This window comes from Hordeum vulgare, chromosome 3H (assembly GCF_904849725.1).
Source record: "Hordeum vulgare subsp. vulgare chromosome 3H, MorexV3_pseudomolecules_assembly, whole genome shotgun sequence".
NCBI classification, from domain to species: Eukaryota; Viridiplantae; Streptophyta; class Magnoliopsida; order Poales; family Poaceae; genus Hordeum; species Hordeum vulgare.
In genome coordinates, this window is record NC_058520.1 from 480564982 (window position 1) to 480637070 (window position 72089).

Here is a 72089-nt window from a genome sequence, read left to right on the forward strand (position 1 = left end):
CATCGGCCTTATCAAGTACCACTTCATAGTTTGATCGTTGAATGCTTGAGCTTCCCTTGTATAGCACCATAATGTGCTCCCAACAGTCCTTAGCCAGAGTAAAGGGGCGAAAGTGAGGAAGATCTTCAGGAGGTACTACGGACTGTAGAATAAACAATGCGGAGTGATTATATTGATTGTCCGCTTCTTCTCTTGGAGTGAGGTTGCTTGGGTCATGAGGATAGTAGCCTTGCTCGATGATTCTCCATAAATTTGTTGAGCTGTGATTCAAATGAGACTTAATATAAAACACCCAGTTAGCAAAATCACCCTTAACAAGCTTAGGAGGAGGACCAACAGGGTTAAGACGCGGTGTGGGAACAGGTCCTCCATAGACCATGGGAGGTGGAACTGAGGCATAGGTTCCAGTCCCATCCTTTTCGAGAGAAGAGGAAGGTCGCATATCTTTAGCCGATTCCTTAGAGGAATTGGCCTCCGAATCTGTGTTGGTGGGCTTAACCACCAATGCCGGTTCGGGTGAACTTTTAATTCCCTCAATTAACTCTTTAAGCATGGTCTTGACTTCGTTCGTCAAGGACGTCTTGAGGGCGGCCATAGCCGTATTCAAGTCATCCCTTGTGACCGAAGTCAACTCCATGGCCTCGGGTTGCCCATGGGGAACTCCCTCTTCGCCTTCCATACTCTTTGGGTGGTGAAACCCTTAATAAAGAGACGTGGCTCTGATACCAATTGAAAGGATCGATATGGTTGACTAGGGGGGGTGAATATGCAGCTACCAATTTTTAGCTTTTCTAAATAAATAAGGAGTAGCAATCATAAAGGTTCACTAACATGACACTAGGTGGGCAACCTATATGATGCTACTAACAACGAGTAAAGAAGCACGTAAGAGATACTCTACAACACCAACAAATACAAAGTAAAGGTAAGAGATAACCACAAGTGGAACCGATGAAGACGAGGATGTGTTACCGAAGTTCCTTCCCTTTGACAGGAAGTACGTCTCCGTTGGAGCGTTGTGGAGGCACAATGCTCCCCAATAAGACACTAGGGCCACCGTATTCTCCTCACACCCTCGCACAATGCAAGGTGCCGCGATTCCACTATAGGTGCCCTTGAAGGCGGCGACCGAACCTTTACAAACAAGGTTGGGGCAATCTCCACACAAAGCTTGGAGGCTCCCAACAAGACCATGGAGCTTCACCATAATGGAATGTGGCTCCGAGGTGACCTCAACCGTCTAGGGTGCTCAAACACCCAAGAGTAACAAGATCCGCAAGGTATTAGTAGGGGGAATCAAATATCCTTTGGTGGAAGTGTAGATCAAGGCCCTCTCAAGCAATCCCTAGAAAATCAACAAGGTTGATTGGCTAGGGAGAGAGATCGGGCTAAAATGAGCTTGTGGAGCAACAATGGAGCTTAGAGGGGTTAAAGGTAAGTTCTAGGAAGAAGAAGATGCCTTTATATAGTAGGGGGGCAGATCCACCCGTTACCCACCTACCACATAAATGCACGAGCGGTACTACCGCTCCTAGGAGCGGTACTACCGCTCAGCTTCTCACCAACCATGGTAGTACCGGGATACTACCGTGCCACCACCTCCGTGTAAAAGTATGCGAGAAAAAAGCCCGTCGGTGCGGTAGTAAATTAATACTACCGCACTAAGGCGGTAGTACCGCCCTTGGACCGGTAGTAAAAAAACTACTACCGTACTTCGGGCGGTAGTACCGCTCCTGGAGTGGTAGTAAAAATATACTACCGCTCTGAGAGCGGTACTACCGCTGGTACAGCGATACTACCGCTTACCCTTTTCGCATAGGCATAGAAAACACATTGGTGCTCCATTGAAGCAAAAATATGGGTGGGTGCATGAGGTGTGTGCGTGAGGATTCCACCCAAACCTTTTCAACGCGGACCCCCTCTTGATAAGAAGACTTTCCTATGACTCAAACTAGGTAGAGAAATGTAGAAGAAAATCCGTCTTCGAGAACCTCCGAGGGGCGTCGAGTCATCTTGTGCCTAGAAGAGAATATTCTGAAATTCTCAGGACACAAGATTAGTCCGCACAACAATTGTCATCAATCACTAAAACCACTTAGGAGAAATATGCCCTAACAGCAAGCTTCTGTCTCCGCAAGATGCCATCTGGGGCACGTTTTGGTGCCCAGCCGGAGGGGGATTCGGATACGGAGGGCTTCTTCATCAACACCATGACCTCTTCGTAATGCGTGAGTAGTTCACCATAGACCTACGGGTCCATAGCTAGTAACTAGATGGCTTCTTCTCTCTCTTGGATCTTCAATACAAAGTTCTCCATGATCTTCATGGAGATCTATCCGATGTAAGCTTCTTTTGCGGTGTGTTTATCGAGATCTGATGAATTGTGGATTTATGATCAGATTATCTATGAATCTTATTTGAGTTTCTTCTGATCTCTCTTATGCATGATTTCATATTCTTGTAATTCTCTTCGAGTTGTGGGTTTTGTTTGGCCAACTAGATCTATGATTCTTGCAATGGGAGAAGTGCTTGGTTTTGGGTTCATACTGTGCGGTGACCTCACCCAGTGACAGAAGGGGTAACGAGGCACGCATCATGTTGTTGCCATCAAGGGTAAAAAGATGGGGTTTTCATCATTGGTTTGAGATTATCCCTCTACATCATGTCATCTTGCTTAAAGCGTTACTCTGTTCGTCATGAACTCAATATACTAGATGCATGCTGGATAGCAGTCGATGTGTGGAGTAATAGTAGTAGATGTAGAAAGTATAGGTCTATTTGTCTTGGACGTGATGCCTATATGTATGATCATTGCCTTAGATATCGTCATGACTTTGCGCGGTTCTATCAATTGCTCGACAGTAATTTGTTCACCCACCGTGATATTTGCTATTTTGAGAGAAGCCTCTAGTGAACACTATGGGCCCCGGTTCTACTCCACACAATATTTTCAGCCTTACACTTTTTACTTCGTTGCACTTTCCGCCTTCAGATCTCACATTGCAAACAATCTTGAAGGGATTGACAACCCCTTTGAAGCGTTGGGTGCAAGCTCATTTTTGTTTGCGCAGGTACTCTGGACTTGACGAGACCCTCCTTCTGGATCGATACCTTGATTCTCAAACTGAGGGAAATACTTATTGCTCGTGTGCTGCATCACCCTTTCCTCTTCAAAAGAAAAACCGGCGCAAACAAGAGAAGTAGTAAGAAGAATTCCTCGCGTTGCCGGGGAAGGACTTTTGTTGCTGTAGCAGAAGGATTTCTGGCACCGTTGCCGGGGAGGAAGATCAAGTCAAGAACTCATCCAAGTAGGTGTCGCAAACTCATCTCTTGCATTTACTTTGTTTGCTAGTTGCCTCTCATTTTCCTCTCCCCCACTTCACCAATTTGCCTTTTTTGTTTGCCTTTTTTCCGTTTGCCTTTTCGTTTGCCTTTTTCTCGCTTGCTCTTTGTTCGCTTGTGTGCTTGCTTGCTTGCCGAAGTCACCATGAATGAAAACACCAAACTTTGTGACTTCTCGAATACTAATAATAATGATTTTATTAGTACTCCAATTGCTCCCGCCACTAGTGCGGAGTCATACAAAATCAATGCCGCTTTGCTGAATCTTGTTATGAAAGAGAAATTCTCCGGCCTTCCTAGTGAAGATGCTGCATCCCATCTCAATACCTTCATTGAGCTTTGCGACATGCAAAAGAATAAAGATGTGGATAATGACGTGATTAAATTGAAGCTTTTTTCCTTTCTTGTTGCGAGACCGCGCAAAAACTTGGTTTTCTTATTTGCCCAAAAATAGTACCGATTCTTGGGATAAGTGCAAAGATGCTTATATATCCAAGTATTTTCCGCCGGCTAAGATTATCTCTCTCCTCAATGATATCATGAATTTCAAGCAACTTGATCATGAACATGTTGCACAATCTTGGGAGAGAATGAAATTAATGATTAGAAATTGTCCCGCTCATGGCTTGAGTCTTTGGATGATTATTCAAATATTTTACGCTGGCTTGAATTTCGCTTCAAGAAATATCTTGGACTCCGCCTCAGGTGGAACGTTCATGGAAATCACGTTAGGAGAAGCCACAAAGCTCTTAGGCAACGTCATGACGAACTACTCTCAGTGGCACACTGAAAGGTCACCTACTAGTAAGAAGGTACACGCTATAGAAGAAATTAACTCGTTGAGTGCTAAGATGGACGAGTTAATGAATTTGGTTGCTAGTAGAAGTGCTCCTTTGGATCCTAATGATATGCCCTTGTCTTCTTTGATAGAGAGTAGCAACGCTAGCTTGGACGTTAATTTTTTTGGTAGGAATAACTTTGGCAACAACAATGCTTTTAGAGGAAACTATGTTCCTAAGCCTTTTCCTACTAACTCCTCTAATAATTTTGGCAACTCCTACAACAATACTCATGGAAATTACAATAGATTACCCGCTGATCTAGAGAGTAATATCAAAGAGTTCATCAACTCTCAAAAGATTTTCAATGCGTCCATAGAGGAAAAGCTACTCAAAATTGACGATTTGGCTAAGAGCATTGATAGAATGTCTAGTGATGTTGATGCTTTGAAAGTTAGATGTGCTCCTCCCAAAATCAACATGGATGAAACTTTGAAAGCTATGCGTGTTTCCGTGATTGAGAGCCAAGAAAGAACCGCCCAAATTCGTGCTAGACATGAATGGCTTAAAAAGGCGTGTTCTCATGATGAGAATCACGAAGATCTTAAAGTGCTTGGTGTGACTCCCATTGAATCTTTATTTTCTTGTGTCAAACCTAATGATTATGGGGCTCGATATGAATCCACTTTGGTTGAAAAGTGCCCCAATGATTCGGAGTCCATCTATCTTGATGCTAAAAGCATTGAAAGTGGAGTAGAAGATGTTAAAACTTTGAGTAGTAATGAAATTACTACCGTGGATTTCAAGGAATTCAATTATGATAGTTGCTCCTTGATTGAATGCATTTCTTTGATCCAATCCGTGTTAAACTGTCCACACGCTTATAGCCAAAACAAGGCCTTTACCGATCATATCATCGAAGCTATGATAACATCTCTTGAAGAGAAACTTGAATTAGAAGTCTCTATCCCTAGAAAGCTTCATGATGAGTGGGAACCTACCATCAAAATCAAAATCAAAAACTATGAATGCAATGCTTTGTGTGATTTCGGTGCTAGTGTTTCTGCGATTCCAAAGTCTTTATGTGATGTTCTGGGTTTTAATGAGATTGAAGAGTGTTCTCTTAATTTGCATCTTGCTGATTCTACTGTCAAGAAACCCATGGGAATGATCAATGATGTTCTTATTATTGCAAATAGGAACTATGTACCCGTGTATTTCATTGTGCTTGACATTGATTGCAATCCTGCATGCCCTATTATTCTTGGTAGACCTTTCCTAAGGACTATCGGTGCTATCATCGATATGAAGGAAGGGAATAATAGATTTCAATTTCCTTTAAGGAAGGGCATGGAACACTTTCCTAGAAAGAAAATAAGATTGCCTTATGAATCCATGATGAGGGCTACTTATGGTTTGAGCACCAAAGACGACGATACGTGATTCTATCGCTTTTATGCCTAGCTAAGGGTGTTAAACAATAGCGCTTGTTGGGAGGCAACCCAATGAATTTATCTTTTTCTTTCTGTTTTGTTGCACCCACACCATCACAATTCTGTTGTGATTGTGTTTTTTTGTGTGTTTCTTTTTGTGTTAGAGCCAAGCAAAACATTTATGACTAGTCTTGGTAATGGTTGTTTGATCCTGCTGGAAAAAGACAGAAACTTTTCGCTCACGATATGATTTTTAATTTTTATTCAGAAAGAGCTTTTGAGTTGATTATTTTTGCTGCTGGTTGATATGCCTTTTTCCTAGGCAGTCGTAATTTTTCAGATTTTTTGAGGTATCACAAGTATACGAAGTATACAGATTGCTACAGATTGGTCTGTTTTTGACACATTCTGTTTTTGTTGAGTTGGTTGCTTGTTTTGATGAAACTATGGTTAGTATCGGGCGGTACTAGCCATGGAAAAGTGAGAATACAGTAGCCCAACACCAATATAGATGGAATTCAAGTTTGCTACAGTACCAAAAGAAGTGGTAGTTTGTTTTCTTGTGCTAATGTTATCACGAGTTTCTGTTTAAGTTTTGTGTTGTGAAGTTTTCAAGTTTTGGGTGATGTTCTCATGGACGATGAGATAGGGAGTGGAAAGAGCTCAAGCTTGGGGATGCCCAAGACATCCCAAGCCAAATTCAAGGACACCAAAAATCCTAAGCTTGGGGATGCCCCGGGAAGGCATCCCCTCTTTCGTCTTCAATCCATCGGTAACATTACTTGGAGCTATATTTTTGTTCACCACATGATATGTGTTTTGCTTGGAGCGTCTTGTATCATAGGAGTCTTTTCTTTTTGTTGTGTCACAATCATCCTTGCTGCACACCTTTTTGAGAGAGAGAGACATGCACTCATCGTGATTTTTCTAGAATGATCATAGTGCTTCACTTATATATTTTGAGCTAGATACTTTTGCTCTATGTGCTTCACTTATATCTTTTAGAGCACGGCGGTGCGTGACTTGGTAGTTCGCTTATGCTATGAAAGTAGTCCCAAAGGTGATAGGTACCCAAAGAGGATGCAAAAACCTCCATCTTCATGTGCATTGAGTAGAAAGAGAAGTCTTGATTCCTCTCAATTAGTTTTGAGACGTGGATTTGGTAATATTAAGAGTTATGTTAGTAGGGTGTTGTGAATCTAGAAATACTTGTGTTGAAGTTAGTGATTCCCGTAGCATGCACGTATGGTGAACTGCTATGTTAGGAAGTTGGAGCATAATTGATCTATTGATTATCACGCTTTGTGTTGAGGTCGGGATCGCGCAATGGTTAACACCTACCAACCCTTCCCCTAGGAGTATGCGTTTAACACTTTGTTTCGATTACTAATAAAAACTTTCGCAACAAGTATGTGAGTTCTTCATGACTAATGTGAGTCCATGGTATGGATGCACTTTCACCTTCCACCATTTCTAGCCTCTCTAGTGCCGCGCAATTCTCGCCGGTACACAAACCCACCATATGCCTTCCTCAAAACAGCCACCATACCTACCTACTATGGCATTTTCATAGCCATTCCGAGATATATTGCCATGCAACTCCCACCGTTCCGTCTCATGACTTGTGCTGTCACTCTCATATTGCCATTGCACGATCGTAAGATAGCTAGCGAGATGTTTCCAACGTCATACGCCATGCTAGATCGTTGCACATTCTGGTACACTGTCGGAGGCATTTCCTATAGAGTCATCATCATTTTGGGCTTTGAGCTGTGAGTAAATAAATGTGTGATGATCATCATTATTGGAGCATTGTCCCATGTGAGGAAATAGAAAAAAGAGGCCAAAGAGCCCAAAAAGAAAAAAAAGAGAAAAGAAAAAAGAGAGGCCTGAGAGCCCAAATAAAAAAAAGAGAAAAAGACAGAAGGGACAATGCTACTATCTTTTTCCACACTTGTGCTTCATAATAGCACCATATTCTTCAAGATTGAGAGCTTCTTGCTTTGTCACCACCATATGCTGGTGGGAATCTTCATTATAAAACTTGGCTAGTATATTCCAATGATGGGCTTCCTCAAAATTGCCCTAGGTCTTCGTGAGCAAGCAAGTTGGATGCACACCCACTAGTTTTCCTTTTGAGCTTTCACATACTTATAGCTCTAGTGCATCTCTTGTATGACAATCCCTATTCACTCACATTGATATCTATTAATGGGCATCTCCATAGCCCTTTTATATGCCGAGTCAATGTGACCATCTCCTCCTTTTTGTCTCACAACCACCACCACACTCTATTCCACCTATAGTGCTATATCCATGGCTCACGCTCATGTATTGCGTGATAGTTATAAAAAGTTTGAGAAAGTAAGAGTGCGAAAACAATTACTTGGCCAATACCGGGGTTGTGCATGATTTACATTAGTTGTGTGAGGATGATGGAGCATGGCCAGACTATATGATTTTGTAGGGATAACTTTCCTTGGCCTTGTTATTTTGAAAGTTCATGATTACCTTGCTAGTTTGCTTGAAGTATTATTGTTTTCATGTCAATAGCAAACTATAGTTTTGAATCTTACAGATCTGAACATTCATGTAACGTGAAAGAAGTTGCAAAGGATAACTATGCTAGGTAGCATTCCACATCAAAAATTCAGTCTTTATCACTTCCCTACTCGAGGACGAGCAGGAGTTAAGCTTAGGGATGCTTGATATGTCTCCAACATATCTATAATTTTTGATGGTTTCATGCTATTATCTTGTCAAACTTTGGATGTTTTGCATGCCTTTTATATATTTTTTGGGACTAACTTATTAACTAAGTGCCAAGTGCGAGTTCCTGTTTTTTCCATGTTTTTGACCCCTTTTAGAGGAGATTTTGAAACGGAGTCCAAACGGAAGAAAATCCCCGAAAAGATTTTTTCGTAACGGAAGAAGATCAGGAGGCTTGAGAGCCAAGGCAGGGGGGCCCAGGGGCCACACAAGCCCTCACTCCGCGACCAGGGGGAAGGCCGCGGCCCACAGGCTTGTGGCCCCCCTGGACACCCTCTGCCCTAGGTCTTGCGCCTATATATCCCCAAAAATTCCACAAAACATCAGGAGATCATCGAAAGTACTTTTCCGCCGCCGCAAACTTTTGTCTCCGCAAGATCCCATCTGGGGCACGTTCTGGTGCCCTGTCGGAGGGGGATTCGGATACAGAGGGCTTTTTCATCAACACCATGACCTCTCTGATGATGCGTGAGTAGTTCACCATAGACCTACGAGTCCATAGCTAGTAACTAGATGGCTTCTTCTCTCTCTTGGATCTTCAATACAAAGTTCTCCATGATCTTCATATCCGATGTAATCTTCTTTTGCGGTATGTTTATCGAGATCCCATGAATTGTGGATTTATGATCAGATTATCTATGAATCTTATTTGAGTTTCTTTTGATCTCTCTTATGCATGATTTCATATCCTTGTAATTCTCTTCGAGTTGTGGGTTTTGTTTGGCCAACTAGATCTATGTTTCTTGCAATGGGAGAAGTGCTTGGTTTTGGTTCATACCGTGCGGTGACCTCACCCAGTGACAGAAGGGGTAGCGAGGCACGCATCATGTTGTTGCCATCAAGGGTAAAAAGATGGGGTTTTCATCATTGGTTTGAGATTATCCCTCTACATCATGTCATCTTGCTTAAAGTGTTACTCTGTTCGTCATGAACTCAATACACTAGATGCATGCTGGAAAGCGCTTGATGTGTGGAGTAATAATAGTAGATGCAGAAAGTATCGGTCTACTTGTCTCGGACGTGATGCCTATATGTATGATCATTGCCTTAGATATCGTCATGATTTTGCGTGGTTCCATCAGTTGCTCAACAGTAATTTGTTCACCCACTGTGATATTTGCTATTTTGAGAGAAGCCTCTAGTGAACACTATGGCCCCCAGGTCTACTCCACACCATATTTCCAGCCTTACACTTTTTACTTCGTTGCACTTCCGCCTTCAGATCTCACTTTGCAAACAATCTTGAAGGGATTGACAACCCCTTTGAAGCGTTGGCTGCAAGCTCGTTTGTGTTTGCGCAGGTACTCTGGACTTGACGAGACCCTGCTTCTGGATCGATACCTTGGTTCTCAAACTGAGGGAAATACTTACTGCTCCTGTGCTGCATCACCCTTTCCTCTTCAAGGGAAAAACCGACTCAAACAAGAGAAGTATCAAGAAGAATTCCTGGTGTTGCCAGGGAAGGATTTTTGTTGCCATAGAAGCATCCAAGACAAACCATTATAAGCTCCTAGCTAATTAAGCATGGCATCAGAAACTATGATCTCTAAGTTGTCATTGCAAACATGTTTCTCTCATAACAAAGCTGAATTAGGAACGATGAGCTAGTCATATTTACAAAAACAAAATGGGTCGAGTTCATACCAGCTTTTCCAGGCTCAGTCACTTCATCATATATCGTCATTATTGTCTTTCACTTGTACGGCCGAATGATGTGAATAATAATGAGAGTGTTCGTGCATTGGACTAAGCTGGAATCTGCAAGCAAACACAGAGGAGAAGACAAAGTAATATGGCTCTTTAACGGATAAACATATATGCAAGTGAGAGCCACTAAACATTTTAACCATGGTCTTCTACCTTGACCCAAAGAAAAAAAGAAAACTATTTACACGGGAAAGCTCCCAACAAGCAAAAGAAGAAAGTGAAATCGTTTTCGGTTTTCCTTTTAAATACCCCTAAGCAAGCACGAAAGTAAACTTACAACTATTTTTTTTGTTTTTCTTAATTTAAACAAACACACGAGAAGAAAACGAGAAAAAGAAATAAACTAGCATGGATGATACAATGGCAAGGTGTAAACACCGACCAACAAAGTGGAAGTGTGAGCATGAATATAAAGTCGGTGAGAAACAGGTACACCCCCAAGCTTAGGCTTTTGCCTAAGTTGGTCTATTCCCATGGAGGGAAGTAACCGTCTCTGGGGTACTCCGGAGTGGACTGAGGGTGCCACTGCTGGGTGAGCTCCTCTGGCTCCCACTAATAAACTGGCGTCTGGTACTCGACTGGTAGCTCGGGCACGGGCGCCTGTGGTGGCGCTATGCCCCAATATGCGTAGATGTTCGAGGGCATAATAATGTACCTGCCTAGATGAAGATTGAACAAAGAAGGAGCAGGCAAAGTAATACTCTCACGAGTACCCTGGCTAAATACCAAGATATAAATCATCCTCTTATTATTATCTCTATCAAGAAAGTCATGGCGAACCATGCTATCATAATCTAGATATCTATCAGGAAGAAGCATCTCTTCTTCCTCGTGCAGTCTAACAGGTATCTCAAAATGTTTAGCTAGACGGGTAGCATAGATACCTCCATAAACAGCGCCTTTAGTACGGTTCGTGTTCAACCATTGAGCCACTATAGCGCCCAAGCTATAAGTTTTATCATTATAAAGATCTTCGCGCAAAACCGCAAGATCTGGGGAGCTAAGAGCCCCAGCTTTTCCACAGCCAATCAAACATTTTCCCACGAATAATGAGAGATACCGAAGCATTGGAAAATGTATGCTAGCAACTCTAGCGCAAGACACTCCTCTCTCCTCTCCTACAGCAATAGTATCAATGAAAGACTCCAAGTCCCGTGGACGAGGTTCATGAATATCCCCAACATAAGGTAATTTGCAAACATTGCAAAAATCCTGAAGTGACATGTGCTGGGGGATATCATATAACTTGAACTCAACCATAGGAGGATTCTTCCTTGGATAGAAATTAAAGCTTTGCACGAAAATATTAGTGAGGAGGAGGTATTGTGGACACTTATCTTCAAGAAATGCGGTAAGGCCTGCATTCTCCACCAAGTAATAAAAATCCTCATAAAGACCGGCAGCACGTAAGAACACATCGCTTGGCCACTCGCACGATCGAACTTCTGCAACTTGAGGGATCGGATACTTGGGTTTCTTCTTCTCATTTTCATCTTCCTTGGGGTCACGGCTTGAAGAGCCTCTTAGGAATCTCCTCATCTTTCCCTTTTTTTTCTCTGAAATTTTTAGTGACTCAAAAGAAAAGTGAACGAGGCTGAACAAAACTCATAGCAACTACTCCTACAAGTGCCTAGAGGCCATATTATGCATCAAAACTACTTGGGACCAACTAAAATGAACATGCAAAACTCAAGAATAGGGTCACCAAGACAGAAAAAATACGCAACGAATAAAGCACTAGAGCAAAAACTAATTGGACCAATGGAGGAGTCACATACCAAGGAACAACTCCCCAAAACAGTTTGGTGAATGGGGCTTTGCACAAGGAGATCGAAAAATGCAGCAAGAGGAGCAAGAACACGGGTTTGAGTTGTGGAATGATTTTTTCTAGAGGTAGAAGAAGGAGATGGGAGCTGGAATAAGTGGAGGGGGCCACGTGGGGCCCACAAGCCTGCTAGGCCAAGCCAGGGGGTGGCTGGGCCTCCTCGGCTTGTGGCACTGGTGCATCCCCCTGACTAGCTTCTTATCTCAGAAATTTTCAAAAATTCCAGAAAAAATCATACTTGAATTTCAGGGCATTTGAATAAATTTTATTTTTGGGTCACTTTTCTAAGGGACAGAGAATGCAGAAAAGGGGAAAATAAAGCCAAATTTATCATTTTTCTTCTAAGCAACAGAAAGTAAAAGTTGGGAACAGAGGGTTGTGACTCCTAGATTCATCCATCTCATGGTCATCAAAAGAAATCCGTCAATGAGATTGATCAAGTCTCCTGGACAAACTTTTTCCGAATCACATAAAACCAGAGAAGTTTCGAATAATCACCAGGTTACCTCAACGGGGATGTGCATATCCCCAATAAGTAAATCATACTTCATCTTGACAGTAGGTATAGGGCATTCAAAGCTTCCAATAAGAATTGATGAAGTTTTTTCAATAGCATTGATGCAATGTACTCGATATTGTTTCTTCGGAAAGTGCACCGTATGCTCATTACCATTAACATGAAAAGTGACATTGCCTTTGTTGTAATCAATAACATCCCCTGTAGTGTTTAAAAAGGGTCCTCCAAGGATGACCGCCATGGCATCATCCTCGGGAATATCCAGAATAACAAATTCCGTTAAGATAGTAACGTTAGCAACCACAACAAGCACATCCTCGCAAATGCCAATAGGAAAAGCAGTTGATTTGTCGGCCATTTGCAAGGAGATTTCAGTGGGTGTCAACTTATCCAATTCAAGTCTACGATAAAGAGAGAGCGGCATAACACTAACACCAGCTCCAAGATCGCATAAAGCAGTTCTAACATAATTTCCTTTAATGGAGCAAGGTATAGTGGGCACTCCGGGATCACCTAGTTTGTTAGGAGTCCCACCCTTGAAGGTGTAATTAGCAAGCATGGTGGAAATCTCAACCTTAGGTATCTTCCTTTTATTAGTCACAATATATTTCATGTACTTAGCATAAGGATACATTTTGAGCATATCTGTCAAACGCATTTGCAGAAAGATAGGTCTAATCATTTCAACAAAGCGCTCAAAATCCTCATCATCTTTTTTCTTGGATGGTTTGGGAGGAAAGGGCATGGGTTTTTGAACCCATGGTTCTCTTTATTTACCATGCTTCCTAGCAATAAAGTCGTTCTTATCGTATCTTTTGTTCTTAGGTTGTGGGTTATCAAGATCAACAACAGGTTCGATCTCCACATCCTTATCATTACTAGGTTGAGCATCATCATGAACACCACTATCAATATTATCACTAGGCTCATGTTCATCACCAGATTGTGTTTCGGCATCAGAAACAGAGACATCATTTGGATTCTCGGGTGTAACAGCAACAGGTTTGCTAGCATGCAAGTTCCTATCATCTTTCTTTTTCTTCCTATTACCAGGATGACCAGGTGCCTCAGTGTTGACTCCTTGAGAATCTTGTTCAATTCTTTTAGGATGGCCCTCAGGATACAAAGGTTCCTGAGTCATTCTACCACCTCTAGTGACGACTCTAACAGAATTGTCATTCAACTCATTGAGCAAGTCATTTTGAGCCTTAAGTACTTGTTCTACTTGAGTAGTGACCATAGAGGCATGTTTACTCAAAAGCTTAAGATCATTGACATTTCTATCCACACAAGCACTTATATGACTAATCATACGAGCATTTTATTCTAATTGTGTGCTAACATAATCATTGAAACTTTGTTGTTTGGCAACGAAGTTATCAAATTCATCTAAGCATAAGCTAGTAGGTTTATCAAAAGGAATATCACTCTCATTGAATCTACGAAGAGAATTTACCTTTACTACATGTGCCGGGTTATCAAGACCATGTATTTCTTCAATAGGTGGTAGGTTCTTAACATCTTCAGATTTAATACCTTTCTCTTGCATTGATTTCTTGGCTTCTTGCATATCTTCAGGACCGAGGAATAGAATACCTCTTTTCTTTGGAGTTGGCTTCGGAGGTGGTTCGCGAATAGTCCAAGCATTATCATTGCTCAAGATATTATTCAATAGAATTTCAGCTTGTTATACAGTTCGTTCCCTGAAAACACAAGCAACACAACTATCTAGGTGGTCCCTAGAAGCATGGGTTAGTCCATTATAAAAGATATCAAGTATTTCATTTTTCTCAAGAGGGTGATCAGGCAAAGCATTCAGTAACTGGACAAGCCTCCCCCAAGCTTGTGGGAGACTCTCTTCAACTTGCACAAAGTTATATATATCCTGCAAGGCAGCTTGTTTCTTATGGGCAGGAAAATATTTCTCAGACAAGTAGCATATCATATCCTGGGGACTACACACACAACCAGGAGCAAGAGAAGTAAACCAAGTCTTAGCATCACCCTTTAGTGAGAAAGGAAACAACTTAAGGATATAGTATGGAAAATCTTTTCCTCACTCGTGAATAGGGTGGCTCTATCATTTAGCTTAGTAAGATGTGCTACAACCGTTTCACACTCATAACCGTGAAAAGAATCAGATTCTACCAAAGTCATTAACTCAGGATTGACAGAGAATTCATAATCCTTATCAGTGACAAAGATGGGTGAAGTAGCAAACTTAGGATCGTATTTCATTCTAGCATTCAGAGATTTTTCTTTCCACTTGCGCAATAAATTCTCAAGATCATAGCTATCCTTACAAGCAAGAAAGTCTTCAGCTACCTCTCCCTCCATAACATAACCCTCAGGTATAATAGGCAATTCATATCTAGGAGAGCTAGTTCTAACAGGTGGAACAGCAGGTTCATCTTCAATAATTTCATCAGTTTCACAAGTATCATCACATTCAGCAGCAACTCTAGCAATTTGTGCATCAAGAAATGCACCCAGTGGCAAAGCAGTATCAAGCAAAGCATCATCATAAGCATCATGGATAGCATAAGTAGCATCATCAAGCACAGACGACATATCAGAATTTCTAGCAGGTGGTGGTGTCGCAAACTTACTCATAACTGAAGGTGAATCAAGTGCACATCTAGATGGAAGTTCCTTACCTGTCCTCGTAGTTGAGGGCAAGATTGTAGTTTTTGGATCTCCCAGATTCCTCATAGTGATAAACAGACGTAAATCACAAGTGACTCAGAGAATAGAGCTATGCCTCCGTGGCAATGGCGCCAGAAAATAGTCTTGATAACCCACAAGTATAGGGGATCGCAACGGTTTTCGAGGGTAGAGTATTCAACCCAAATTTGTTGATTCGACACAAGGGGAAGCCAAAGAATATTCTCGAGTATTAGCAGTTGAGTTATCAATTCAACCACACCTGAAAGACTTAGTATCTGCAGCAAAGTTTCAGTAGCAAAGTAGTGTGATAGTAACGGTAGCAGCGGTAACAGTAGTAGCAGTGACAGCAGTAGCGGTAATAGTAGCAGCAGTGACAGCAGTAGCGGTAAAGTAACTTAGCAAGAACCAGTAGGAAAAGACTCGTAGGCATTGGATCGGTGATGGATAATTATGTCGGATGACATTCATCATGTAAGAGTTATAACATGGGGTGATTTGTAACTAGCTCCAGTTCGTCAATGTAATGTAGGCATGCATTCCGTATATAGTCATACGAGCTTATGGAAAAGAACTTGCATGACATCTATTGTCCATCCCTCCCATGGAAGCTGGGTCCTAATGGAAACTAAGGGATATTAAGGTCTCCTTTTAATAGAGAACCCGAACAAAGCATTAGCACATAGTGAATACATGAACTCCTCATACTATGGTCATCTCCGGGAGTGGTTCCGGCTATTGTCACTCCAGGGTTGCCGGGTCATAAAACATAGTAGGTGACTACAACTTGCAAGATAGGATCAAGAACACACATATATTGATGAAAACATAATAGGTTCAGATCTGAAATCATGGCACTCGGGCCCTAGTGACAAGCATTAAGCATAGCAAAGTAGTAGCAACATCAATATCAGAACATACTGGATACTAGGGATCAAACCCCATCAAAACTAACTCGATTACATGATAGATCCCATCCAACCCATCACTGTCCAGCAAGCCTACAATGAGGTTACTCACGAACGGTGAAGAGCATCATGGAATTGGCTATGAAGGATGGTTGGTGATGACGACGGCGACGATTTCCCCTCTCCGGAGCCCAGAACGGACAGATCTGCCCTCGAGAGGAAGAACGGGTGGTGGCGGCGGCTCCGTGTCGTGAAACGCGATGAACTCTTCTCTCTGAAATTTTTTTCCGGGTGAGAGAGAATATATAGTGCTGGAATTGGAGGCGGCGGAGCCACGAGGAGCTCACAAGCTTGTTAGTAATTGGGGGCGGGCATGGTGGGCTTGTGGGCTCCTGGCTCCGCCCCTCCACGTAATTCTTGCGCTAGTATTTTTTATATATTCCGCAAAAAATCCTCGTAGATTTCCAGGTCATTCCGAGAAATTTTATTTCTGCGCAAAAACAACACCATGGCAATTTTGCTGAAAACAGCGTTAGTCAGGGTTAGTTCCATTCAAATCATGCAAATTAGAGTCCAAAACAAGGGCAAAAGAGTTTGGAAAAGTAGATACGATGGAGACATATCAAGACCCTGTGGGTTCGAGAACTATGTAGACATGACCTGAGACACTCTCCCGACAGTATACAATAGCGGGACCTGAATGCCCATATTGGATTCTACATATTCTACGAAGATCTTTATCAATTGAACCTCTATGTCAAGGATTCAGTTAATCCCGTACGTTGTTTCCTTTGTCCATCGGTATGTTACTTGCCCGAGATTCGATCGTTGGTACCTCCATATCTAGTTCAATCTCGTTACCGGCAAGTCTCTTTACTCGTTCCATAATACAAGATCCTGTGACTAACTCTTTAGTCACATTGCTTGCAAGGCTTATTGTGATGTTGCATTACCTAGTGGGCCTCGAGATACCTCTCCGTCATACGGAGTGACAAATCCCAGTCTCGATTCACACCAACCCAACAGACACCTTCGGAGATACCTGTAGAGCACCTTTATGGTCACACAGTTACATTAAGACGTTTGATACACACAAGGTATTCCTCCGGTGTCCGGGAGTTGCATGATCTCATGGTCATAGGAACAGATACATTGACATGCAGAAAACAGTAGCAATAAACTGACACAATCATCTCCTACGTTCATAGTTTGGGTCTTGTCCATCACATCATTCTCCTAATGATGTGATCCCGTTATCAAGTGACAACACTTGTCTATGGCCAGGAAACCTTGACCATCTTTGATGAACAAGCTAGTCAACTAGAGGCTCACTAGGGACAGTGTGTTGTCTATGTATCCACACATGTATTTGAGTTTCCAATCAATACAATTCTAGCATGGATAATAAACGATTGTCATGAACAAGGAAATATAATAATAACCAATTTATTATTGTCTCTAGGGCATATTTCCAACACAAGTACCCAAGGGTAATAAGCTTCTCAAACTTCACTTCCCCGTATCACTGTGGAGAACTCATATTGATGCAACTAATGCAATGGCAAGAACACACAAAGTGGTCAAGTCCCTCACACTCAAATCCCTCCACAACAAAAAAAGCTATGGAGGAATATGAGAGGAAGAACAAGGAGCTCACAAATAACTCCAAGATCAAGATCCAAGGGGTTCCCCTCACATAGAGGAGAAAGTGATTGGTGGGGATGTGGATCTAGATCTCCTCTCTCTTTTCCCTCAAGAACTAGCAAGAATCATTGGAGGGATTGAGAGTTAGCAAGCTCTAAGAAGGTCGACAATGGTGGGCAAACACGAGCTCAACGGATAAAAAACCATTGGTAAAGAAGACCACCTTAAATAGTGGGAGGAAATCTGGCCGTTATTTTACCCAATGACTCAGCTAAGCGGTAGTACCGTGCACCTGGACGATACTACCATCCTACACTGAGAGGTACTTCCGATTAGCCAAGTCGAGGGGAGGTAAGATACGAGAAGAAATTGCCAATGATATTGAATAGCACACGACAAGTTCTATCCAAAAAGCGACTGGTTATCTTAAGAACATGCAGTTATAAAAATGCCAATGATATAGAGATGTGAAACCTCTATGAATGAAGAACCGACAAAAACTTTCAACATCGAAAACATCATAGAAGATGCATAGGGACTCCGTTTTCGATGAACTCGAGCTTGTCATGAAGATGACCATAAGCTCTACAACTCACAAAGAGAATCACCAAACAAGAACCAAGAAAGATGATGCAAGGATGCAAATGGTTTGAGCTCTCAACGAACGATACGATCAAGCTACTCACTTGAGAGCCCCCCTTGATAGTACGACAATCTATCCTAAAATAGAAAAACCTATCAAGGGCAAACCTATACCTTGCACATAGTCCACTTGAGCTAGATGATGACGATCTTGACTTCCTCAAGATGGACCACCTTTCTTGATTGTGTTGGCTTGATGAAGACTAGTTGATTTCTCCACCATACTCACTATGGGTGAGACACTCTTCAACACATCTTCACAAGTCCATTGCCACCACAATGGCGGCAAGCTTCAAGCATGATATCTTCGTGATACCCCACTTGAACTTGCACACCGCCATGCTAATGATGATAACCACTTGATGTCATCCTTCATGGGTTATAGAGATCTCCCTCTTGACGCAAGCCCATGGAAACACAAGTAACCTCATATAGAAATCCCACGAACACCATGGGTTAGTACACAAAGCGTAATGGACAATGCTTACCATACCATGGGATCACTTGATCCCTCTCGATACATCTTGTACGCTTTGTGTGTTGATAAACTTGTTTCACTCTTTGACTTAGTCTTGATCAACCTTGTGTCTTTATGACTAATCTTCGGATAAAACCTTGAATGCCACCTTGGTCATCATATAAACTCCTTGAAACCAACAGATGGACTTCAAGAAATGCCTATGGACAAATCCTACAAATATAATTTAAGGAAACCATTAGTCCATAGGGATTGTCATCAATTACCAAAACCGCATAAGGAGAAATATGCTCTAACACCCGCGATCCAAATAATGACACACCCAAGCAGAACGGTGATAAGCCCATAGAAGATCCCTCAAAACGCCAAAAGCCGCGTAAGCGCTCGAAGGCAAACAAGGGAAGGGGCTCCACACAAGGCATAGGGGAAAACGTGACCCCTGAGGGACACGGCAACCCCGAGGCTCCTAAACACGAAACAGAGGAACCGGCCAATGACAATCCAGACGGCCACAGCAATTCGGACGACGATGACGATTATCTCCCTCCCGTCGACGACCTCAACGGCCTTAAAGCCGAAGAATTCGTAATTCCCGAAGACCTGAAGGCGAGGAGCAATTTCGGCAGCAGCTTATAGCCACCGCCCAAAGCTTAAAAGAAAAGCAACAAGAGCTCCAGGATGAACAGGATACCATCAATAACAGGTAGACCAAAATCCTAGCAACCGAACAATGATATGGCATAGAATGGCCGGTCGAGAAGAAAAAATACCTGCATCGACGACTGCTCCCACCATTCGACAGCGAGGCCCCAGAATATCTGTCCCCCTACACACCGACTACGACCAACCTGATCGCCCACCGAGAAGGCGCGATAGAATGACCGAAGAGAATGGGTATAAACCTGAACCTCTGTGCCGAAAAGGTAAAGAGCATATGCACCATGGGGACAAACCCGACCCATAATTTGATAAATCGGGTCGCAGAAGGTCCATCTACGATTCAAGGAGGTACTCTCCCACTCGATGGGATGATGAACCACCTCGGGTTGCTTACAAGAGCAGAGGCCGGGAAGCGTATCGGGCTCAACCCAGAGCCGATCTACGGCACAACATAGCCCGGATCAGAGGCACTGCTCACCCACTCTGTTTCACAGATGAGGTCATTTAGCACCAGTTTCTGAAAGGGTTTAAACTCGTAAACATCGAACAGTACGACGGGACAACAGATCCCGCAGTGTGGATAGATGATTTCCTTCTCCACATTCATATGGCCAGAGGAGATGATCTCCACGCCATAAAATATTTACCATTAAAACTAGGACCAGCACGACATTGGCTAAACAGCCTACCGGAAGACTCCATCGGATGCTGGGAAGACCTTGAGGAGGCTTTCCTATCCAACTTTCAAGGAACATATGTTCGGCCACCAGATTGATCCGATCTAAGCAACGTCATCCAGAAGACATGGGAATCAGCCAGAGAATTTTGGAACCGGTTCCTCACCAATAAGAACCAAATCGTAGACTGTCCGGACGCTGAAGCAATAGCCTCTTTTTGGCACAACGTCCGGGACGAATGGCTCGCCACACAGCTCGGCCAGGACAGGCAGAGAACAATGTCCGCGCTTACCTCACTCATGACCCGCTTTTGCGTGGGTGGGGATAATTGGCTTGCTCGGCGCAACCACAATGCGGACGACCCCAGAACCTCTGAGGTTCGGGATAGAAACGACAAGCCTAGGAAAAACAAAAAAAAACGCCGCCACCGTAATGGTGATGCCGACGATACAACAGTCAATGCTGGATTCCGCAGTACGAAACGTGGACAATGGATGAAACCCTTTAAAGGGAACAGGGATGGACCAACCCAATGGAAAAAAATCATGAAGCGGCCCTGCCAGATTAATGGCACCCAAGAGAAGCCTGCCACCCACACCAACCGTAATTGTTGGGTGTTCAAACAGGCAAGCAAGATGGCCACCGATGACCAAAACAAGGGCCCACGAAGTGAAGACAACGAGGAGTCCTGCAACCCAGATAATGGAGGCCAAAAGCAGTTCCCTCCCGAGGTCAAGACCGTGAACGGGATCTATGTCACCCATATACCCAAGAAGGAGAAGAAACGGGCACTGCGGGAGGTATACGCCGTAGAGCCCGTAGCACCCAAGAAACCTGTAGTCGGCTTGCCCTATCACTTTCGACTAGAGGGATCATCCGACTAGCATGCATCATGAAGGGTCGGATGCCCTAGTCCTCGGCCCTATCATCGATGGTTTCCATCTCACTCGAGTCCTCATGGGCGGAGGAAGTAGCCTCAATCTGATCTATTTGGATACGGTGGAAAAGATGGGCATAGACCCATCACGCATCAAGCCACGCCGCACTACCTTTAAAGGAGTGATACCACGCATGGAAGCCCGCTGCTCGGACGTGATAACACTGGAAGTCGTGTTCGGATCTCCCGACAACTTCTGTAACGAGGACTTGATCTTTGACATCGCCCCCTTTCATAGTGGATACCACGTACTACTCGGCTGCATAGCCTTCGCCCGCTTTAACGTCGTACCCCACTATGCCTACATGAAGCTCAAAATGCCCGGACCCAAGGGAGTCATCACAGTCAACGGTAACACAGAGCATTCTCTCCGAACTGAGGAGCACACGGCCGCGCTAGTAGCCAAATGTCAACACGACAATGATACTTCAAGCCACAAGCCGGCAACAAAGGCGCGAAGGGTAGGCAAACGGGGCTGAGCTCAAATAGACCAGTCGGATAATTCTTCGGCCGAGAGCGCATAGGGATACGACTCCCACATCATGGCCCGAACACCACCAAGGTATGTCCTTCGACAATACAATTTCATCCTTAAAATTCCATGGGCAGCCATGGGAGCGACCCACCAGTGATCATGGGGGCAGATCAACCGAGCTATGGTCCAACAAATCAAAGATAGGGCACCATGAAGAGCCCAAGCATCAAGCTTCTCTACGTCATCGGTAGCTTCTCAGGACCCTCCAATCAAGGCCCGCTCGCTGATCGCAACTTCCTTAAAGGATCGTACCCCCACCCCTAGCAGGGGCAATATATATAGTACGACCAAACAAAGGGCGGACGTCAAGTCACCCATGCAAGGTCGCTTGCAAAGTTGTTTCAACATACTTGTATCGATAGTTACCTATAACAACTGCCTTTGTGCTATGAGTTATAAAAATTCACCGCACACATTATGCCAAGTACCTTCGTATACATACACTTTATGTTTATCGGCATTGTGAGGTCAAAATTATTATTTGCATACGTTAAAAGTGCCACCGATCACTGACCGGGGGCTTGGATGGTAACACCTTCCTGGTCACTATACTGTTACTATTTCTTCTCTTTGGTGTTCGGTTTCTCAGGATTTTGCTTTATATGCACCGGTTCCGAATTATGTCTTGGGTCTATAGTTGAATTGCCTGGCTCCTTTGCTTACCCTCTTACGTTCCTCTAGTTTGGCTAAAGGGGTAAAGGGATAACTACTATGATTGTACTCCCAGTTGGCCTGGTTTGAAATACCTTAGTGGAGAAAGCCGAAAGTTGATCGTCATAATAAGCGAGAGATGGTCTGCAATCCGAGATCACTTACAAAGTCGATAGAGGCTACTCCGCTTTACGTGGATGGGTTTGTATTTTCTCAAACCTCGCGGTAATTATTTGAATTTTCGGTTTTCCCTGATTACCGCAAAAGGCTGGGGTCTTGTCACTAGCTCATGCATACAAAATTCCTAAGGCTAGACGAAAGCGATAACACCATGTAGTCTGATTGCCTTGTTTCCCTCATGCACTACCGCCCTCGGGCACCGGTACATCGGCTAAGGGTTACAGTGCGGATGATGAAACACCCCAAGTAGTCTCTACATGGGGGCTGAAGCCGGCGACTGGGGACATTCCGGTTAAGAAGGCCAACATATGAATCAAAATAACACAAAATGTACTCCATCTCGGGCGCTTAACCGATAAATTGTTCTGAAATACACTAACAAATATTTATTCTAATATTACATATTTCGAGCACTCGGACTCGATCACCCGAGCAACTTCCATAGCGGGAGAGAAATATAGCTCGGGGCACCTATGCTCCTTTTCGGTAGGCGGTGGATCAGTGGCCATCTTAAGGGGCTTTACCCCCGACAAGTGCACCATCATCCGTGCAAAGGCCATCCGAGCTCCTTCCATGCAAGCAGAGCGTTGCACGACTTCAATCTGGGGTGCAGCGTCGACCAGCTTCTGCACTAATGCGAAGTAACTGCTCGGCAAGGGCTCGACAGGCCATAGCCGAACACAGAGGTCCTTCATGGACAGCTCTGCCATCCTATGCAGTTCCATCAGCTGCTTCATATGATAGCTCAGACTAGGATTGAGCTCGGGAGTTCCAATCGGGCCCAAAATAGTCGTTGTTTGGCATCCCCATCATGGGTCGCAAAATGCGTGGCCGCATCCGCCGCACTCTGCGGGAGGTTCATGAAGGCACACGCGGAACGCCATATCCGCGTAAGAAAGGCATACCTATTTCCACCAAAGGCACATTGCAGTAAGTATTGCTTACCGGTTTCCATAAGCTTGGCTTGGCGCACTTCTTCTTCATAGAACCTCCGCGCCGCCCGCTCTGTTTGAAGCTTGGCGAACAGTTTGGTGTTATCGGCCACGTGATCTTTAGCCTTCTGCTCCAAGGCCTCACACTTTGAGCTCACCTCTTCCAGCTCCTCCTGGATCTCCGTCACCCTAGCCTCATGTTTACTACTGACGACCTTAATGGCGTACAACTCGACAGCCGCTTGTTCGGCCGCCACCTTGCTAGCAGCGGCCTCTCGTTTGGCTTTCTCCACCTCGGCCCTGAGCTTCTCAAGCTCTTGGTATTGGGCTTCTAACAAAGTTAGAATTAAAAGAGTCAACTGGCGCGGCCAGGACGCTTCTTTAAAAACATTTAAAGGATGGTATGAAGTTCTTTGATCCAACTTACCCTACTTCTCGTTAAGCCGACCATTTATGCGGTCAAGCTCTTCATCGGAAAATTTGAGTTTCTGGTTAAGCTCGGCTATTTCCAACGCATTGGCGTTGGCAGCCGAGGATGAGGCCTGCAAGGCAAAAGAAACATGTTAGCCTGATTCCGAATTATCGGGGCAAACATTGCTCAGTCCAAATTCTCAAACAAAACAATTTAAACAAGTCTTTGGGTTATTCTTCGTTTTTCCCACGAATTTTTGAGCCACGTGTGAGTTCTCCTTTCCAACTCACCCATGGCTCGAGGGCTGTTATACCCATAAAAGTATATATATATATATATATATCATTTTGCAAAATAAAACCTATTATGTTACATGGCTTACCTTAAAGCCCGCCAACAAGCCGTTGAAGGCTTCATTCAGTCTGCTGTTGACGACCTGAATACTTCCTAAAACCACACCCATAAGGGTGTGATGCTCTTCGGCTATAGAGGAGCCGATCAAGGCGTTTTCTAGTATGGTCGCCCCCCCCCCCAGCCATGGCTTGTTCTGTTGTGGGCACCGCTGGGGGCGGCACAGAAGATGTCGGAGCATCAGGTCCCTTGGAGGTTGTCTCCGGGAAATGCTCACATGGAATTGGGTTCTTTTCCCCGCCTACGAAGAAGGAACCTTCCCCTAGAGTTTCAATGACCGAGGTATGTACCCCGGTCAAAATATCCTAGTCCTTGGCGACCGGTGTACTAACACCAGCCGGAACCTCTCGGTCCTCGGAGGCTGGTATCTCTTCTTCGGCCAAGATCTCCCGATCCTTGGCGCATGATGTATCCACGTCGACCATCACCTCGGTAGTGGTTGGCGTGGTTTGATCGGACGTCACCTCGGCCAACTCGTCCAAGGTCCGGGGAGGGGTGTGACATCCCCGAATTATGCTAGAGTGATCATTGTAATTAAGCTACTGTGATCATGATCAATGCCTAATCATTTTGCTAAACAATGCTTGATCACTTTAAACTTCATATCTCATTTCAAATTTCTGTTGAAATTCAAAATTCAATTAATAAGTGGAATAAATATTTTGTCACACATGAAAACAAAAATCATGGTTAGATTGCAAATATTCACCTGATAATTATAAAATATGAAACCATATTTTATCAAGCCCTCTTTTGTCTCAAAATAATTATTAACAAAGGCCAATTCATTATTAAATGCCTTTTTATTTTAATCAATTACAAATAATGAATCCCAAATATTTTATGATATTGCAATAAATTGCAAAAGGAATACTAGCCCAAATGCCCTATTTTTACAAAAGATTATTATTACAAAATAATTAAAACAAAAAAGTTTTATACAAAAAAAACTAAAAGAAATTTAAAAGAAAAAAGAACCGCCCCACCCCATTGGGCCGACCCCAACCGGCCCACCTAGCCCAATCGGCCCACTTCTACCCCTAGGGGTATAAAAGGCCCCTCCTAACCCTAACCCACGCACCCACCCTCACTTCTCCCCCTCGCCCCACCCAAACCCCGTGTGGCGACTCCCTCCCTTGCCTCCTCGCACCTGCCTGACCCCGACCGGATCGGGTGCCCCGCCGGCCGCCATCAGCACCGCGCCGACCCCCTGACCTTCACACCGGGCCGCTGCTTCCACTCCACCGGAGGTGAGCCGCGGGCTCCACCCTCCCCTCACCTCCTCTCTCAACCCGGTGAGCCGCCGGCGTCTGCGACGCCGTTCCGCCCAGCTTCGCGCCTCCGGCTCTTCCTCCGCGCTCCCGGCTCGCCCGCACCACCCCGCCATACTGCCATGCCCCCGGCTGGCTTCGCCTTGCCCCTTCGGCCGCCGCACCGCCCCGAGCCACGCGCCGCTCACCCCCCCCCCCTCACGTGTTGCCGCAACTCTGGCACGGTGACCGTGCCCTTGGTTGCTTCCCGGCTCGCTACCGCTCCCACACGGGTCGAGCCCCCGCTGTCGGTGGCCGGCACGACCAACACGGCCACCGGCAGCCGGCACCACCACCACCGGCCAACACGGCCACCGACGGCCTCCCTGGCCATGGCCTTCCCTGGTTGCCTCCCTCGCCAGCCTCGGGCCGATTTGTTAGTGGGAGATTAGGCCACCCCACTAACCCCTCCCCCAGTGAATGCCAAGGGGGCCCAAGCCCCCTTAATAAAAAAGATAAAAAAGAATTTTAAAATAAATAAATATATAAATAAATAAGATTAATTAATTAATTAATTAAATTCCTAATGTAATTATGTCTTGTTTAATTAAAGTATTTAATTTGGATGATTAATTAGGTTAATTAAACCTAAGCTAAGTAAATTAGAATCTGTTAATTAATTAAATTAAGTATAGTATGACAGGTGGGTCCCACCCCCTTAAATTAATGTGTTTAATTGCTAATTAAACTATTTAAAATGTGAGTATGACGTATAGATCTCATTGGTTAGAGTTGACCAGTCAATTAAGATTGTTGACTCCTCATGTCACCATGACATCATGTTGATGTCATAAATGATTATTTAAATTAAAATAATTTTATTTAATTTTTGAATATTAATAAAACTTTAAAAATTAATATAAAATAATTTGTAATCCGTATGAAAATAATTCGTACATGAAAGTTGATCAGAAAAGCGAGACAAACCCAGATACGCTATCCGTTCGTGTGTCACGCGTCTCTATCGTAGAGAACATGGAACTTTTCCATCTGTTTCGCCTATCCGGTAGTAGCTAGAGACCTCGGAAATATCGTTAGATATTTTTCCGATCCGTCCATGACGGGTGATACTGCATTAGCTCATGTCTAGCCCTGCATATTGCCATGTCATGCATCGTGTTGCGTGTGTGCATTATATTTATTATTTCTTCCCCCTCTTCTTATCGGTAGACCTCGAGACTGGCGCTGTTGTTGGGTACAACTACCCTCCTGACGACCATCCCTTTGCCGAAGAGCAACAAGGCAAGCAACCCCCCCTTGATCATTCCTATATCGCCTATTTCTTTCTCCCTCATGCTTGCATTAGATTTTGCTACTGTTGTAGTTAGCTCCTATATCTGATGCATAGCTTGTTTTTGATGAACTGTTACCTTATTGTATCGTACTTTAAACTGCTTAGTATAGGTGGACCAGTGATCCCCTTTGACCATTAGTCTAGTTACCCCTGCTTTTTCATCAAGCCTCGATCATCTGATCAATGAGCCAAGACCCGTCACAGCACTCACACGCCCTTAGTTGTACGACACTTTAGAGATACTATCGAGTACCGAGGGTGACACCTCGATACATATTCCTGATGTTAGCTATGTAGTGTAGTTGACCAGCGGTGGTTCTCGGAGGGTGATTCCTCCTTCACCACCTCCGATAAACGATTCTGTCGTACAACCCATCAAGCGTGGACCATCGAGGGTGATTCCTCCTTGGCCACCTTGACGGTTACATCATTCGGACTCCATCGAGGGTGATACCTCGGATCCCTCTGATGTTACAGCCACACAGCTACTTAACCTTGTTACTGGGAACTTGATGAATGGTGTGTTGTGGGTGGATTCCCTCGTGGATGTAACGATGAGTTAATTAAAATGCTAATGGATTTGGGTATTTGATCTGAGTTGGTCGGGAGACCTTTTTTGCACTAACCTTCACATGGGAGAAGTTACGGGTACTCGCCGTCGTGGTATCAGCCGAAGCTCTTCAGACATCAATAATGGAGCGGCGCGTGCCCGAGTGGTCCAGATAAGCATCGCTCTTGTATAAGAGGTGCCAGGACTAACATCGGTCGCCCTCGCAACCTGCAGGAGTGCAACGGGTGATGGGCCCATGAACCCTGGGCGTTTAGGATTTAGACCGGCGGACTGGCCTCTCTGTTGACCTTAGATAGGGTTGTGATGTGTTGATTTTCCGAGGCCGGGAGTGACCTAGGAAAGTGTGTCCGGCTAGAGTTTATCGAGCGTGTTGGGTACTGTGGTGCACCCTTGCAGGGATGAAATTAACTATTCGAATAGCCGTGTACACGGTTACACGACGATTTGGAGTTGTGCCCCGATCTTATACAACTACAACTGTTACTTAGCTGGAATGTTTGCTCCGAGATTGCTTCCTCGCAGGGAGTCAAGGAAGAATCTCTCGACGTGACCTTAATTAATATTGCTGCAACAATATGACTATTTATTTGTGTTGCTTGCTCTACTCTCGTCAATTGTTGCAAGACCGCTGAAGATGCTAGTCTTCGATAGGACTAGTCCCCTCTCTCTATTCTCGCATTGCTGCAGTCAGTCCACATAAAATCCCTTTCCTTTGATACTGATGCATACTTAGCATAGTCCTGATATCAATCTTGCGAGTACTTTGGATGAGTAACCACCGTTGCTTTGCTCCCCCTTTTCCCCTTGATTTGATTGTTGCGACCAGATGATGGAGCCCAGGAGATGGCATATCCCGCCGATGACGACTGCTACCCCGACGATGCCTACTACTACGTGGAGGCCGCTGACGACCAGGAGTAGTTTAGGAGGTTCCCAGGCAGGAGGCCTTGCCTCGTTCGATCGTTATCTCTTTTGTGCTAGCCTTCTCTAAGGCATTATCCTTGTTTTATGTATGTACTCAGATATTTGTTGCTTCCGCTGACTCGTGTGTTTATCGAGCTTCTATATTCTAGCCTTCAAGGTGTTGGGGAACATCGCATGGGAAACAAAAAATTTCCTACGTGCACGAAGACCTATCATGGTGATGTCCATCTACGAGAGGGGATTTCCGATCTACGTACCCTTGTAGATCGCACAGCAGAAGCGTTAAGAAACGCGGTTGATGTAGTGGAACGTCCTCACGTCCCTCGATCCGCCCCGCGAACCGTCCCACGAACCGTCCCGCGATCCGTCCCACGATCCGCTCCGATCTAGTGCCGAACGGACGACACCTCCGCGTTCAGCACACGTACAGCTCGACGATGATCTCGGCCATCTTGATCCAGCAAGAGAGACGGAGAGGTAGATGAGTTCTCCGGCAGCGTGACAGCGCTCCGGAGGTTGGTGGTGATCTAATCTCAGCAGGGCTCCGCCCGAGCTCCGCAGAAACGCGATCTAGAGGTAAAACCGTGGAGGTATGTGGTCGGGCTGCCGTGGCAAAAGTTGTCTCAAATCAGCCCTAAAACCCCACTATATATAGGAGGGAGGGAGGGGAGGAGGCAGCCTCAAAACCTAAAGGTTTGGCCGAAATTGGAGGTGGAGGAGTCCTACTCCAATCCTACTTGGAGTAGGATTCCACCTTCCCACTTGGAAACTCTTTCCACCTTGTGTTTTTTCCTTCTCAAACCTTATGGGCCTTAGTGGGAACTTATTCCAGCCCACTAGGGGCTGGTTTATCTCTTCCCATAGCCCATGAGGCCCCTTGGGGCGTGACACCCCTCCTGATGGTCCCCGGCACCCCTCCCGGCATTCCCAGTACACTACCGATGAGCCCGAAACTTTTCCGGTAATGCACGAAAACCTTCCGGTAACCAAATGAGGTCATCCTATATATCAATCTTCGTTTCCGGACCATTCTGGAAACCCTCGTGACGTCCGTGATCTCATCCGGGACTCCGAACAACATTCAGTAACCAACCATATAACTCAAATACGCATAAAACAACGTCGAACCTTAAGTGTGCAGACCCTGCGGGTTCGAGAAATATGTAGACATGACCCGAGAGACTCCTCGGTCAATATCCAATAGTGGGACCTAGATGCCCATATTGGAACCTACATATTCTATGAAGATCTTATCGTTTGAACCTCAGTGCCAAGGATTCATATAATCCCGTATGTCATTCCCTTTGTCCTTCGGTATGTCACTTGCCTGAGATTCGATCGTCAGTATCCGCATACCTATTTCAATCTCGTTTACCGACAAGTCTCTTTAGTCGTTCCGTAATACAAGATCCCGCAACTTACACTAAGTCACATTTCTTGCAAGGCTTGTGTGTGATGTTGTATTACCGAGTGGGCCCCGAGATACCTCTCCGTCATACGAAGTGACAAATCCCAGTCTTGATCCATACTAACTCAACGAACACCTTCGGAGATACCTGTAGAGCATCTTTATAGTCACCCAGTTACGTTGCGACATTTCATACACACAAAGCATTCCTCCGGTGTCAGTGAGTTATATGATCTCATGGTCATAGGAACAAATACTTGACACGCAGAAAACAGTAGCAACAAAATGACACGATCAACATGCTACGTCTATTAGTTTGGGTCTAGTCCATCACATGATTCTCCTAATGATGTGATCCCGTTATCAAGTAACAACACTTGCCTATGACCAGGAAACCTTGATCATCTTTGATCAACGAGCTAGTCAACTAGAGGCTTACTAGGGACAATGTTTTGTCTATGTATCCACACAAGTATTGTGTTTCCAATCAATACAATTATAGCATGGATAATAAACGATTATCGTGAACAAAGAAATATGATAATAACTAATTATTATTGCCTCTAGGGCATATTTCCAACACGAGGCCCCTGGCTTGTAATATGAAGCTTGTACGTTTTTTATTTGTGTCTAGAGTTGTGTTGTGATATCTTCCCGTGAGTCCTTGAGCTTGGTTGTACGCATTTGCGTGTATGATTAGCGTACGATAAAATCGAGGGTGTCACAAGGGGTGTTGTGGGAAGCGTCCCCACTCTCGGCCAGTTCGGGGGTCATCGAGTCCCCCTCCGACACCTGATCTATCGGAAGATCACAGACCGGGTTGTGATAGAAAAAAGCTCGGTCCTCATTACTAATAAGTATTGGAATAACCCTGTTAAAACTAAGGAGTAGACTTCGTACCTTCGGGCCGGTGGCTTGACCCTAAGTGTTCGGCAGGGGGTTGCCCCGACCTCTTAGTTGGAGTCCGGGCACGCACCAAGACGGGCAACCTTGCGCTTGCAGGTTTTCTTCGGAGCCCGGGGAGGTAGCCCCTCCTCTCCCCCCTCTGGTGCCACCCTTTTCCTCGCCTGAAGAGAGTCTTTCTCTTCCTCCTCGTCTGCTTCCTCCCCATCATGTGTAGAGGAGGCATGGGTGTCCACAGATTTCGTATCCGGAGGACCCCTTGAACGGAGAGCCCCGCGGGTCTCCTACTTGTTGTTGTCCGACGCCACATACAGCGACTCTACTAGCATCTTCTCCAGCAGAGGAGCCCGGGGTTCCTCAGGCAGGGGAGCAAGGCCTTCTATGTTCTTGGCCACTTCCAGCTACTCCTGCGAAAGAGAAAGGATAATAAGATCTTTAACAAAAACAAAGCTCCGAGTGGATAAAAGAGCTCGGACGTACCTCCACTGGGGGAGTATTGTCATCTGGGTCGGTATCTTCTTCCTCGGTCGACAACTCCTGTTGAGCAGCACCTGCCACATGTCTTCATGGGTGGTGTGGTAGAACTTGAGCATTGTCCAGGACTCATACGCCTTGTGAGACCACATAGGGTTATCCCAATGCTGGCAGGGAAGGATATGGAGTTGGAACGCGACGTGCACCACATCGACCAGCTGGATATTGGACTCCACCATTTGCCTGATGCGGTTTTGCAGCTGCTGCATGTCCGAAGACGAGCCCCAGTCCAGGCCTTTCGTGACCCATGAGGTTAGCCTCACCAGGGGACCAGACCTGAACTCGGCGGGCGCTGCCCAGTTTTCTTCTCATGGTTCTGTGATATAGAACCAGTCCTTATGCTAGTTATTGATGGTGTCGATCAGTGTGCCCTCCGTCCATGTCACACGCCAGATCTTGCTTATCACGGCCCCACCGTAGTCGTCATGCTGGCTATTGAACGACTTTGGCTTAACGCCAAAGACCTTGAGCCAGAGACCAAAGTGTGGATGAACCCACAGAAAAGCTTCACAGACGATGATGAAGACTGATATGTGCATGATAGAGTTTGGGGGAGATCATGAAAATCCACCCCATAGTAAAACATCATACCCCTGATGAACGGGTGAGGCGGGAAGCCCAGTCCCCGGAGGAAGTGGGGGACGAACACCACCCGCTCCCCAGGCCTTGGTGTAGGAACCATCTGGCCCTTTTCCAGAACTCGGTGGGCAATGTCGGTGGAGATATAGCGGCACCGCCTTAGCTCATGGATGTCTCCTTCGGAGACGCTGGAGACCTCCCATTTGCCATGAGTGCCCGAGTTGGCCATTGCGGAGCTTGAGATGGAGGGCAACTGGAGGGATGGGAGCGCGGAATGGATCTAGGCACTCGAGCGAGGAAGAAGAAGGAGCAAGGGTTTGGAATGCCTGTGTTGGGCTTTAGATCTTTTCCCCTTTTAAAAAGGGAGGTTGTGAAACCAAGGGTTTCCGCTTACTGCGCCACCAGCTCCTCCACTTCCCGAAACAACCGCACCGTTGGGACATGCGTAGATGGGCTCGGGTCATTCAAATTAAAAATCCCCTTAAAACGGGACAAGGTCTCTGTTGATGATGGAACGTGCCCAGGGGAAAGTGGCCTCGAGCCGCGAATCAAGTTTTACTCATTATTTGTTATTGTGACTTTTCGTCAGAAGAGTTGTCAGATGAGTTACTATTCACCCTCGGGCTTTTAATAGCCTCGGGATTTAATGATGCATGTTTTCGATAACACTACGCCGGTGAAATGACTAAGCCGATGTTAGCCAAATATAAAAGGAACTCACCGTGCAAGCCGATTTGTTTATGTGCTCGGCTTCCGAAGACTACACACATCGGCGTTGAAGCCCAGTTCGGGGGCTACTGTGGGAGTTCCGGATTAAGGGGTCCTCGGGCAGTCGGGTTATCCCTCATGCGCTGATCATATGGGCTACGTCACAAAACAATCGGATTATGTGACGACTACGTGATCAAGATGGAAAGCTCCAAAGACATGCATGCACTCCAAGGCAAGATGACCAGTTCGGCCTGTCTACTACCGATCTATGTTAGTAACATGTAACCCTAGGGGTCCCGGTGTCTATATAAACCAAAGTCCCTTATACGTAGAGGGGAATTATCTCATCTAGGGTTAGCTCATACGATCTCGAGGTAGATCAACTTTGTAACCATCGTTCCCCATCAATATAATCAAGTAGGATGTAGGTTTTTACCTCCTCAAGAAGGCCCGAACCTGGGTAAACATCGTCTCTCCTCTCTTCTGCAACCCATCGATCTAAGCTCCATAGTTCGGAACCCCCTACCCGAGATATGCCGTTTTGACGTTGACAACGGTCACGGTTATATACACAGTTGGTGTATTTTAATTGAGTCTACTTCAAATTTTCTATAAACAGGTATTATGAAGTTCCCAAGTTGCCACATAAGCGCGGACATGACTTTTCCAATGATTTAACCCAGCAGGAGTGCTCCAACTCATCCATCACAAACTAACCACAAGTTGCGGTGGAAGACCTCAACCTCGAGATAGCCCAAAGTGTCCTTGGACTCTCGGTGCACAAGACATTCGCTAAAGGTAAAACAAATCCAGTAAGACCGCCTGAGAGGCCAGATGCCTAGGAGTCGCGTATCTCATTCTCAAGGCACTACCAGATGAGTAGTACGTACGGTGGCTTGATAGAAATCCCCCGAGTTGCCCCGAGGTGGTCCCACAAGTGGCTCTAGTTTGGACCAACACTAATGAGGAGCACTGGTCCAGGTTGTTGATTAAATTATCCATGGGGTGAGCATGCCCTATGCAAATTTTTAATAGTTATTAGGCAAATGTAGTACCAATGTTGGTCCTTGTCGGAAGAATTTTATCCCAAAACAAATAATCAAGGGGGTCCCCATAACAACCCCAAGCATGTTAGGAGCGCTAAATATAGAACATAACACCGGTAAACAAAACTAGGATGACAAAGGTGTAACAAAACACCGAGCAAAAGTCCAAGCCTTCCACCTTTCACCAATTATATAGGTGCATTAAATTAAATAGCAAGAATATTGTGATATCCCAAAGATATCCATGTCATCAAATGGAATAACCTGCACCTGCAAGTAGCAACGCTATAAGAAGGGTTGAGCAAGCGGTAACTTAGGAAAACAATGGTTTGCTAGGATGTCGAGGGTTAGAGGCTTTTCATGTCATTTTGGGAGGCTTGACAAACAAGTGGTAGGAAGTGAGACATAGCGATACAAACAAGACAACTAGCATAGCAATGATAGTAGTGGTATCCAAGGTAATGGTCATCTTGCCTCAAGTCCCGCTTGGAGGATGAACAAATTCGTGAAGTATGTTGGAAATATGCCCTAGAGGCAATAATAAATTGGTTATTATCATATTTCCTTGTTCATAATAATTGTTTGCTAGCCATGTTATAATTGTATTAATTGGAAACTCAGATACATGGGTGGACACATAGACAACAAAGATTCCCTAGTAAGCCTCTACTACACTAGCTCGTTGATCAAAGATGGTTAAGGCTTCCTACCCACATATATGGGTTGTCATTTGATAACGGGGTTACATCATTAGGAGAATGATGTGATAGTCAAGACCCAAACCGTAAGCATAGCATTTGATGTGATGTAATAAACAAGGCACACTCATTCAGTTGATCGCTTCGCTGCCGTCACTAGGGCTTTGCATGTGGTGAAACTAGCCACCTCCACTCGCCTCTGACTGTGTGAGTGGACCTAGCAGCCCGCCACACAGTGTTCCTCCATCACGCGCAGATACCGTTAGTGTGGTGCATTTGCGTCGCTCCGGCGAACCTGTACGCGGGACCTGACGTTTGGCTATTCGATGGAGATCGAACAAGGAGGAGATGACTCTAGACGCGCTACCCCAACTCTACTTCCGGTGCACAACACTGCGTGTCTAGTGCCAATGATCCGTAGTCCATCTCTGTAGAATGTTCCTGGTTGTTCTGCGCGTAGGAAAAATGTATATTGCATGCGATGCACCTACTAGAACCCAACAATAATTACATAGGAAATATCATCATACATGATTGCCTTTGGGGCATATCTCCAACACTTCTTTGCCCTTATAACCTCTCACACGCTTCAATTGTAGGAGATATCACCGTCGGCAACCTCACCACTAAGCCTCGTCGCCAACAACTGCCTGGGACGATGTTGTTATCGTGTATGGTGTTGGGAAACGTAGTAGAAAACAAAAAAATTGCCCTACGATCATAATCCGAGGAACACTATGAAGATGCATTAGAGGTTTAGATCGAATCGTTCCAACTTCGAGTTACACCGGAACAAGAGTTGGTGTGGACCATTCTTGAAGTGCCTCGAACCGTTCAAGAACGATCCCTCAAACTTGATGAAGATCGTCGATGAAGTGCCTCAAATTGTTCATGAGTGATCCCTTGAACTTGATGAAGGTCGTCGATGAAGTCCCTTGAACCGTTCACACACTATCCCTCAAACTGAGGACCGAAAGCACGACCTCTCTACAGATTGCAAGCATACGATCTTCATGATTAGACAGTGCTTTGCCTTCCAAAACTAATCGTCACCGGAGAGTTAGAGGGATAAGATTAGAACCACACTTAGCTTCTAATTATGATAACTAGAGAGGATTAGATCTAGCTCTAGTAACTAGAACCAGAGAACTAGAGGAGGCTCGAAAATGTATATCTCAAAGGGCCAAAATCCTATAGTAGATATAGTTTGGGAGAGGAGAGGGGACGTCACGCAAGGAGGGAAGGGATCCTCCATGGTGCGTCGGCCTAGAGGGGATGAGGACTCATCCCCCCTCTCCATTTCAGCGTCATAAAAGCTAGGAGGCGCCCCAAGTGTTATTGGGCCCTAGGGTCCAATAACTCTCCACCACTTGGCCTTATTGTATTTTCTTTGGCCCGTTGATATTTCAGTAATTATAAAGCCTCCTAATGATCATTGCAACCTTTTATTATTAATTTAACATCACCAGAAACATTTTCCACCTATATATATTCCCGCTATTACCCGGTAAACCCCAAAACCCTTCCGGTAACCCAGGAACGCTTCAAGTTCCTCTTGAAAGTATTTATAATATTAAGGAAACTATTTCATAAATATTTTCCCAGAACTCTTGCTCCACTAACACTCAACAGATTGTGATTCCCTTAAGCTTGTGACCCTGTAGGTTCGGCAAAACATAGACATGAACAAATCCCTTTCGTTCAATGATCGATAGCGGAAGTGTGAACATCCATATCGATCCCTATGAATATGTGAATGATATTCGAGTGAAACTTTGGTTATCATGTGCTATTCCATTTGCTTCGTGATACTTAAAAAAACTGAGGTGAGATGTATCGGTATCCTCTTGAGTCATTCGCATGCTCAATAGACCGGTCTCCTTGTAACTTATTTTGTTCTTCTTTCTCGTTGACATGTTCCGGCATCCCTGTGACCTAGTCACTTGTGTCTCGGCAGACGATGATGGATGTCGTCACATCGAGAGGGCCCTAAGAATATTTCTCCATCGGCGGAGGAGCAAATCCCACTCTTGAACTATCTAGCCCCTTGTGAAACTTTTTAACAAACTTGTAAGTTGTTGTTATGATCACCGTGTTACAGATGACGTTTAAACAACCCCAAAGTCCATCATATTGTAAGAAGTGAATACGATACTATCATGGTTTGAGGAACTAAAGAATACGTTATCTCTCTGTGTTATAACGATTGACATGTGACGATAGTATCTCAAAGTATAGCAAACAAGTTGGGTCAATTCAATATGATCGTTCTTCCAATGTCATATTATCAAAGTTGTTTTAGGACTATTCTTACACTTAGGCTATGTTTGGAAGCAATGTTTCTTAAAACCTCAGTATTTTCATACTACGGTTTTTTATACTAATGACAACGAATACTATAGTTTATGAAAACAATAAATTTTTTAAGTATTATGAAAACAATGACATGTTTGGCAATCAAAGTATACATTGTTGTAATAGGCCACAACTAAGACAAAGCCTTTGTGGCGTTTCTCAGTTTTTAAAAATGAAGTCCCAACCTCTTTTTTAATACTGCAAAAATACCGTAGTTTTAGAGATATTGATGTTCATAATACTACAATTTTAACTAGAGCCAAACACCTCAAAGTATTTAAAACCATAGTATTTTGGGAAATTGTAGTATTCTTCGAATACTTTAAAAAAACTTTGCAACCAAACACAACCTTAATGATATCCTAAAATTAGAAAAACATGATCCCAAACAACACTTGAGCTAGTCTTAGAGGCGAGACTAGGAATTATGTTTTTACCATTTACCATTCCACAAGTGAATATGAGTTTTCCACTGAATCACAGATTCCAGGACTATAGCAGTTATAGCATAGATTTCAAACTCTTAATTATAAATATGAAAATATAATAATATAATATTGACAACTTTGCTTGTGGTATAGCCTTCATCCTATCAGATCTTGAAAACTTCAGATCCACGTGTATCATTTGCATTTCTATGCATCTATCATGCTTTCAGAAGAATTCATAACTTGTGTGAAACTGGCTTTGTATGTATTGAATCACTGGCAGGACCTTTGATTCCTTAAATTGAACTATGTAACCACTATTCAGAACAATGTTACATTGGCACAAATTATCTAGAAGCCATACCAAGTTCATAAATGAATTTTTGATTCATCACCATCTAATATTGCTTCTAAAGTGACAATATACTCGGCCTTTGTTATATAATTCACCACTGTAACTTTCTTGGACCAATTTCAACTTACTGTGCCACCAACATAAATCACTTAATTAAAATCAAGAATCGTTTGGAGCATCGATGAAGATTTTATCTATGTACTACTTACAATGAGTTTGTATTGATGTGACTCCTTACAACAATATTTTCAATTTCTCCCTATGTGAGAAACATTTCGTCGGTACTTAATGACATGTTTATTGTTGTCCTATGATCAACACTTTGATCAATTTGGTAACTTCTCTCACAACTTATTTGGAGTGTTAGACATATCTGGTTGCTTACATACTATGAAATGTAATTAACACAACACAAGTGTGATTGAAATCATGTATTTCACTCATGAGTATATGAGGATACCGATTCTTGCTTAAAATTCCTTCCATGTGACTTTGACAAGAAACTTTCTTGGCATTTTTCACACTAAACTGCTTTAGCATGCTGTCAATATATATTTTGACTAAATCCGATTAGGCACTACGATCTCCATAGATTGTTATGCCTAATATCAAGGCTATTTGCCTAAGTATCACTAGAAAATGGTTTTAATGAAGTCCTCATTTTTTCCACGAATATTATTTCCAATCAACAATGTGCACGCACACATAATTGTTTTAGAAATATTTGTTCTCCCACTTACTTTCTTATAAACACAAGCATTTTTGCTTTCTTTAATGAAATCATTTTATTTTATCATTTATTTGGTTTTCCTTATCCACCGTCTCAATCACCAGTGGTATGGAACGTCGTCGCCTCCTCTATTGTATCCATGCTCCCTTGTTCTCTTCCGCTAAAATCATCCTAAATGTGACACAAAACCACCCAAAGGCCACATTTATCTTGTCTTTTAAAATTTAGAGTTATAATTATATGGTTTTGAAGTTTTTTAGCGCATATATAGGTTTTGAAGTTGGGGCTATATGGATCCATCAAAAAAGATTTGAGGGTGAAAATGGATTATTTTTTTAGATGAGACCAAGAAAAAAGAGACCAACCGAGCTAGACTAAGTCTATTGACATTTTTTATATATAAAAAAACTCTATAAGCGCCAAGCCAACTGAGCTACTCTCACTCTCTCAGATGAGACGAAGATTTGCCTCTTTTCCAAGTAGGTGGACGAATCGTCCAGCTCGGCCCGGCCTAGCACCGCAGTGTTTCTAGAGCCGGCCTACCCCGGGGGGCACGCGTCGCCGCCTCTCCCGCGACGTGTCGCCGGACAAGAGGCGACTGTGTCATCTCGCCTTCGCTGTCGCGCCGCACCGCGCTGCGCTGGTGCTTCTCCAGTTCTCCTCCTCCTCCTCCTCCTCCTGGCGCTCCCTTTATGCGTGGGCTACAACGCGGCGCCTTGGCACGCATTGCATCCGCTACCAGAGTAGCTTGGACTCGTCGGCGCAGCAGCAGCAGCAGCAGCATATCAGAAGCGAGAGCGGCGCCGCACTGCACCATGGCGGGACGACCAGGGGAGGAAGCGGACGCCGCGATGGCCACCGGCGGCGTGGAGGACTCCTACGGCGAGGACCGCGCCACCGAGGACCAGCCCGTCACACCGTGGGCCGTCTGCATCGCCAGGTGCGTACATACATACATACATACATACATACATACGGCGGCCACCTTGTTCCATTCCATTGACGCACTCCGTTCGCCGTCGATTGATTGCTGCTACTCCTACTTGGTTAACTAATCCGCAGCGGCCACTCCCTGCTGAGGGATCCGCGGCACAACAAGGGGCTGTCCTTCACGGAGAAGGAGCGGGACGCGCACTACCTGCGCGGCCTGCTGCCTCCGGTCGTCCTGCCCCAGGACCTCCAGGAGAAGCGGCTGCTGCAGAACGTGCGGCAGCTCGAGGCCCCCCTGCAGCGCTACATGTTCCTCATGGACCTCCAGGTCGCCTCCCCTCCCCTGCCCATCCTCTCTCCCGACGCAACGTGCACCAAGCTTACCATGCCGTTCTTACAACGGTCGTTGGGTGCGGTTCCTTCGTCTGTTTTCGCTTCCAGGAGAGGAACGAGAGGCTCTTCTACAAGCTCATGATCGACAACGTCGAGGAGCTGCTCCCCGTCGTCTACACGCCCACCGTCGGCGAGGCGTGCCAGAAGTACGGCTCCATCTTCAGGCGCTCGCAGGGTCTCTACATCAGTCTCAAAGACAAGTACGTTTCTGATCATAATTCGCTTCATTTTTTTTCACATGTTCAAGTGAGTGAAACGCGTGCGTGGTTGGTCTTCTTGTTGCTGATGGCAGGGGGAGAGTACTCGAGGTACTGAGGAACTGGCCGGAGAAGAGTATTCAGGTCATGGTTGTCACCGACGGCGAGCGCATCTTAGGCCTCGGAGATCTTGGCTGCCAGGTCAGTCACGGAACTTATTTACTCTTAACTGAAATTTATTGGCTTGTTAGCTTACCATGAAGATAGTTTTTGGATTTCTGTTTCAGAAATATTTTGGCCATAGCCGAAATCACTAAAATTCACTGAAATTCAGTGATTTCAATTTTCATTTCCCACCTGAATAATGAATTTGATTGAGATCCAACCAAATATTTTGAAATTTTAAAAATTAACTTGAATTTGTGTGTACTACCGAAATTGCTGAAATATGACCGAAATTAATGAAATTTCGATGAGATCACACTAAAAGTGATAACCATGATCATGAATGGAACTTCATCATGTGCAGGGTATGGGAATTCCCGTGGGGAAGCTTGCGTTGTACACCGCCCTTGGTGGTGTCAGGCCATCTGCTGTAAGTACTGAAACATTTGGAGTAGGTCTTGCTTCTGTCTGCAGCGAGCAATTTGGTAATTTTCATGTAACTATACTTCTGTTTTTCTTCCCAGTGTTTACCCATCACCATCGATGTTGGGACGAACAACGAAGAGCTACTGAACGATGAGTTCTACATTGGATTGCGGCAAAAAAGAGCTGCAGGCCAGGTTCAATGTTTGCTGCCTTGGCTGTGCCCGTTTAGTTGCCTCACTTGGCCATCAATCGGTCCCTCACATTTGTTACTCGTTTAGGAATACACTGAGCTTCTGGATGAGTTCATGGTTGCCGTGAAGCAGAACTATGGGCAGAAGGTTCTTGTCCAGGTATGAGAAAACTCAGAACTCTCATTTCTGGTCTGTGTTGAGCTGCTAGCATGGCCACTTACCCGAAACTTCTTTGAATTCTTGCAGTTTGAAGACTTCGCAAATCACAATGCGTTTACCCTTCTTGAGAAGTACAAGGCAACGCAACTTGTCTTCAATGATGATATTCAGGTTTCTAGGACTACCTGTTTCTGGTTTCTATATCTTGGAGCTATTATGTATGTATTGTGTTGCACAATGGTAGAAGTTAACATTGGGAATGCGGTATTCACAGGGAACGGCTGCGGTGGTTCTTGCGGGCCTTATGGCTGGTCTGAAGTTTGCTGGTGGAACTTTAGCTGATCACACATTTTTATTCTTTGGTGCCGGAGAGGTAGGTTTATCTTACATTATACTAGGCTGGTTATAAATTGCTCATCCCGGTTGCTTGTGACTGCTTTTGCCACATCAGAGAATTCTCCGTATTCTTACTAACCTTGATTTTCAAGTGAAGATTTTATTAGGATGTGCTATGCTTAGTTTTAAAACATTAACAGATCGAGACTTGTCTATAAACTATTAAACAATTAGATGAAGGATTGATAGCATGATACACGGTACTAGTTCAAGTTGCTTCTTGTTTTCAGTCTTTAGATGCATCCTAATATAGTAATATATGTACTCATATTATTATCGTTCTTTTAGAACAATCTGTCCAATGGTTTCCAGTTGTTTACCAGGTTTGTTAGTTAGAGCCCAATCGTTTGTTTTTGCAGGCTGGTACAGGCATTGCTGAACTAGTTGCTTTGGAGATATCGATGCAGGTAGTTAGTTTGTCAACTTCATCTGTTTTGAGATTTGGAGAGTGTTGTTGCTTGTGCTAAAAAAATATGTCGTCGGCTATGTTTCAGTCCAAGACTTCACAGGAAGAAGCTCACAAAAATATCTGGCTTCTTGATTCAGAGGTAGTATTACAGTTATCCCCTCCCCACTTCCTATGTGTTGATAAGCAGACCGTACCTGATGTGCGTTGTGGGTTCAGGGATTGATCGTGAGTTCGCGTAAAGATTCTATCCAGCCCGTCAAGAAGCTATTTGCGCATGAGCATGAACCAGTCAAAGATCTTTTAAGCGCCATCAAGGTGCAAAGCTGAACTTTACTGTAGAGTTTAGAGGCACACATACCTTCTTTCTATCAGGCAGCACACTGATTTCCATTTGTTCAGGATATCAAACCGACCGCGCTAATAGGATCAGCTGGTGTGGGTCAAAGTTTCACAAAAGAAGTGATCGAGGCTATGTCTTCGATTAACGAGGTGGAACTAACAATATTGATATTGATGATTTTCACGAGAGAACTATGTCGTCAACCTGCCTTTGGTAATTATTTTCATTACCCATGATGACTGAAAGCTAGTTGCTGTCAAATGCAGAGGCCAATTATCCTTGCGCTATCCAACCCAACATCGAAATCTGAATGTACAGCTGAGCAGGCATATTCATGGAGTCAGGTGATATTCTATTAACGATAACTCTATGCCATCAGTGAGAAACCAAAGTTTTCTAGTTAGATGCATGAAGCTACATCTCACTGAAAACCACATATGCCTGATCATATTGTGTGCGTGCGTATGTGTAGGGCCGTGCAATATTCGGGAGTGGAAGCCCGTTTGATCCGGTGAAATATAACGGGAAGCTTTTCATACCTGCCCAGGTTGGAGAACCACCAGTTTGCGCGTATTATCTGTGAATCCTTTTTGTGTTCTTGATAGTGTTAAAGTTACTCATTCCCATTATGGAAACACCAGGCGAACAATGCGTACATCTTCCCAGGATTTGGCTTAGGCGTTGTGATCTCCGGGGCGATAAGGGTGAAAGACGATATGGTCCTTGCTGCTGGTAATTCTACTAGAACCTGTGTTTGTTTCAAATCAATGGTAGTGTGCTACTCTGCTGAACTGCTCTAAGCCTGCATGATTATTTGTTTCACCTTTGGTGTTGGGCAGCTGAGGCCTTAGCCGAACAGGTCACGGCGGAACATTTCGACAAAGGTCTGATCTATCCACCCTTCTCCAGCATCAGGAAGATATCAGCCAACATCGCGGCCCGTGTCGCTGCGAAAGCCTACGACCTCGGTAAAATCTTCTTCTTCCTTTTGGTGTAGTAGTTCACAAGCCCTCTAGCTCTCTCTTTTTAACAAGACACGATCACTAAACACATATGCTTGTCTGTACGAGCAGGACTGGCAAGCCATCTCCCTCGCCCAAAAGACTTGGTCAAGTACGCTGAGAGCTGCATGTACAGCCCCATCTACCGTTCATACAGATGAAGACTTGGCGCCCCCAATACTCCGACCACGAATAATGCTCCATACTCCGGACACGAATAATGCTCGGTTGAACATAGTGTAATTTTGTACGCTTGTTTAGTCGTATTTAGTCAGTGTTTCCCTTGTTACCGTATCGTGCAAATGAATTGCAATGGCAGACCGACACCCAGGGTTTGCGTAATCGTGTAATAAAGTTGCGAACATGTTCAGTTGCGTATGATCATAGTGGGAAGCTTTACTTTTGACAATATTGCATGATGAAAACAATTCCATTAATCTTTTCACGTTGGGAAGACGATTATACCAACATAGTGTAAGACCATTTAAGGCGGCTGAACAAAAAATCGTCAAGCCACATTCAGCATGGGGACTGAACGAAGTCGAACTGGACTCCTGCAATCTGCAGTGGGAATACTAGATGAAACCGTCAGGCCAAATCCAGCATGGTCTACAACGAGCAGGAAACCGTCGGGCCAAATCCAGCAAGGTCTACAACGAGCAGGCCACCGAAGATAGGTCACGGGTCTGCTGAAGGATGACGAGAATCGCGCCAAGAACCGCGGCCGCTGCCTTACACGGAACGTCGGTCCTGAGCCGATTGTGTACCGTCTGAGGTTTGGGAAATGCGGATCCCCCAGAAGGATTTCGGAAGAAGGTTCCTTTTGTCAGCCCTGAACAGCCAGCCGATGTGGGACTCGCAGGCAGCACACAGCGCAACCGTCCACGTATATCTGCAGGATATTCGTCCCTCTTGGAGTCAGCTACAAACAGAATGTGCAACTACAGAAGTAGGCGCACACAGGTCGCTCTGTTTTCCAGTTCAAGCTATGATACTGAAAATGAATGGCATACTGGAGAAGGGTGGAGATCATACCCTGGGAACAAGCTGTGAGCATCAGAAGGATTGCCATTGAGCGCGAGCCCAGACGTGTTGTGCACTGTTATCACCTCCTGCGCACCGTTGTGCAACAACGGCATGACATGAGCACCACACGGGTCAATGCTGGACGGTACCACCATTTCACTCCGTCTGGCTATGAGAGCCTAGAATAAGAATTCAACTTGACATGTCAGTTATTGAATTTCTCTCTCTTTTAAATCTAGTTATGCCTTTAGCTCAACTTCATAAACAGCCTTACGTACAAAAAAAAAGAGAGTACATAAGTGTCTCTTTAATACAGCTGTAGAAGGTAAATCACAGGCTGTTTTCTTACTGCAAATATCAACCCGCGAAAATCTCTAGTGAATTTTAGCTATTCAGAGGTAGAGAAACACAGGTTCAGAATTGTTTCCTGGTATTTTTAAGGCGAACTGAAGCACTGAAAATTTCTAAACTGACCAAAAAAATGCAGAACTTTCTAAACTGCAGCTCGGTTTTATCTAGACCTCCTCTGCAAGAAATTTTGGTGGCAATGTTGTTGAAATATACTACATGAAGTAAGTTGGCTTTATGTCACAGCTGTAGAATGCTGCAGCACGCCAAGTAGCATCGTGGCTGCAACTGCAGATCAGATACAGGCAAATCAAGTAATAAACCAAGACAAGTAAGCAGGACCGGAGCAGCTAATATTAAGAAACCACGTAAACAGAACTGAAGTGATGAAGATTGGGACATCAGGTAGAAGTGGAAAAAGAAGCTCAAATATGAGGAATTTCAGTTATATAACAGATTCAAGATAATAAATCATTTACCAGGCAATTTCTACATCGTATGAGATTGAAGGCCTTGAGTAGCTGAATCTCTCGCTGCAACCGATACGACACTCCATCGATGTCAAGCAATTCCTGTCTCATAGACGCTGGCACGGGCAGTCTGCTTCCAATAAGAAACGACAACATATCTGGTTTTCTCACATAATCATCCATGCCTGGCTCTGCAATTATCTGATTCCACAAATCTGCCATGAAGATAAGCTAAGGTCATGCATACACACTTTAATCACAGCTTAATATACTGACAGAAATGGAAGGAATATTATCTGGTTAAAAATAAATGAACATACAACAATGTGGATAAGGTTTGTTATATGACGACAAAGAAGAGGTGAAATAACTCAGTACCTGCAGCCCTGCGTGCAAGTGAATATGAATCGTACATATTGTAAACCCATCGGGGCCAAAATGATAATGGAGCCATCTTTGTATTATAAGCAGCACGGTGCTGTCTCTGTCGGCCAGCATCTTTCTTTCTCACTGTTGATAAGGATTCATGGGATGCAAAGCAAAGATCATCATCATCTCCCATAGTGGTATGCTTGACTGGCTGACTTAATGCACCAAATTCATTCACAGAACCATGCTTCTGCCAAGACAGTTCAGGCATGAGATCTTCATCTTCATTTGAGGAATAGTATATTCCTGTATCTGTTACTGAATGGTCACTTGAAGTACTAGTGTATGACAGAGAATCCAAATCAAGATCAGAATCCATAGGATCTCTTTGCTTGAAACAAGATACACCAAAACTGGTCACCGAGGAATCACATTGCTTGAAGGTGTTAATTGCAGCTAACTGTCCAAATGCATCTCTGGGAGTTCTTAAAGGCGTGTCTTCTTCGATGATTTGGACCTCACCCCAAGGCTGTCAATTAAATAAATAAATAAAGGAAGGAAGAAAGGAAGGAAGTTGCACCCTCGTGGCTCTGGCTCATAGCATTAGAGAATGGCAGGGTTTTCAACTAAATGTCAACACTTACTACTTCATCGATGTCGACCCAACTGCGCCTAAGACGAAACCGTTGCTGACCTCGAGTGATAACATTTGATGAGCCATCATCCAATCGCCTAACTTCAAGTATCTATATTATCAAATAAAAACACAGGACCTTATTACTGAGAGCTTATCACAGTACAGATGAAGGAAAACGGTTTGAGGATGAAAGAAGAGACTCCAGCAACATATATCATTTCATATTACACTTGTCTTCCTTGAAAGTTTGGGACAGTACAAGGTATAGAACACGCATTCACATTAGTATAGGAAATGATATATGTGGTGCATATTTGTGCTTGGTTATGTTCTATTGATTAACATACAACTCCATAAATTAGATTGAAACACGGTGGGTTGCTCCATTAAGATATTTGCAAGCATCAACTCGACAAGTGTATACCACGTGCGCTGTCTAGTAATGACAAAAATGGATGTGGCCTATGGCATCATCATTTCATTTGATGTATATCTATCAAATGACAAGGGGCCATGGCATCCACAGATGCAACGCCTTAGACTTGGGCATTATTGAAGATACACAATACTTGTACACAAGGTAATTAAGTAGCTTAGCTGGGTGTTTCTAGGAAAATGGTTCAACCAACGAATACACAAAAAAATAAAAACTTAAGTTTGATGAACTAATAATATGTAAACAAATAACAGATGAAATGCCAAATCTCACAATATATACGATTTAAGACTGAAAGTACTTCTGTGAAAAAGAAGCAACACCTCCGCTGTTGTGCCAACTGAAGCAATAGCATGGTGTCCATCATTTACGTGTTGGTAGAGATGAACCTAAAGTTGGAGAATTGTCAGAAAATAAAACCACAATAAGACACAGCAGAAGAACAGTGAGTAGCACTCACCACACCTATCATGCATGGATTATCAACATGATTAATAGCCTTATCAACAGCTGCTGCAAATCTAGGTTGAGTTACTCTAAGAGTCAGGATAGCTTCAGGAAACAACAGAAATCCTGCAAAAGTATGCCATAAATTTGAATAAAATGGCTACGCTATAAATGCCAACCATTAAGGCGTGGCTTTGTAGGCGACAAACAGAAGGATGACACAGATAAGTATTCAGCCGCAATTGTACTTCATCCATTCGGAATAGATGATTTTTTTTGTTCTCTGATTGATAATTGAAGAGCTTTCGCTCCCTATTTCATTTCCATGGAATTGACAAACTATAACAGATGAGATAATTTTAGTAAGTTATGCAGTTAATGTTAAGCACAAACAGATCATCTATTGATAAATAGAAACACCTAATTATGTATTGAAAGGTGTAGTCAGATCAATTTGAGATAAGCTCCCATGTCCTAGTATATTAAAATGTAAAACCAGTAGGAATGCTACCTTGAAGAGAAAACATAGGTAAACTGAGGACTGCACCACCATTCAAGAAAGCAAATCTGTCCCGGGCATCATCAACCTCTGTCATATAAACATATTTCAAAACTATGCAGCTGGCATGATACAACATGCTACGGTCAGCACTCAGCACCAATATTTACCACCAACATATGTGTTCAGGGAAGCCCGAGACGTATTGAATGTAAACTCTCCAGAAGTGCTAGTCTCTCCATCTCCATGAGTATTTCTGTGATAGAAGAATGAGGAAAAGGATCAAAGCAATGTCCTCATAAACATCAATGGAACTAACTGGTCAAATTTTAGTTATACAGTTAATCAGAGAATTGGTACATTTCAGTGGACTATAGCGCATGGTGTATTTAGTTTGAACAAAGCATCACATTCTAGGACATGTCAGTTCCTCGTAGATGGGATTATCCCATGATTTCAGTGAGATGGCCCCATTCATCATCTTCAGATTAGCAGCTTATGACAGATGGTGTGCTGATGCCCAATTCATTCCATCCCCAAAACAAGCAAAATCATGAGACCTGCAAGCCACTGCTCAAACCAAACCCCCAAATAATGTACAAAAGGGAGAAGGGGCATCTAATCATCAGTGGAGTCGCTGCAGATGTGAGAAATTGTGAGCACCGTATAAACTACTTCGTCAGTCTTCCTACCGCCAGATCGTCCATCCACCCCCAAAGGGGAATAACGCTATTTAACCTTGGTTCCTGAATTGATGTGTACCAACAATGCTGCGTGCTTTGGGTTAATCACCTTAAACAAAATAGATTTGGATCAATCGAAACCTATGAGTGCCACTGCCTACCGACCATCTCGGCACCAGCATCTACTATTCCAGAACTGAATTTAGTTTCTAGCTCGAAACCCTTCCCCGACCCCAATTTCCACCGCCTCCGAGTTCAGAGTGGTGAGAAGGGCGGAAGGCACATCCTAGTGATGGGCGTGGGTAGGTAATCACGAGGAAATGGTAAAATTGGGGCGAGGGATGGGCGTGCTGGACCTGAGGAAGGTGGCGACGTCGGAGGAGGAGGACGAGCCGGAGTCGTCGACCTCTTCGACCTCGAGCTCCTCCATGTCCAGCTCCAGGATCTGGTCCATCTGCCTCCGCATCCAGGCCGGCACCGCCATTCCGCTGCCGCCGCCGAGGACCCAGGGCGTGGAAGGGACGACGATGAGTTTCAGCACTCTCCACTTCCCTCGTTTTTTTAGGTGTGTGTGTGTGGGGTAGCACTTGGGCCGAAATCACCTTCTCACTATCACAAACTAAACTCGAAATTATTTCATAATCTAACCTTTTTATCACATGGATCGTTGCGTTTTAGCCCAATACAAAAACATCGAGGTAGATTGCGTTTTCCCCTAGCCCACTGGAGCACGCGATGTGGCAGAGACGTCGATCCAAATTATGTTTCTAGAAATGCGAGGGACATTAGCGTTTCTGCCGTAGATTAAGTAAGCCGTACGGGCCGCACCTAGACCAGTCGTTCTTCCTCGGCGCGAGGACGAACTACCCTTCGCCCCTTTCTCCTTCTCCATCAAATCCAACCCTAATTCTTCATTTTTGTCATCAAAAGGAGTAGATTGAATCGTCCCGAAGTTGCTTGAGGTGTTCTCCTTCCGTTCCTTCAATTTTTTCCATTCAAGATTGATTATTGTATATGCATTTTTTGAAACATAATGAACCCTAAAATTGGTTGTTTGTGATTTGTTTGTTGCTAAACCTATTATGTGGAGTCTTAAAATTATTCTTCATGGTGAAACATGGTGAAACCCTAGAATTGTGTTATGTTGAATCCTAAGATTATTTGTTGCTAAACCTATTATGTAGGATGTTTGAACCGGATAAATATTCCGACCTTGATGATTATTATGAGAAGAGGCATTGTGTTGTGCTAGTGGAAAGAGGGGGGTAATTATGTATCTACATTGTTTGATTTTCATATTGTGACAGGTTGAGAGAAGTAACAAAATTATGCGTTTTTAGGTTCCACCAGTTCTTCGGTTGAGGGGAAACAACCCATGTGAATCTCTCATATATGACCATCGCTACGAGCCTTATTTTAGAAGAATGGATTTTCTTCAGTTTGTGCTCAACTTTAAAGGTACACCACCCTGGCTGAACTCGACGGCCATTACCGCCCTTACGGACGGTTGGGGGCGGAGACGCACTCTTCCCACCTTGCTCTTGGTGAGATGACCATCACTTTGGAGGATATTGCGATGATCTTCGGGCTACCAATCGAGGGAAGGGATCTTACCAGGAAGGTGAAGTCTGAGGGGTGGCGACAACAGGTTGCAGGATTGGTTGGTGTTGAACCATCGCCGTGGATTAATGGAACCAAGAAGGATCCTAGGCCATTCGTTGTGTTGTTCTCGTGGCTACACGAACATTTTATAAGTGCCTAGAGGATGCCAATCCGGCTGTTGTGGAGAGGTGCTCCAAGGCTTACTTATGGAATCTTTTGACCCAAGTGGTGTTTCCGGATGGGACGGGGGACACGGCCTCATGGATGTTCTTGGGCCCTCTTCGTAACTGGGATGTTAAGTGGAGTTGGCGGTCGGCGGCACTAGCCTTCTTGTACCAACAGGTAATGCTTACTATGATGCGTTTTCATTATATTAAATATATGTTTGGGCGTGGTCATATAACGTGTGTACAAATGTGCAGTTGGATGGAGCATGTACGAGGAGTAAGTCGACATCTAGTCTTGGTGGTTTTGTTTGGGCTCTACAGATATGGATGTGGGAGTGTATCCCTGTAGGCCGTAACAGCACCGTTGCTCCGGAAGAACCTTGGGAGTGGCCTTTTGATGGGGATGAGGAGCGGTACCCCACTATCACACACACATGGGCTAATTTTCAAGTGTCAAGTATCGCCGTCATGGGGCGGTACAAGGCATACATAAGCGAACATGACATGATGAGTTGTAATCAGGTAATTATATAAATGCTTTGCCATAATTCCTAAATTTATTTTGTGCATGAGCGAGTGGCATGTTCTGATGTAGGTCAACTGGAGGTCGTACATGGTACTTAGGCAGTTCCCTTTGATCAATATGTGCTTTCGTGACCAACATCTTTGGCGTGTGTGGTGCCCCTTGACATGTTTTTTTTTGCGGTCGAGTGGCATCTTCCACATCATGTTCCAAAGCAATTTGGAGTACAACAACGCACCCCGTCGGACTACGTTGAGACAAGTGTGCTGCTACATAGGTGAGAGTTTTTTGTAACACATGTTGATCAATGTGTAACACGAAAGAATGAAACTCATATATTCTTCTCATGCTTTGCAGGACGAGTCGGCAAAACAACAAGAATGTCACAAATTGGGAGGATCACCACCTTATGTGGGTGGACATGTGGAATGCTCATAGGAATGCTCGAGTGGAAAATGATCACACACCCGACAACGACGAGGGGGCATATTTAAGGCATTTAGAGTGGCTTCACAAAGAGTACAGAGCTATCCACAAGGGTGCGTGCACTCGTGTCGATTGCTTGGACCTAATGCCAAGTGAGGCTGCTGATGGTGCATTCAACAACTCTATTAGGGAGACCATTGGAGCACACTTAGATTATGGCCCTCTACATGACCGAGTGGTATGTCTTTCTTGTGTCTCTCTTTTGAAATTTGAACATGTTTCATTTGTTTGTGAGTTGTGTGCCACATACGTTCTATTCACGGCGCAGAGCTATGGAGATGTATCAATGATAGTAATGTGGTGCTTGGCCGTGCCCCTGGTCCAGAAATGGGCGGGATTCTTAGGAGTACTCTGCAGGTTAGAGGCCTACTTAATATGAAATTGTTATTTCTTTCATTGTAAATATTTTTCTATATCAACATGTCAATGTATTTCCTTGTGCAGAAGGTCGTGAATCCTTGCCTCTCCCTAGCCGCTTTACTCTCTTGCCACTCTGGTTCATCCATGGATGTGCGGGCACGTGCTCAGTATAAAATGGATGTGCTTTCTTCCGCTCGTGCTTCTTTGAGTCGAGCATGGATTGAGAAAGATGAAGAGGAGACAAATGAAGAAGCGGATCTGGACTATGTGGATCTTGGGGCTTCGCAGATGGAAGAAGCTCCGCATCCAACTCAACCTTCTCAGCCATCAGAACAAGCACGACGAGCTACTTCAAGAACCAGCCACCAAGAGGATAGCCACTGGAACCTCGGCCACCAAGAGGATCGCCACCGGAACCTCGGCCACCAAGAGGATATCCACCGGCATCACTAGTAGAAGCATTGTGCTCTTTTGAAGTTTTTGTTTGTTTTGCAAGTCCTCTTGTTGTGTGACATTTCATTGCAACCACCGCATTGGTTGCTATCACATATTCACATGGCTCCATGAAATGTCCACTACCAAACTCTCTGGTGCTCATGAGTTCATCCATATCATTCATGTATCGCTTTGTTCTCCTTCTACCCTAGGGCTGTACTATCATCTCCGGATCTAGCCTAATGTTAGGGCCGTGATACTCTGGCCACTGTGATGCGTCCAGAAAAGGGTGGAATCTGGCCACCCATGTTAACTTTTGAGTTTGCAAGTTGAATTCATGCAACCTCCCAACTAGTCCATTAGAGGCGAGAAAATTTCTCTTGTGGGCTACCGTCATCATGTGCGAGCATGGACAGTGGTATTTGCTAGGCCTATCACAAGTGCAATGTCGTGTCCGAAGAGCCACCTTAAATGAGTGACCACCGTATGATTGTCCATCTCTCGTTGTCCCACCTGGCCCATCCACTTGGTATTTCATTTCAGCATTATCTAAATAAGTGGCTCGCTGTATGGGTGACTTGTCTTTCTAGAACTCTAGCCACTCGGCAACCTTCTTCGGATAAATATCGTTAGGAGGCTTCTCACTATCACCAATCAACTTTTCAATTTCATCGGAGTGCTTCAGAAAATACTCATTTAGCTTGTAAAAAGTATATTCTGCTATTGCCGTCACCGACAAATGACAGACACCCTCCAAGACAAAGTTGAAGCACTCAACAAGATTTCTTGTTATGTCACCATATCTCATGCCTCCTTCGTCACATGCCCGTGACCACTTATGTCTCTCATCAATATTCCTTTCTAGGCAATCTTTCCCACCTTCATTCACCTTCTCATAGATGTTGTCCAAGCGTGTAGTGAAAGACTTAACGGAGAAGGCTACACATGCGGAGTTAAGATCCTTGCAAGGATCCTTGTTCTTACAAGCCCTATAAAAGTTTGCAATGAAGTGCCTCATACACCATCGGTGGTGAAGCCTCGCATGCCCTGGAATGTGAATATCCACGACCTTCAGTATGCCTTGGTGCCAATCGGATATGATGCGTACCTCCCTATTTGGAAGAATGACTGTGGTCATCACTAGTCTCATGAACCATTCCGAGTTTTCTTGGTTCTCCACGGACACCAAAGGAAATGCCAGAAGCAACAGTTGATCATTAGAATCATGTTCCATTGCTATCATGAGTGTGCCCTTGTATTTGCCTGTCAAGAATGTTCCATCTACACACAAAACTGGACGACAATGCTCAAAAGCTGAATGCATGGGCCAAACATTGAGAAGGCACGACGGAACACTCCTTCAATATCTTGGACATAGTAGGACATTTGTTGGGGAACGTCTCATGGGAAACAAAAAAAATCCCTCTACTCACCAAGATCAATTATGGAGATCAACATCTATGAGAGGGGGAGTGCATATACATACCCTTGTAGTTCGCTAGGAGGAATAGTTGAGAAACATGGTTGATGTAGTCAAACATCTTCGCGATCCAATCATGACCCATCCCGCGATCCAATCACGAACGTCCCGATCAAGTGCCGAACGGACGGCACCTCCGCGGTTTACACACGTACAGTCCGATGACGCCTTCACCACATCGATCTAGCGAGCATGGGTGAAGTGGTAGATGAGTTCTCCGGCAGCACAACAGTGTGGTAGCGGCGGTGGTGGTGTGATCTCACCAGGGCTTCGCCAAGCGCTATTGCACATGTGTTTCATACGAGAAATCGATCTATTGAGAGAGGTAAGGTTGCATCTATGCCTTGGGGTGGTGTTGCCCTCTCTCTCCCTCTATATATAGGAGGAGGGGGTAGGTAGGGCGCAGCCTTGGCCCCTCCTCCAAGGGAGGGCTGGTCGGCTGGGTGGGAGGAGTACACCTCCAACAAGGGAGGTGGGCGCCCAAGGGGAGGAGTCCCTCCTCCTCAAGGCACCTCCCCACCCACCACTTGGGCGCATGTGCCTCTTTGGGGTCGGCTGCCCAGCCCACGAGGGGCTGGTGCACCACCTCTTAGGCCCATGTGGCCCTCGGGGTGGGTGGGCCCCTCTCGGTGGACCCCCGGAACCCTTTCGGCACTCCCCGTACAATACCAGAAAACCCCGAAACTTTTTCGAAACCCGAATACCACTTTCCTATATATAAATTTGTACCTCCAGGCCATTCCAGAGCTCCTCATGATGTCCAAGATCTCATCCGGGACTCCGAACAACCTTCGGTTACCAACACAATAACTCAACTATATTAATATCGCCATCGAACGTTAAGTGTGCACATCCTGTGGGTTCAAGAACTGTGCAGACATGACCGCGACACCTCTACGATCAATAACCAATAGCGGGACTTGGATGCCCATATTGGTTCCTACATATTCTATGAAGATCTTTATCGGTCGAACCACGATGTTAAGGATTCAATCAATCCCGTATGGAGTTCCCTTTGTCCATCGGTATGTTACTTGCCCGAGATTCGATCATCGGTATCTCCATACCTAGTTCAATCTCGTTACCGGCAAGTCTCTTTACCCGTTTTGTAATACAAGATCACATGACTAACTCTGTAGTCACATTGCTTGCAAGCTTGTTGTGATGTTGTATTATCGAGTGGGCCCTGAGATAACTCTCCATCACACGGAGAGACAAATCCCAGTCATGATCCATGCCAACTCCACATACACCCTCAGAGATACGTGTAGAGAATATTTATAGGCACCCAGTTACGTTGTGATTTTTGATACACACAAGGCATTCCTACGGTGTCAGTGAGTTGCATGATCTCATGGTCAAAGGAACATATACATTGAGATGTAGAAAGCAATAGTAGTAAACTCGATACGATCAAACACTATGCTTAAGGTTTGGGTCTTGTCCATCACATCATTCTCCTAATGATGTGATCCCGTTATCAAATGACAACTCATGTTTATGGCTAGGAAACCTTAGCCATCTTTGAGCAACGATCTAGTCTAGTAGAGGCTCACTAGGGACACGGTGTTGTCTATGTATCCATGATACGTCCATTTTGCATCATGTTTTCATGTTGATATTTATCGCTTCTTTGGCTGTTATTTCACTTCACGGTACTATTATTATGCCTTTTCTCTCTTATTTTGCAAGGCTTACATGAAGAGGGAGAATACCGGCAACTGGAATTCTGGCCTGAAAGTGGAGCAAAGTTGAGATACCTATTCCGCGCAACTCCAAACGCCGTGAAAATCAACGGAGATTTTTTCCCAATTTATCAAAAATACTGGGCCGAAGAAGTGCCGGAGGGCCACCAGGGGTGCCCACAAGCCTACACGGCGCGGCCACCCCCCCCCTAGGCCGCGCCATGGGGGCTTGTGGGCAGCCCACTGGCCCACTGCCCCCCCTCTTTTGCTATATGGAGGGTTTCGTCCAGGAAAAAATCAGAAGGGAGCTTTTTCGTGGTTTCGGCGCCGCCACGAGGCGGAACTTGAGCAGAACCAATCTAGAGCTCCGGCGGGACGATCCTGCCGGGGAAACTTCCCTCCCGGAGGGGGAAATCGTCGCCATCGTCATCACCAACACTCCTCTCATCGGAGGGGACTCGTCACCATCAACATCTTCATCAGCACCATCTCATCTCCAAACCCTAGTTCATCTCTTGTAACCAATCTCCGTCTCGCGACTCCGATTGGTACTTGTAAGGTTGCTAGTAGTGTTGATTACTCTTTGTAGTTTATGCTAGTTGGATTACTTGGTGGAAGAGTTTATGTTCAGATCCTTGATGCTACTCATCACACCTCTGATCATGATTATGATTATGCTTTGTGAGTTGTTACTTTTGTTCCTGAGGACATGGGATAAGTCATGCTAATAATAGTCATGTGAATTTGGTATTCGTTCGGTATCTTGATATGTTGTATGTTGTTTTTCCTCTAGTGGTGTTATGTGAACGTCTACTACATAAAACTTCACCATTATTTGGGCCTAGAGGAAGGCATTGGGAAGTAGTAAGTAGATGATGGGTTGCTAGAGTGACAGAAGCTTAAACCCTAGTTTATGCTTTACTTCGTAAGGGGCTGATTTGGATCCACTAGTTTAATGCTATGGTTAGACTTTGTCTTAATTCTTCTTTCGTAGTTGCGGATGCTTGCGAGAGGGGTTAATCATAAATGGGATGCTTGTCCAAGTAAGAGCAGTACCCAAGTGCCGGTCCACCCACATATCAAACTATCAAAGTAACGAACGCGAATCATATGAACATGATGAAAACTAGCATGACAGAAATTCCCGTGTGTTCTCGGGAGCGTTTTTCCTCCTATAAGACTTTGTCCAGGCTTGTCCCTTGCTACAAAAGGGATTGGTCCACTTTGCTGCACCGTTGCTACTTTTGTTACTTGTTGCTCGCTACGAATCATCTCACCACACAATCACTTGTTACCGACAATTTCAGTGCTTGCAGATTTTTCCTTGCTGAAAACCACTTGTCAGATCCTTCTGCTCCTCGTTGGGTTCGACACTCTTACTTATCGAAAGGACTACGATTGATCCCCTATACTTGTGGGTCATCAAGACTCTTTTCTGGCGCCGTTGCCGGGGAGTGAAGCGCCTTTGGTAAGTGGAACTTGGTAAGGAAACATTCATATAGTGTGCTGAAATTTATTGTCACTTGTCACTATGGTTACTAATCCTTTGAGGGGCTTGTTCGGGGTATATTCACCTCGAACGGAAGCACAAAGAGTTGCTCCTCAACCTGCTGCACCTACTGCAAATATTTGCTTTGAGTTTCCTTCGGGTATGCTTGAGAAACTGCTGGCTAATCCTTTTACAGGAGATGGAACATCACATCCAGACTTGCATCTAATCCATGTAGATTAGGTTTGTGGTTTATTTAAGCTTGCAGGTGTGCCCGAGGATGAGGTCAAGAAGAAGGTGTTAGGGCATATTTTATGCCTAAGTAATTTTGGTGATTGATGACAGTACCGCAAAGGACTAATCGTGTGTGTTAAGATTTCAGATAACACATGTCAACGGCACAAGACGACTCGCCCCCTCTTTCCATGGAACAGAAGCACGGTGTACTCTACGATTCTCCTTCTTTGAGTCATAGGAACGCCGTACTATTAAGAGGGGACCCGTAGTGGAAAGGTTTGGGTGGAATCAATTTTGCACGCACAGACTTTATCTCCTTTCCCCTCACCTGCAACTTTGGAGTGGATCCCGCCTCTGTTTTTATCTCATCTAAGCAAAAGGTCTCTCAGCGGTAGTACCACTGTGCCTAGCAGTAGTACCGTTGGCCCTAGTGGTAGTACCGCTGTGCTGGCGGTAGTACCGCCCCTGGTCAGTGGTAGTACCGCTCCAGGAGCTTAGTACCGCCTTCCTAGCGGTTGTACTTCGTCGGACCTTTTTGCGAAGACTTTCTTGGCGGTGGTTGGCCCGGTAGTGCTTCTGCACTATCATGGGCCCAGCGGTAGTACCGCCGGAGTGCCAGCAGTAGTACCGCTAGGCTCGGGCTGTGAGTGGGAAAACGGTTGGATTCCCCCCCCACACACACACTATATAAGGGGTTCTTCTTGCTGTGGAACCCTACCTTTGATCCTCCCAAGCTCCATTGTTGCTCCCTAAGATCAAAAGTGCCCGATCTCTCTCCCTAGCCAATCAAACTTGTTGATTCTTTAGGGATTGGTTGAGAAGGCCTAGATCTACACTTCCACCAAGAGAAAAGTTGATTCCCCCACCAATCCCTTGCGGATGTTGTTACTCTTGGGTGTTTGAGCATCCTAGACGGTTGAGGTCACCTCGGAGCCACATTCCATTGTGGTGAAGCTTCGTGGTCTTGTTGGAAGCCTCCAAGCTTTGTGTGGAGTTTGCCCCAACCTTGTTTGTAAAGGTTCGGTCGCCGCCTTCAAGGGCACCTATAGTGGAATGACGGTACCTTGCATTGTGTGAGGGCGTGAGGAGAATACGGTGGCCCTAGTGGCTTATTGGGGAGCATTGTGCCTCCACACCGCTCCAACAGAGACGTACTTCCTGTCAAAGGGAAGGAACTTCGGTAGCACATCCTCGTCTTCATTGGTTCCACTTGTGGTTATCTCTAACCTTTACTTCGTGTATGCTTATGTTGTTGTCTATCTCTTACTTGTCTTAGTTGTTCTTGTTGTTAGCATCATATAGGTTCACCTCGTTGTTGCTATTTTAGTGAACCCATATGTTGCTTACCCGAACTTGTTAAGATTAATTAAAAAGTGGTCGTTGCCTATTCACCCCCCTCTAGTCAACCATATCGATCCTTTCAATTGGTATCAGAGCCACGTCTCTTTATTAAGGGTTTAACCACCCGAAGAGTATGGAAGATGATGAGAGAGTTCCCTGTGCACGAACCGAGGTCATGGACTTGACTTCGATCACAAGGGACGACTTGAATACGACTATGGCCGCACTCAAGACGTCCATGACGAACGAGGTCAAGACCATGCTTAAAGAGTTAATTGAGGGAATTAAAAACTCTCCCGAACCGGCATTGGTGATTAAACCCACCACCATGGATTCGGAGGCCAATTTCGTTAGGGAAACGGCTAAAGATATGCAACCTCCCCCTCCTCCCGAAAATGATGGGAATGGGACGTATGCATTTGTTCCACCACCCTTAGTCTATGGAGGACCGGTGCCCACACCGCGTCTTGATCCTGTTGGTCCTCCTCCTAAGCTTGTAAAAGGTGATTTTGCTAACCGGGTATTTTCTATTAAGTCTCATTTGAATCACAGCTCAACAAATTTGTGGAGAATCATCGAGCAAGGCTATTATCCCCATGATCCAAGCAACCTCACTCCAAGAGAAGAAGCGGACAATCAATATAATCACTCTGCTTTGTTTATTCTCCAGTCCGCAGTGCCACCTGAAGATCTTCCTCACTTGCGTCCCTTCATGTTGGCCAAGGACTGTTGGGAGCACATTATGGTATTGTACAAGGGAAGCTCAATCATTCAACGGTCCAACTATGAAGTGGTACTTGATAAGTCCGATGAGTTTGTCATGAAGGAAGACGAGGACCCTCGTGATCTCTATCGGAGGGTGACTGCTATTGCTGTGGCACTCAAGGACCATGGGAGCAAGGATGTGGATCATACATGGGTCAAGCGCAAGTTTCTCAAAGCCATCATGCCTTTCAATAAAGCCATGTCATCTGTCATTCGTCAGCGACCAGACTTCCACTCCTTGTCTTCCAGTGAGGTGTTGGATGAATTCACTGCAATGTCAATCATGAACGAGACAGCTGACAATGCACTTGCTCGTGTTCGCTCAAAGACAGCTTCACCCAACCTTGCGTTAAAGGCAAAAGCAACTTTTGAAGAAGAAGAAGAGGATGAGGAAGAGGAGAGCTGCTCTGAAGACATGAAGTATGCTTATCATGAGCACATGGCTCTTGCGTCAAGGCAATTCTGGGGCAACAAGAGGAACTCAAGACCCACCTTCACCAAGAACAACTCAAGTGGGTTGAAACCCAAGCAACGAGTGAGGACATGCTATAACTGTGGTAACGTGAGTTACTTCGTGGCCGAATGTCCCTATGAGAAAAGGGAAGACAACGGGGGCAATCTCATTCGCAAAGATAAAACCAAGTCATTCCCAATCAAGAACAACTTTGTGAAGAAACCCCACCCAAAGGGCATGGTGGCCCTTGAAGAGTACCCTTCCGATGATGATGATGATGATATGGTGGCAACGGAAACTTTTGCTATTTCCACCCCCTCTCCCAAGAGGGTGTCTCTCTTCAACGCCCCCAACGAGAACCACGTCGCCAAGTGCCTCATGGCAAAAGGTATCAATCAGGTAACACCCATCATTAAGACCAACATCGCTACTGCTCCTTCATTGTTAAATTGTGTTGATGATAGTGATGTTGGGGAACTTAATGAGCATGATCTTGACAAATTTCTGTGCACTATTAAGGGAGAATCCAAGAAGCATTTTGTTGCCCTCTTGGAACAACTGGGTGAGGCCAATGACCTCATCGAGTCTCATGAGGAGACCATCTCCGAGCTTCACGGACATAGTCGTGACTATGCGATGAAATTGCTGAATTATCTATTGCACTAGAAAAGGAGCGCACTCTTCGTTTGGCTCTTGAGGAGTCATACAACGATGACTGCGCTAAAATGCAAAAGAAACTAGATCATGATACTGTTCTTACTCGTATGCTTAAGTCTGATAAGTATGCTCTTGGGGTTGGCCATGACAGACTCAAAGTGGAGTTTGACACACTTGACAAGGCTCACAAGGTCTTGAAAGGTGTTCATTTCTCTCTAAAAGAGTCTCATGATCAACTCCAAGCAAAGCTTACCAAGGAAATCTCTACTTGTCCTCCCTTTGTGTTAATTGATAATGCTTGTACAACTAATCCTTGTTGTGAGCATGCACATCTTGTGGAGGAAAACGCTAAGTTAAAGGAGAAACTTGAGAAGGGCCTTGTGGCATGCATACAAGGTGAGAAGAGCCTGAACGACCTCTTGAGCAATCAAAAGGGTGTTGTAGGAAAGGAGGGACTTGGACTTACCTCCAAGTCAAAAGGAAAAAGGAGGAACTGGAACAAACGATCCCCTACCCTCATGGACATCTTTGTCAAAGAGGGCGAAGGGACTCAGGAGGTGAACATGAACAAGGTGGACGATGGTAACGTCAAGAAGGGAAAAACCATTCCTACTAACATAGCCGACAAACTCAATCCTTCCTATGTCTTATGTCGTGCTGGTGATGGGCATGTTTATGCCAGATTTGTTGGTTCTTACTATGAGTCCATTGAATGGGCTATCTGGGTTCCTAAGACCCTTGTCTCTAACACTAAAGGACCCATTAAAAAATGGGTACCTAAAACCAAGTCTTGATCTATTGCAGGAGTTTGCTTCCGGTGGGGTGTCATGGTTGCTCGATAGTGGATCAACAAATCATATGACCGGAAGCAAGGACTTAGTGGTGGATGTGCATCCTTCTCCATCTATGCCCACCCATGTCCAATACGCCGATGCATCCTCATCAAAGGTATTGGGATTTGGTAAGGTGGTCATCTCTCAAGGGTTATCTATTGAGAAGGTCATGCTTGTTGAGTCTCTTGCCTACAATTTACTTTCGGTTCGTCAACTTGCAATTATGGGTTTTCCACTTTCTTTAATATTGATTCTGCGGTCCTCCTGTGGAGAAAGACTCTTAAAGTAGCCTATCTTGGATATGTCGAAAATGGTCCTTATGTGGTGAACTTCTCAAAGCGACCCACTAAGACTGCGACGTGTTTAATGGCTAAAGTTGATGTGGGATGGCTTTGGCATCGCCGACTAGCTCATGTCAATATGAGATCTTTGCAAAGTCTTCTCAAAGGGGACCATATTCGTGGACTAACAAATGTGAGTTTTGCTAGAGATCGTGCTTGCAGTGCCTGTGTTGAAGGAAAGATTCATGAAACTGCACATCGTCCAACGACTCTCATTTACACTAAGAGGCCATTGGAGCTCCTCCATATGGATCTTTTCGGTCCTCCATCATTTGATAGTCTTGGAGGCAGAAAGTACTGCTTGGTGATTGTTGATGACTACTCAAGATACACCTCGGTATATTTCTTCAAAAGGAAGAGTGAGACTCAACAAAATGTCATCAACTTTGCTAATGAAGCTCAACGTCAACATGAAGCAAAGATCTTGATGATTAGAAGTGACAACGGCACCGAGTTCAAGAACTACACCTTGGATGAGTTTCTAGGTGATGAGGGAATAAAGCATCAATATTCAGCACCATATACCCCTCAACAAAATGACGTGGCAGAAAGGAAGAACCGGACTTTGATGGATGCTGCAAGAACAATGATGGCGGAATTTAAATCTTCATATAACTTTTGGGCTGAGGCCATCAACACAACATGTCATGCGTCCAATCGGCTCTATATCTGCAAAGGCTTGAACAAGACTCCATATGAGATTCTCACTGGAAACAAACCCAATCTCAAGTACTTACGCGTATTCGGTTGTAAGTGTTTCATTCTCAAGAAAGGTGCACGTTTAGCTAAATTTGATTCTAAAGCACAAGAGGGCATCTTTGCTGGTTATGCTACAAACTCTCATGCTTACCGTGTCCTCAACAAGTCCACCGGACTCATTGAGGAGATGTGTAACGTGGAGTTTGATGAAAATAATGGCTCCCAAGTGGAGCAAAGTGGTCTTTGTGATGTAGGTGATGAAATTCCTCCCCAAGCCATAAGAAGAATGGGGATTGGTCAAATACTCCCCATTGAGGTACCCCTTGTGGCCGAAGGAGAAGGACAATGCTCTACTCAAGTGGAGCCATCACCCCCACAAGCCCCACACGCTTCCGATGAACAAAGAGAAGACTCTCAACAAGATGAACAAGCTCAAGGTCAAGATCAATTGCCCAACAATGGTGATGTGTCCCATGATATTCAAGCACTTACCCAAGGTTCCGAACCTGCTCATGATCAAGATCAAGTGCAACCACAAGATCCAGACCAAATAGAAGCACAAGATCAAGATCAAGAGCAACCACAAGTACAAGGACAAACAAGTGAACCCGCTTAAGTCGAAAGTCAAGATGATCAGGATACTGTCTCGCAATTCTCTTTTGCCGCACCAATAGCCGGTGCCAAGGGAGGTTCAAGATGCAAGGGCAAGCAAAGTAAACAAGTCGATGCTCCCCAGTTATCCAATGAAGAACTCTTGGAGCATCAAGCAGCAAAGATTGCGAACAAGCTGAGAGTCAAGTCACATCTTATGAAGAATGTACTTGGCAGTTTAAAAAAGGGAGTATCCACCCGTCAACAGATTTGGAATTATTGTGAGCATCACGCGTTTGTTTCGTATTGTGAAACTCAACAGGTACAGGAAGCGCTCGATGACGAGGATTGGCTTATGGCCATGCATGAAGAACTTAACAACTTCGAGCGTAACCAAGTCTGGGATTTAGTGCCAAGACCAAAGGAGGAACATAATGTCATCGGGACCAAATGGATTTTCAAAAACAAGCAAGATGCCAATGGGATTGTGATTCTAAACAAGGCAAGATTGGTGGCTCAAGGCTACTCCCAAGTCGAGGGTATCGACTAGGGTGAAACCTTTGCCCCTGTTGCTCGTCTAGAATCTATTCGCATGTTGCTTGCATTTGCTTCTCATCATAATTTCAAATTATGGCAAATGGATGTGAAAAGTGCCTTTCTTAATGGTCCTTTAAATGAGTTGGTATATGTCAAACAACCCCCGGGATTCGAACATCCCAAGCTCCCCAATCATGTGTACAAACTTAATAAGGCACTCTATGGCCTTAAACAAGCCCCACGTGCGTGGTATGAGTATCTTACCGAGTTGTTACAAGATCGTGGGTTTGAAATTGGGAAGATAGATCCCACTCTTTTTACTAAGAGGGTTAAAGGGGATTTGTTCATATGCCAACTATATGTTAATGATATCATTTTTGGTTCTCCTAACATTTCCTTCAATGAAGAATTTGCTGCACTAATGACCGAGAAATTTGAGATGTCCATGATGGGAGAGTTGAGGTTCTTCCTCGGATTCGAGATTAAACAAGGCCTAGAAGGGACCTTCATCAAACAAGCCAAGTACACTCAAGACATGCTCAAACGGTTCGAGCTTGAAGATGTCAAGCCGGTCAAGTTTCCCATGCCAACAAGATGCAAGCTTGACCGTGATCCCAATGGTAAAGCAGTGGATCAAAAGGTATATCGCTCCATGATTGGATCCCTCCTTTACCTTTGTGCATCTAGACCAGATATTATGTTGAGTGTAGGGATATGTGCACGGTTTCAATCTGCACCAAAAGAAAGTCATTATATGGCTGTTAAGCGAATCTTTCAATATTTGGCTCATACCCCAAACTTTGGTCTATGGTATCCCAAAGGAGAAAACTTCAACCTAGTGGGCTATTCTGACTCAGATTGGGCAGGAGATTGTGTGGAGAGGAAGTCAACTTCTGGAGGATGCCAATTCCTTGGTCGCTCACTGGTAAGTTGGTCTTCAAAGAAACAGAATTGTGTCTCACTATCATCCACCGAAGCTGAGTATGTGGCAGCTGCAAGTTGTTGTGCACAATTGCTATGGATGAGGCAAACTTTAAAGGATTACGGTGTCACTTGTGACAAAGTGCCTCTTCTATGTGATAATCAAAGTGCTATCAAGATTTCCCTCAACCCAGTGCAACATATCAAGACCAAGCATATTGATATTCGCCATCACTTCATTCGTGAACATATCAATCTTGGTGATATTGAGGTTCACTTCATCCACACTGAAGAGCAACTTGCAGATATTTTCACTAAGCCCCTAAATGAAGCAAGGTTCCGGGATTTAAGGCATGAGCTAAATATCATTGATTCAAGTAATGTGGATTGAAGCTAGGCACTTTGCACCTCACTATGCATTCGATCTTGTTCTAGATGTAGGCATGGACATAGGGGGAGTGTTGTTCTCTCAATGAACTTTTCCTCCCCCCATTATGCATAAATTGATCAAGTCTTTCACTTTAGCCATTACCAAATGGCACTTGTGCTTCAAAGACGAGCGTTGGTCATGAACCCAACGATAATTCTTCGCGGTGTCATACCTTTGTCTCAAACATAGGTGGCCTCGGCCACCGCCCCCACCTTTCTCTCATATGGAAGAAAGGATACAAAATGACGAGTCAGTATATCTTGCTGGTGCTATCTTCTTATTACACTAACTTTTCGTTTGCCCACGTCTTTATCATACAATCCTATGTATCCTTGTCTCATTTTTAGCGGTACTACCGCTAGGGGTAGCGGTACTATCACCAGGACCCCAGCGGTACTACCGCCAGGACCCCAGCGGTACTACCGCTCGGGATAGCGGTACTACCGCCAGGACCCCATCCTACCATGACCTGACTAGGGCTTCTAGGGCTGTCTCAAGGGGGAGCGGTACTACCGCCAGGGTAGCGGTACTACCGCTAGGACCCCAACGGTACTACCGCTGGCCCGTACCCCTTGGACTATATAAAGGAGGGGAGCCCGTTTTTCCTGCCCTCTTTCTTCTGCCTCGTGGCTCTCCCTTCGCCAAACCCGAACTCCCCCTATTTGGATCTCTTTCTGTGGAGCCCCTTCTCTCCGTTGAGTTGGAGGGTTTGCTCCACTCCTCCTTCCTCCACCAAGTGCCATGGACTCCGGTAAAGCTCCTCCCTTTATTCTCTTGATTGGTATTTTCTTTTTCTAGGGGTAGGAGCATTGGTGATTTGGATCCATGACTATGGTTTTGTGCTTCCTTCTTGGATGGAACGAAGGAGATATTCTAGGGGAGTGTAGGTCCTATGATTCATTACGTTTATATTGACATGCTCAAGGTTCTTCATGCTTTAGATCAAGCACTTCTTCTCTTATTTTGGATTAGATCTAACACTTGGATCCTCTTGACTACGCATGTCTTTATCTAGATGATTCTTGAGATCCTCATGTGTTTAGGGCTATGGTGGTTTTTGTAGTGATTATATGCAGTACCCATGGCCCTCGTAAATCCAATCTAGCCGTTCCTATGGGTCTTTTCTATTCAGATATGAAAATCAACCCCCTAGCGATACTACCGCCAGGGGTAGCGGTACTACCACTAGGACCCCAGCGGTACTACCGCCAGGTGTACCGGTACTACCGCCAGGAGGATATTTTCTTCTTTTCCACTTTCTTGGCAATGTGAGTTTACTTTTATGCCTCTTTTTGTTTATTGCCTTGACTCCTTCTGTCGCTCTTTTTCGGTGTGTGTCTTGTGTGTCACAGGTGGTGCTCGCCGCTCGAATCCCCCACGGGACACCCAACTGAAGCAGTACCGCACTCCAGATGCTCCAGAGGGCTCCGCCACTTCTGGTCTGCAACCCAAAAAGAAGTCTTTCAAGAAGACAACTCACAAGGACAAGGGGATCAACGTTCGCACTATGCCCCCTAAGGATTTTCTGCGGTTCCGCACCCGCAATCACTATCTAGAAGAGAAGGCTCACATCAAGGATGTCGAGCATGTTTGGTCATGGGATCACTACAGGATCTATCGCGACATCATCAAGCACTTCAAGAAGATGTTTGTTCTAGTTCAGTGGATTGACTTGGCTCACCTTCAGCGGAACCTGGATTACTTTGGTGAGGCTCTCTCTTTGATTGACAAGCTTGGCATTAAGGAGATCATCACCTTCAAGCGCGACTTTGATCCAGATGTTGTCGCCCAATTCTATGTCACTGTTCACTTCTCGCCTGATGAAGAGCGCACCCATGACTTGGATGACTGGTACTCAGAAGATGACAGGTTCTTGGTCAGAATTCATGAAGTTTCTCAAGGTCGACTTTCAGGGAGCTGACAATCCTCTTGGGTTGCGTCCTCATGCTCCATCTTCATCTCCTTCTACTGCCACCCCCAAGGACAGGCTGCAACAACTTTATGTGAAGAAAGGTGTGCTCCCCAAGCATCTGGATATCATGCATCGGATCTTCCGCAACACTCTCTTTCCTCGCATTGGCAACTTTGACGAGGTGCATGGTTATCTAGCTGAGATGCTTCTGCTTTGTGAGGAGGCTAGGACTAAGGAATCTGCCCCTCTCGATATTTCTGACGTGATGTTCAATGAGCTATGGAACTACATCATGAACCACAAGGTTCCCATCTACGGGCCCTACTTGTTTTCCTATATTCGCCAAAGGTGGCATGATGTCTATCTGATTGAGGAGTTCCACCTTCAGGCTGATTACTTTGTGCACGATCCTATCAGGCTCCGCATCAAGGACAAATGGGCCAACTCATCCACTTCGTATCAGCACATGGACACCGACACAGAGACTGCTGCTGAAAGAGGCCCCGCTTCTTAGTCCCACTCTTCTGCTATGCCATCTTGGGCAGTGAAACTGAAGGATAAAATGAAGACTCTCTTCTGTATGCAGGCCAAGGGACAATACCAGTCTCATGTGGCCCAGAAGGAGAACCGTCATAGGCACAAGCGTGTCCTGAGGACACTTGATGTTGATATCTCCAGCGGCTCAGAGGACGACATCACTCCAGAGTCTGATTGGATGCGGGCTCAAGGTTATCAGTGGTCTGATGCAGAGGAGGAGGCGTCTGAGGAGGACAATGAGGAGAAGCAGGATGATCCGGATGCCACGGACGTGTCTGGGGCTGATGATGAGGAGTGACCACCTGTGTCATTAGGTGTGCCCCTTTTTGGTGTCTTGTGCCAAAGGGGGAGAGAGTCTAGGAGCTGGATTTGAGATTTGAGCTTTGCTTATCTTATCGTGTTTGCTTTGAACTTGGTTTGCTTTTATTTGCTATCTTTGCTTTATGTGATGTGAGACTTGAACTAGTGTGAGATTTATTTCTATCATATGCTGTGAGTCATATGCTCCTTAATTTTCTATATCACTATCTTTATGTTCACATGCTATTCACTATGCAAATCCGGTATTGTCATCAATCCACCAAAAAGGGGGAGATTGTTAGGGCATATTTTATGCCAAAGTAATTTTGGTGATTGATGACAGTACCGCAAAGGACTAATCGTGTGTGTTAAGATTTCAGATAAAACATGTCAACGGCACAAGACGACTCGCCCCCTCTTTCCATGGAACAGAAGCACGGTGTACTCTACGATTCTCCTTCTTTGAGTCATAGGAACGCTGTACTATTAAGAGGGGACCCGTAGTGGAAAAGTTTGGGTGGAATCAATTTTGCACGCACACACTTTATCTCCTTTCCCCTCACCTGCAACTTTGGCGTGGCTCCCGCCTCTGTTTTTATCTCATCTAAGAAAAAGGTCTCTCAGCAGTAGTACTGTTGTGCCTAGCGGTAGTACTGCTGGAGCTGGCGGTAGTACCGCTAGCCCTAGCGGTAGTACCACTGTGCTGGCGGTAGTATCGCCCCTGGTCAGTGGTAGTACCGCTCCAGGAGCTTAGTACCGCCTTCCTAGCGGCTGTACTTCGTCGGACCTTTTTGCGAAGACTTTCTTGGCGGTGGTTGGCCCGGTAGTGCTTCTGCACTATCATGGGCCCAGCGGTAGTACCGCTGCAGCGAGCGGTAGTACCACTGGAGTGCCAGCGGTAGTACCGCTAGGCTCGGGCTGTGAGTGGGAAAACGGTTGGATTGCCCCCCACTATATAAGGGGTTCTTCTTGCTGTGGAACCCTACCTTTGACCCTCCCAAGCTCCATTGTTGCTCCCTAAGCTCAAAAGTGCCCGATCTCTCTCCCTAGCCAATCAAACTTGTTGATTCTTTAGGGATTGGTTGAGAAGGCCTAGATATACACTTCCACCAAGAGAAAAGTTGATTCCCCACCAATCCCTTGCGGATCTTGTTACTCTTGGGTGTTTGAGAATCCTAGACGGTTGAGGTCACCTCGGAGCCACATTCCATTGTGGTGAAGCTTCGTGGTCTTGTTGGGAGCCTCCAAGCTTTGTGTGGAGTTTGCCCCAACCTTGTTTGTAAAGGTTCGGTTGTCGCCTTCAAGGGCACCTATAGTGGAATCACGATACCTTGCATCGTGTGAGGGCGTGAGGAGAATACGGTGGCCCTAGTGGCTTATTGGGGAGCATTGTGCCTTCACACCGCTCCAACGGAGACGTACTTCCTGTCAAAGGGAAGGAACTTCGGTAACACATCCTCGTCTTCATTGGTTCCACTTGTGGTTATCTCTAACCTTTACTTCATGTATGCTTATGTTGTTGTCTATCTCTTACTTGTCTTAGTTGTTCTTGTTGTTAGCATCATATAGGTTCATCTCGTTGTTGCTATTTTAGTGAACCCATATGTTGCTTACCCGAACTTGTTAAGATTAATTAAAAGTGGTCGTTGCCTATTCACCCCCCTCTAGTCAACCATATCGATCCTTTCACAAGGTCTTTCCTTTATCTTTGAAGGATAAGGCGTTGACATGGTGTAGTCTATGTGATGATACTGGATCATGGGACTACAATCGGTTGAAATTGGAATTTCATCAAAAGTTTTATCCTATGCATTTTGTACATCGTGATCGGAATTATATTTATAATTTTTGGGGTCGTGACAGATAAAGCATCGCTCAAGCTTGGGGGAGGCTTAAATCAATGCTATATTCATGCCCCAATCATGAGCTCTCGAGAGAAATTATCATTCCGAACTTCTATGCTCGGCTTTCTCATGATGATCGCACCTTGCTTGACACTTCTTGTACCGGTTCTTTTATGAAGAGAGATATTGACTTCAAATGGAATTTATTGGAAAGAATTAAACGCAACTCTGAAGATTGGGAGCTTTAAGAAGGTAAGGAGTCATGTATGAATTTCACTTTTGATTGCGTCAAATCCTTTGTTGAGACAAATACTTTTTGTGACTTTAGCGCTAAGTATGGACTTGACTCGGAGATAGTAGCTTCATTGTGTGAATCCTTTGCTGCCCATATTGATCTCCCCAAAGAGAAGTGGTTTAAATTTCATCCTCCTTTAGAAGTCAATGTAGTTAAACCCACTCTAGTTGAAGAGAGAGTCATTGCCTATAATGATCCCGTGGTTCCCAGTGCTTACATTGAGAAACCACCTTTCCCTGTTAGGATAAAGGATCATTCCAAAGCTTCAACTGTGATACGTAGAGGCTATATTAGAACACCTACACCCCCTGAGCAAATTAGAATTGAACCTAGCAGTGCTATTATCAAAGATCTTCTGTCTGAAGAAGTTGAGGGACATAATATTCACTTGTGTGAAGATGCTGCTAGAATTGCTAAGCCTCACGCTAGAGACAAACATAGGCATGTTGTTGGCATGCTTGTGGTTTCTGTTAAGATAGGAGATCATTGTTATCATGGTTTATGTGACGTGGGTTCTAGTGTTAGTGCAGTACCTCAATCCTTATATGATGAAGTCAAAGATGAGATTGCACCTGTTGAGATAGAACCTATAGATGTCACTATTTAGCTTGCCAATAGAGATACTATCTGCCCTGTGGGAATTGTTAGGGATGTTGAAGTCTTGTGTGGTAAAATGAAGTATCCTGCTGATTTCCTCGTTCTTGCTACCGCACAAGATAGCTTTTGTCCCATCATATTTGGCAGACCTTTTCTCAATACCGTCAATGCTCATATTGACTATGAGAAGCAAACTGTCACTGTTGGCTTTGAAGGTGTGTCACATGAGTTCAATTTCTCTAAGTTTGGTAGACGACCTCATGAAAAGGAGTTGCCTAGTAGGGATGAAACTATTGCCTTAGCTTCTATTGCCGTGCCTCCTACTGATACCTTAGAGCAATACTTGCTTGAGCATGAAAGTGATATGCATATGGATGAAAGGGATGAAATAGATAGAGTTGTCTTAGAACAATATCCTATCCTTCAGAATAATCTGCCTGTTGAACTGCTTGGGGATCCACCCCACCAAAGGGTGATCCTGTGTTCGAGCTTAAACAGTTGCCTGATACTCTTAAGTATGCCTATCTTGATGAAAAAGAGATATATCCTGTTATTATTAGTGCTAGCCTATCGGAGCATGAAGAAAAGAAGTTACTAAAAACTCTGAGGAAGCACCGTTCTGCTATAGGATATACTCTTGATGATCTTAAGGGCATTAGTCCCACTCTATGCCAGCACAAGATCAAAACTGATCCTGATTTCAAACCAGTTTCTGATCATCAAAGGAGATTGAATCCTAAGATGAAAGAAGTAGTGGGAAAAGCAATACTAAAGCTCCTGGAAGCGGGTATTATCTATCCTGTTGCTCATAGCAATTGGGTGAGTCTGGTGCATTGCGTTCCTAAGAACGAAGGCATCACCGTTGTCCCTAATGATAAGGATGAGTTGATCCCACAGAGGATTATTACTGGCTATAGGATGGTGATTGATTTTAGGAAGTTGAATAAGGCCACTAGGAAAGATCATTACCCTTTGCCTTTTATCGACCAAATGCTAGAAAGGTTGTCTAAACACACACACTTCTGCTCTCTAGACGGTTATTCTGGTTTCTCCCAAATACCAGTTGCACAATCTGATCAGGAGAAGACCACTTTCACCTGCCCTTTCGGTACCTTTGCTTATAGATGTATGCCTTTTGGCTTGTGTAATGCACCTGCCACCTTTCAAAGATGTATGATGGCTATATTCTCTGACTTTTGTCAAAAGATTGTTGAGGTTTTCATGGATGACTTCTGATACGTCCATTTTGCATCATGCTTTCATGTTGATATTTATTGCTTTTTGGGTTGTTATATTACTTGTGGTACCATATTTATGCCTTTTCTCTCTTATTTTGCAAGGATTATTTGAAGAGGGAGAATTCAGGCAGCTCAAATTCTGGACTGGAAAAGGAGCAAATCCTAGTCCACTATTCTGCACATCTCCAAATGCCCTAAAAATTTACATGGATTTTTTCTGGAATATATTAAAAATACTGGGCGAAAGAACGACCGGAGGGGGGCCACCAGGGCCCCACAAGCCCCCACTCCGCCACCACCCCCCCTCGTGGCGGTGGGCAAGCTTGTGGGCTGCCTGAAGGCCCACTAGCCCCCCTATTTTGCTATATGAAGCGTCCTGGTCTAGAAAAAAAAATCAGGAGGGAGCTTTTTCATGGTTTCGCCGCCGCCACGAGGCGGAACTTGAGCAGATCCAATCTAGAGCTCCGGCAGGACGATCCTGCCGGGGAAACTTCCCTCCCGGAGGGGGAAATCGTCGCCATCGTCATCACCAACACTCCTCTCGTCGGAGGGGAGGCATCTTCATCAACATCTTCATCAGCACCATCTCCTCTCCAATCCCTAGTTCATCTCTTGTAACCAATCTTCGTCTCGCAACTCAGATTGGTACTTGTAAGGTTGCTAGTAGTGTTGGTTACTCTTTGTAGTTGATGCTAGTTGGATTACTTGGTGGAAGAGTTTTATGTTCAGATCCTTGATGTTATTCATTACACCTCTGGTCATGATTATGATTATGTCTTATGAGTAGTTACTTTTGTTCCTGAGGACATGGGATAAGTCATGTTAATAATAGTCATGTGAATTTGATATTCGTTTGGTATTTTGATATGATGTATGTTGTTTTTCCTCTAGTGGTGTTATGTGAACGTCCACTACATAACACTTCACCATATTTGGGCCGAGAGGAAGGCATTGGGAAGTTGTAAGTAGATGATGGGTTGCTGGAGTGACGGAAGCTTAAACCCGAGTCTACGCGTTGCTTCGTGAGGGGCTGATTTGGATCCACTAGTTTAATGCTATGGTTAGACTTTGTATTAATTCTTCTTTTTGTAGTTGCGGATGCTTGCGAGAGAGGTTAATCATAAGTGGGATGCTTGTCCAAGTAAGGGCAGTACCCAAGCGCCGGTCCACCCACATATCAAACTATCAAAGTAACGAACGTGAATCATATGAACATGATGAAACTAGCATGACACAAATTCCCGTGTGTCCCCGGGAGCGTTTTTCCTCCTATAAGACTTTGTTCAGGCTTGTCCCTTGCTACAAAAGGGATTGGGCCACTGTCTGCACCATTGCTACTACTTGTTACTTGTTACTTTTTGCTCGCTACGTTTCACCTCGCTACACAATCACTTGTTACCGCTACTTTCAGTGCTTGCAGTTATTACCTTGCTGAAATCCGTTTATCAGAGCCTTCTGCTCCTCGTTGGGCTCGACACTCTTACTTATCGAAAGGACTACGATTGATCCCCTATACTTGTGGGTCATCAACTTCTCCATTTACGGGTTTTCCTTTGATGATTGCCTCAACAACCTTGATCGTGTCTTGTAGAGATGTAAAGAGACCAGTCTTGTCTTGAATTGGGAGAAGTGCCACTTTATGGTTAATGAAGGCATCATCTTAGGACATAAAATTTCTGAAAGAGGTATTGAAGTTGATAAGGCTAAGGTTGATGCAATCAAGAAAATGCCATACCCCACATATATCAAAGGTATAAGAAGTTTCCTTGGTCATGCTGGTTTCTATAGAAGGTTCATTAAGGACTTCTCTAAGATTTCTAGGCCTCTTACCAATCTCTTGCAAAAGGATATTCCTTTTGTCT

The 72089-nt window shown here is 44.7% G+C and overlaps 2 protein-coding genes across 2 annotated transcripts; one reads left to right on the forward strand and one right to left on the reverse strand.

The window, feature by feature from the left end:
- Positions 1 to 38390: 38390 nt before the first annotated feature.
- LOC123444382 (NADP-dependent malic enzyme-like) lies at positions 38391 to 42932 on the forward strand. Its single transcript, XM_045121075.1, has 18 exons — positions 38391 to 38889; positions 39012 to 39207; positions 39321 to 39472; positions 39565 to 39670; positions 39999 to 40064; positions 40159 to 40254; positions 40339 to 40410; positions 40498 to 40581; positions 40685 to 40783; positions 41166 to 41213; positions 41301 to 41354; positions 41432 to 41530; positions 41615 to 41704; positions 41822 to 41899; positions 42028 to 42102; positions 42197 to 42287; positions 42395 to 42523; positions 42629 to 42932. Exons 1-18 carry the CDS (start codon positions 38642 to 38644, stop codon positions 42715 to 42717), a joined length of 1872 nt encoding a protein of 623 aa, XP_044977010.1. The 5' UTR covers positions 38391 to 38641; the 3' UTR covers positions 42718 to 42932.
- Positions 42933 to 42972: 40 nt separating this feature from the next.
- Positions 42973 to 48036, reverse strand: LOC123444383. Its single transcript, XM_045121076.1, has 10 exons — positions 47828 to 48036; positions 46959 to 47044; positions 46801 to 46878; positions 46303 to 46415; positions 46166 to 46231; positions 45414 to 45515; positions 44779 to 45298; positions 44410 to 44615; positions 43592 to 43761; positions 42973 to 43448 (listed from the first exon to the last, which is right to left on the reverse strand). The coding sequence occupies exons 1-10, from the start codon at positions 47953 to 47955 to the stop codon at positions 43289 to 43291; spliced, it is 1629 nt and encodes a 542-aa protein (XP_044977011.1). The 5' UTR covers positions 47956 to 48036; the 3' UTR covers positions 42973 to 43288.
- Positions 48037 to 72089: the final 24053 nt, after the last annotated feature.

Bases quoted from the DNA above. Each gene is read 5' to 3' on its own strand.
- LOC123444383 (XM_045121076.1), bottom strand. From the start codon at position 47,955: ATGGCGGTGCCGGCCTGGATGCGGAGGCAGATGGACCAGATCCTGGAG. The intron at 45,516-46,165 runs GTGTTGCTTCTT...TTGATAATATAG, and splicing joins CAGTTGGCACAACAGCGGAG to ATACTTGAAGTTAGGCGATT. The intron at 45,299-45,413 runs GTAAGTGTTGAC...TTTAATTGACAG, and splicing joins GGGTCGACATCGATGAAGTA to CCTTGGGGTGAGGTCCAAAT.
- LOC123444382 (XM_045121075.1), top strand. From the start codon at position 38,642: ATGCGTGGGCTACAACGCGGCGCCTTGGCACGCATTGCATCCGCTACC. The intron at 40,065-40,158 runs GTAAGTACTGAA...TTTTCTTCCCAG, and splicing joins GTGGTGTCAGGCCATCTGCT to TGTTTACCCATCACCATCGA. The intron at 42,288-42,394 runs GTAATTCTACTA...GGTGTTGGGCAG, and splicing joins CGATATGGTCCTTGCTGCTG to CTGAGGCCTTAGCCGAACAG.